The 72089-nt window shown below is 37.6% G+C and overlaps 1 protein-coding gene across 1 annotated transcript; it reads left to right on the forward strand.

Moving 5' to 3' along the window:
* Positions 1–53295: 53295 nt before the first annotated feature.
* Positions 53296–54051, forward strand: LOC145111821 (uncharacterized). The gene has a single exon (XM_079048069.1). The coding sequence runs from the start codon at positions 53296–53298 to the stop codon at positions 54049–54051; it is 756 nt and encodes a 251-aa protein (XP_078904195.1).
* Positions 54052–72089: the final 18038 nt, after the last annotated feature.

Here is a 72089-nt window from a genome sequence, read left to right on the forward strand (position 1 = left end):
AGTCTTACCGTTAGTAGGCCTCATTCACGAAGTTGGTCTATAAGGGGTGTATAAGGAAGCGGCCTGTAAAATGACTGCCATTGGGTATACACTCTTACCCACCGCACCCTTGACCAGTAGAGGGTCGTTAGCCAAACGGGTTTGATGGAACACTTAAATCCTCATTAAAAGTATAATTAAATACAAAGTAACTAAACACTTTATAAATTCCCAATCTTAGTTACTTTAGGAAAAATGTGAATTTGATGCTAACCCATGAAATTGCACATTGCACCTTATTGGTCAGTTAGTGGAGCGTGTGTGGTTAACCGGCACACTAATGTGGACTAATGAAGGATGGCAATGGGTTTATCGTAAATTATCATTGATCAATGGAGCGTGTGTGGTTAATCGACACATTGTTAGGTGGTTAATGACATCGAGAGTACCAAGCTAATTTGCATGGTTATTCACACCTTGTTTGTGATCCTCGGTATCCCAATCACAAAGTTGAAGGGCATTTTTGAGATTAAACATGCCACTGAAAAGGTCAATGAATCTCAATAGATCTAGGAGTTTCATTTAAAAAATCTAATTCGTTTAAACTTCCGTTTTCGTGGTGGAATTGGTAAATCGTCATTTACCTACCGGCATATAGTTTGCAATTGTATTACGACATCCCTATTCCGAATTGTAAATTATTGTGTTGGGTCCTAGCCTTAATATTTCATTTTGGGTGTTATATTAAGGACTTAAATCAACTAAACTTGAATTTCTCCCTTGTAGATATCTAGTTCTGACAACTGTAGTCATCTCGAATCTTTTGGAAAAAGCTTTCCACATAAAGATTATATTCCTCAATATCATAGTTCACTTCCTCAACCTCCTCCAATAGTACTCCCCGACACACTTCTTCATCGACTTGAAAAGTTCAAGGTCACTCAAGCCTTATTGGCAAGCAAACACCAAGATGGAAGGTCTGTGTGTGCACATGTCTTGGAGATGAAGTCACACATTGACAGGCTGGGAATGTGAGGAATCGTTGTCGCAAGGAAGTTGGTTGTTGACTCGGTTCTTAAATCACTTCCTAAGTCACATAGTGAGTTTGTTAAAGACTACTATATGAAAGATCACGACGTGACCCTTCTTGATCTTACATATTTGCTAATTGCTGCTGAATCAGCAATGATTTGGCGTACGGGTAAAGCAAATTTGATTGGAAGATCTACTTCCCACACCTCTATGGACATTAACAATGGAAACATTGGAAGTCCATAAAAGTCTTCTCTTCCCAATTGAAAGAGATCGGCCAAGGTCAAACCGTTTGACCAAAATGGTAAAGAGAAAGGCTAAGTCTGTGATTGTCTTGTGTGTCATTCCGAGAGAGTCTGTTTGTTTCTATTGCCAAGAGAAGGGGCATTGGTTGCGAAGCTGCCCTTACTACCTGAGAGATCTAAGAGATGCTACAATCAAATTGTATGGTTCTACTTCAGGTAAGTTCACTATCTAACTCTATTACGTTCCTACTTATAGATTCTTAATACATGATGTGATAAGATTGCATTTTGATGTTTTGTAGGATCAAGGAAGAGAAAGGAAGATTGAAAGAAGAGTAAGCTGCATCTGATAGCGAAGAGATGGATTTCGATCGCATGGTTCGATGATCAGATTTTTTGAGCTGCTGCTTAGGAGTTTTGATAGATTGCTTGGAAATATGTAGTAACATAGTTTTCATTTGTAATTGCATTGTAAGGAGAACTTTTTCTGCGATTTTTTATAAATAAATAAAACTTTTGATTTTATCTTATTTTATATTTCCTTACAATGGCATTTGTGAAAATTGATGTTTGTATGTTTCTGATTTTAGCAATATGGATTTGATTCTTTCGTTTGTGGTAGTATCTAAATTTACCAAATAAGGAAAGATTCTCATCACCGAGTTTCAATTGGACAGAAACTTGGAATCATGCAACTTGTATTGTATGATGAATGAGAACCTTCATCTTTGGGAAATTAAGACTAATTCATTGTTCACATGTATATATGAGTCAAGTGAAAGACTAGGGGATCGGGTACACTTGGTTGTGCACTGGTCAGGTCCATCACAAAGAACAATAAGACTATTCGTCATGATTTACTAAAAGTTTAGTGAATATGATTATGCTTACAAGATTAAGTATAATTATTAATCATTAAAAAGTTTAAATGTATAGCAGAACGAATAAGAAGAATCAATTAGGCAGAAAGATAAAAGTTTCTCCAATCTGAAAGGAAAGGAGAGTACTTGAGTATCGTGTTTTATGATCATCTTAATGATTATGAAAACGATATAACAATTGATCCTCTAAGGACATCTTAGTGCATTTGTATGGCTAAGAAGAGGAATCGTGAATTGTTGAAATGTTTAAACCAAGAAGATGAGTCATACTTTGTTCCAAATCAAGTCTTAGGGTGATACTCCAAGATTGTGACTTGAGTGAGATAATCTTAAGAAGGTTTATAACACATCATGAAATATGGAGTAGAAAAATGTTTTCTTACTCTTGCGCATTTCAAATTGGTAGTTGTGATGTTTTTAATAAAACAAATACCAACTAAGACCAATTGTATGAAGTGTTTTTTTCCTTGAGGAGAATCCGCGCTAACTCTTGAATATTTGTTTTGTCGAGGAATGTTTCTTGATAAGAGAATCTTATATGTCAAGAGGTCTGTGGGAGTCTTAAAAATCTTGAAAAGGTTTAGGAACTGATTAAGAATAAACCATTATTTATCACTAGCACACGGCTTGAGGTTTGTAACCTATCATATTGACATATTCTTGTTTCTGTGCCCATTCCAGTTGAAGTTGACTATGCATGTGAGTTCTATGAGTTCTCAGTTGTTTGCATAAGGCAATGCACCTTGATCAGTGAAAGTTCACTGATCAGTAAGGGTGAGCTGCTAAGCAACTTGGAAAACATGGTAAGACTTTGTGCTGCCAAGTGGCAAGAAATTAAGATTGAACAAGTTCAGTCCATATGAGTTTGAATTTATCATAGACCTTGTCTTATGGTAACGGTTGGAAATGACAGATCCACATGGATAGGAACACATACACCATAAAATCTAAGTGTCATGAGGTTTCTCTCCAATTCATGAACATGATTGTGAGGAAACGCTTTCACTAAGTAGATTTTAAGGAGATAGCATATGTGATATTTTCATTCTCAAATTCGATTATGATTACGACATCTCTCTTCATTGTTTGAATTATGAGAAATGGCAAATAGTTTGAACATTCGGGACTTACTGCCGTAAGTTCTAAAATAGTTCAGACACGCATATGAGCTTTCTTATAAAAGGTGTATGATCTTAGGTAAAGGTTTATCGAAGCATCTCGTATCAGAAATCTGACCTTTGGTAAGAAAGTCAATAAGTATTGATTTCTAGAAGTCCAGCTGATTTCTGGATATATGTCAAAGCTAGTGGGAGCATAAGGGTTATGCTAGTAAGAATGTAATTAGTATGCTAGTGGGAGCATACTTATTACGATAAGTGTTGTGAGTTAGCAATGCTAATTATAGAAAACAAAGTTTAAATTCGCAAAGTTGCAGAGTTTGAAAAGTTGTTTTGCTATAATTAAGGGAGAGGAACTTATACATTATTTCGAATCTAAAAGCTTAGATTGAAGTATTAATCAAACTTAGTCATGAGTATATATGAATATCTGAAAATTCTACATATGGAAATATTATAGCAAGAGACTGGTCAAGCATCATGTCTTTATGTAAGACATTATGAATCGTATCCCATATGCTTCGGGTATAGGATCGATTGCATATGTTATAATATTTATGTGTTCTGAATTTTCCAAATGCCTAGGGCATTAAGATGGAAATGGGAACAAAACCAGATATGACTAAAGTTGTTAAACAATTGCTAAGAACAATATGAGGTTTACCAAATATTGGTTGCTTATGGACAATTGGAAGTATAGTAATGGATGGACCATATTGACATAATTTTAAATAGATAGAACTCTATTAAGAATGGATTGTCATATGGCAAATATGGAAATGTTTCTATAATGGGTGTTGGATATTAAGAATCTATGTGTAAGTTAGAAACTTTTATGCAAGAAGGATGTTCAAAGGAATGTACTTTGAATGTGAGACTTCACTTCCTTGGAATTGTTTTGTTATCAATCTCCAGTGGAAAATTTTGTAAAATCATTGACAAAGTCTCTGTGACTTTGGTACCTCGACATTACAAAAGATACATTGCATGATAGTTTAGAATCTAACACATTCTTATAGTAGAAAGAATTAGGTATTCTTACACTAAGTAATAAGCATTTGGAATTGTGAAATGAGAATCATTGAAATGTTTTCAATTGATCTATTTCATAAAGTAAGGACCATATATAAACATAGTGTGCATGCTTGGAGCATGGGATAACTATTGTTTTAATTCAAGTATTAAGTTGATTAATCGAAACATTATACAATAAATAATGTGTAATCAATGTGGTGATTAAATAAAAGGTGTTTTATTTATATTCAAAAGTTTTGAGACCATATTGAATTCGATTATTCTTGTGTTTCACTTTCCATGTTTTGACTTCCCGAATAATAATATTATTCAAACTATCCACACTCGATCATGCTTTGGAAGTAGGTATTGAGGTAAAACTGTCATGAATACATTTGTAGATTGTCTAAAGTGGTTAGACATAACACAAGTTTGCTGCAGTGTTCATGAGTACTCCTATAATAAGATTTGAGTATTGGATTAAACCCACGCTCATTTGAATCACTTCATGGATTTTATCACGAGTGATCATGAGACGATAATATCTTATATTCTTGAAACCAAGACATGTGAGTTGTCATTTACCAGTCCATTGCATATTGATGATATGAAAACGCACCAGTAACTTGGTGTTATAAAACGTATTGTTGGATGTGATTTGATGAGTAAATAGAGAAAGCATATGATTCAAAGTTTATCCGTTTATTTTACCCTAAAAGGGATAAAAGTGATATTTGTGGGCCCCTCGATAATTTAGTGATGACACCCTAAGAGCTTGGCCAAGCCTGGACTGATTTCATTTGTTCAATTAGTCAGTCGTCATAAATCGGAAATCGGGAAACAACACATGAACAGAGAGAAAGATTATAATCCATGTCTCAGTTCATACGATATCTTGTAGAACGGAGGAATATATGATACCATATCTAATGGACGTGTCAGAGTTCGACAGCGGCTTTTGAGAGCTACGATTGTTGGTCGGTTTTTCAAGTCGTACTTGCAGTTATAGTTATTAGACTTATCCAAGTGGGAGACTGTTGGATTAGGTGTCTAAGCCCATAACTATAATTGGTATGTACTTGACCCGAGAGCAGCATGGTCCATTTCGGGTTGCCTTCATCCGAACAATTTGATAGCATGGATATTTGAGAAAGAAGTTATTTGTGATTTATTAATATATTACAACAATAATATATTAATTGAGAAATCATATTATTTAATTGGTATTGATCAAGAATTAATTTGGAATTAATTTAGTGATCAAAATAGACTAATTAAATTTGTAGGGACTGATTATGTAAATCAGTGATATTTATAGTTTGGGCTAATGATCCATGTTGATTAGGAATGGACTAAATCTTTGTGAGAGTCCATGAAGAGTTAGTCCATAAGGCTAATAAGTTATTGGATTAAAATCCCAAGTGAATTAGGGTTTACAAGTTGAAACCCTAGGAATTCCAAACAATAAATAAAGCCCCTAGCTTACTAAAATCGACCCTAAGACTCCTAAGGTTAAACCCTAGCTGATTTTGAGCTTTCTAACCTCTCTCTCATCATCTTCCACTTGTTCATGGTGTTTGTGAATTGTTTGAGGAATCACACTTGGGGTGCTAAGCTCTTAAAGGCCAAGTTCTACAAGCTACAACAAAGAGGTAATCTTTCAACTAGTTTTTATGTTGTGTATCTTCATTTGTATGCTAGTTATAGGCTTCATGCTTTGGATGATTTTATTACATGTATAATTAGAGAAAACTTAGATCCAAGGAATTAGGGTTGTATGTGCACCATAGGATGTTAGAGTACAAAACCCAACAGAAATATCATCAGTTTTCAAAGAACCTAACACACCACTGGAAACCAAAAACTGTAAACGAGAAGCTGACACATGTCCCAAACGAGAACGCCAAAGATAAAAAAACAGACGACGAAGGGTTTAAACGAAAAGACTACAAATCGATATTAGATGCAGCAACATCAGCAACACGTAGCTGCTCCAAAACATAGATCTCCCCAAGTCTACGGTGTAACGCCCGTAGATCCGGGCTAGTCAATTTAGAGACGATAGGCATCAAAAATGACTTTTTTATGGAATATTATTTAGAAGGATTAATCTTAACCAAGTTTTAGTATATGTCTCGAGGTTTCCGAAAATATAAAGAACGCTGAAATCCGAGTTATAACGAAGAAGTTATGACCTGTCGAAGTTTCGCGACAAAACCGGCACGGTGCCGAATGTCGTAAAAAGTGAGTTTTTGATAAACTACTTTTTAGCCTTAGTAATCTAAACGAAACTCGTAGTATTCGTTAAACCGATAAGTTCGATAAAAAGAACGCCCAAATCTGACTTCGTATGAGGAAGTTATGATTTTTCGAAGTTTCAGCTTAGCAGTAGACAGCTAAAAACTCGAATTTTAGATCGAGTAATTTTTACCCAACACAACCTAAACGAGAATCGAAGGTCTCGTCATTAGCAGTACAACGGTAAAAAGTCTGACGAAAACGGACGTCGGATGAAGAAGTTATGAATTTTTAACGGATTTCCTATCCCGGTCTATTAAAAATAATAATATAAAAATTAAAGTCAAAATTAGCTGACGAAGTCTAAACGAAAGTTGTAGAGCGTAATTTTACCTACACGAGCATATAAAGAACGTCAAAAACGGAGCTCGTATGTGAAAGTTATGGATTTTAGAAGTTTTGGCGCGAAAACCGAGAAATTTCGCATAGGTGGCTTCGGCCACGTCACCTTCGCTGAATGAGTGCCACGTGTCCGAAATCGGTGAGTTATGCGAGCCACGTGTTCGAATTGCTGAGTCACCCGAGGCCAGCTGGTGAGGCGTGTCGCTTCCGGATTCGGCCAAAGTCTCGGCCCTCGCACATCCGACGCGTGTCGCACAGGTGTTCGAGCCGGAGACCCAGCCGATGACACATCCGAAGCCGGTGACTCCTCGCGTCCGAAGCGTGCCAGGTGCCGCGTCCGAGCCTCCCTGCTGCTGCCACGTGCTCGCTTCCTAGCCTCCAGAGTCCGAACCTCGGCCCTATAAATAGAAGGGCTGCGAGATCTTCCAGGTGAAATTTCAAATTTGTCATTTTTCACCCATTTTTCAATATTTTAGCTATTTTCAACTTCCCCAAAGCGCCGGAATTAATTCCAACGCCCGGAACACGTCCCAGAGTGCCCGAGAAGCCCAGGTAATTTATTTTTTCAGTTTCGAAGCCCGACCCTTCGCAGAGCCCGGTTTCTCAATAAAACTCCCGGTTTTATTAGAAACGATCGTTTTAGGAAACGAATTGCTGCCCGATTTTCATTAAATCAGGTGAGTGTGTAGTAACTTTCATCTTACACATAGATATGAAGTATTTTATATAAAATACGTGCTATGTGTGTATATGTTGTTTGTTTATTTGAGATAGATGTTGAATGAATGTTTTATACATGTTTAAAATGATTTAAAATGTATAAATATTTTATCTTCAAATATGCTCGGTAAAACATGGGTAGATAAAAAATGAGGGATAAAAGTACAGTATAGATGTACGTTGGTAGCTATGAATTTAGTACAGTATAGATGTAAATTGGTAGCTATGTAATTAGTATGTTGGCAGCTATGGACTTAGTGCCTATTAGATAAGCCTTGGCGACGATGTCACTTTGTGCCTATGAATTTAGTACAGTACAAATGTACGTTGGTAGCTATGTATTTAGTACGTTGGCAGCTATGGACTTAGTGTCTATTGTATAAACCCTGGCGACGATGTGACTTCGTGTCTATTAGATAAACCTTGGCAACTATGAGACGTAGTGCCTATTAGATAAACCCTGGTGACGATGTGACTTCGTGCCTATTAGATAAACCCTGGCAACTATGAGACGTAGTGCCTATTGTATAAACCCTAGCGACTATGAGACGTAGTGCCTATTGTATAAACCCTGGCGACTATGTGACATAGTGCCTGTTGTATAAACATTGGCGACGATGTGACTTCGTGCCTATTTGACATAAATTGCTGAGGGAAAGCAATGTTGTCACCCCGGTGTTTGTTTTATTTGACATAAATTGTTGAGGGAAAGCAATGTTGTCACCCAGGTGTTTGTTTTATTTTACAAAAATTGCTGAGGGAAAGCAATGTTGTCACCCAGATGTTTGTTTTATTTGACATAAATTGCAGAGGAAAGCAATGTTGTCACCCTATTGGTTGTCTTATTTCACATAAATTGTTGAGGAAAGCAATGTTGTCACCTTATTGGTTGTTTTATGTTAGGTTGTCTTGATTGACATAATTTGCTGAGGAAAGCAAAGTTGTCACCCCGATGGTTGCCTTATTTGACATAAATTGCTGAGGAACCCCCGAAGCAATGTTGTCACCCCTAATGAAAATCCTTAGGCTAGGTCCCTTGTGATAGTTGTTTTAGGGACGTAAGGTGAGGATAACGGGAATGGGTAATTAGGGTTGTTTTTGGTTGATGAAATTAATAAATTATTTGTTGATTGATAAACTTAAAGAGTTTATTATTTATTGTGGGTTGAAAACCCTATATGCTCACCAGGCTTCCAAGCCTGACCCACTCAGCTTTTTATATTACAGGTAGTGGACCCCGAGCATAGTCGGATGATGACAATGAGTGATTTTTGGATTATAGGCCAGTAGTTATAAATAACTGTTGTAAGGCTTATAATGTCTTGTTTATGCTTTTGATCTGTATCGGAACATGACATCCCGAGGTTTTGATATAAAAGGAAATTATATATTTCTTAAAGAAAGGTTTTGACAAACTTTTATCATGTTTTCTTTTGGGGACCAATTCCGCAACATCTTTTAAAAAGATTTCTCTGATTTTATTTTAAAAAGCATAAACGAAATCGGTGTTTTCTGGCCGTGAAATTGGTGATGTCACAGTTGGTATCAGAGCATTAGTTTAAGCGAACTAGGAATTTGTAGGATTTCTAGACTTAAACTTAGAATGCTAAGCGATGATTGTGAGATGAGTGTCTGCTATATTTTAGACACGAGCACAAGTTTATTTTAGGAAATATGCCTAAAATGATTTATGTGTTAAATATTTTATGTTATAGCTATAAAGATGCCTTATATGCTATTATTTGTTCGGATCTATGGTCTGTTGCCGACCGGATCTGGAAACTTTATGTGTTTAGGATTCTAAGCGTATGACTACGATATTAGAACTAGCATGTAAACGTTTCGAAGTGATAAGGAGAATTATACGTCTATCGTAAATAAAGCTTTCCTATCTTAAATTCTCGCCCGGTACACCGAACGTTTGCTTGGGTGAAAAAAAAACGTTATGGTAAAGACTCGTAGAGAAGTGAGTAGATGGAGGAAATGAAAAGCTTATGATAGTGAATGATACCTATCGGAAGATATCGTAAGAGTGGTATCTTGCCTTTAGAATATGTCTAATAAAATAACGAAACATTTAGAGGGGTACGGTACGTCTGAAGTACACCTCCGATTGGCAGGATGATGAATGGTTGGTGTAATTCTTGAAGTTGTCCCATTGTCTGGAATTTCCATCACCAACCAAGTTGAAGTAGAATTGATGATTGAAGATACTCGTGGAAGAAGTCCTAGTAGAGTCTAGGAAAATTCTATGATTAATTGGACACATTCGTATGTGTTAAATTGTTTTGTGATTTTAGGACTTGGGGACTGCGAGACAGTACTTGGGACGAGTATGAGTAGGTGTGAATAGTAGTACAGATCTATACTACTAGAAGCACAGGACTCACGCTTGGATCATGGAAAGTCACAAGGTTACCAAGAAACTAGTGATTGATCCCGTTTTATTCGGATATGTCATTACCCTTGTTTCGGTAATGACTAGTAAGTTGGTTGTTATTCCGACCCTAGTGGTCATATCAAATTGAGTCCGACTACGATGAGTTTGTTACATGGTTCGGAGGACCAAGTTCGATGTAGCATCTGACTAAAGTCAGAAGGTTGAAATTAATGCGATCGATAGCATCGTGCTCGTTGTTAATGAAGCTTGTAGCTGGAAATGCTATATGCTAAAATGTGATTATATCACATTAAGATACGAACGAAGGTGTATTCCATTCTGGAATTTGACTCAAAGAGACTTGAGTGTAGACGTTGCATCATCCGATGAAGGTCATTAGAACATGACCCGTCGATCTGTTACAATAGATAAGGGGAAGTACTTATCCTAAGAAGAAGAAGGAGTCCTCAATAAGGATTTATTTTGTAACTTGTAGGTTACGATTGAAAGTCCAACCTAGTACGAAGAGCAGGTGTAAGATTGAGCATCATGGTTATTACTCAGGATGGAAAGATAACGTATGGAATCATTATACAAGTCCTATTTTCGTTGATGATTCCGGGACGTAATCATCCTAAGGGGGAGATAATTGTAACGCCCGTAGATCCGGGCTCGTCAATTTAGAGACGAAATGCATCAAAAATGAATTTTTGATGGAAGATTATTTAGAAGGATTAATCTTAACCAGGTTGTAGTATATGTCTCGAGGTTTCCGAAAATATAAAGAACGCCAAAATCCGAGTTATAACGAAGAAGTTATGACCTGTCGAAGTTTCGCGACAAAACCGGCACGGTGCCGAATGTCGTAAAAAGTGAGTTTTTGATAAACTACTTTTTAACCTTAGTAATCTAAACGAAACTCGTAGTATTCGTTAAACCGAGAAGTTCGATAAAAAGAACGCCCAAATCTGACTTCGTATGAGGAAGTTATGATTTTTCGAAGTTTCAGCTTAGCAGTAGACAACTAAAACTCGAATTTAAGATCGAGTGATTTTTAGCCGACACAACCTAAACGAGAATCGAAGGTCTCGTCATTATCAGTACAACGGTATAAAGTCTGACGAAAACGGACGTCGGACGAAGAAGTTATGAATTTTTAACGGATTTCCTGTCCCGGTATGTTAAAAATAATAATATGAAAATTAAATTCAAAATTAGCCGACGAAGTCTAAACGAAAGTTGTAGAGCGTAGTTTTACCTACGCGTGCATCTAATAAACGTCAAAAACGGAGCTCGTATGCGAAAGTTATGGATTTTAGAAGTTTTGGCGCGAAAACCGAGAAATTTCGAATATGTGGCTTCGGCCACGTCACCTTCGCTGAATGAGTGCCACGTGTCCGAAATCGGTGAGTCATGCGAGCAACGTGTCCGAATTGCTGAGTCACCCGAGGCCAGCTGGCGAGGCGTGTCGCTTCCGGATTCGGCCGAAGTCTCGGCCCTCGCACATCCGACGCGTGTCGCACAGGTGTCCGAGCCGGAGACCCAGCCGATGACACATCCGAAGCCGGTGACTCCTCGCGTCCGAAGCGTGCCAGCTGCCGCGTCCGAGCCTCCCTGCTGCTGCCACGTGCTCGCTTCCTAGCCTCCAGAGTCCGAACCTCGGCCCTATAAATAGAAGGGCTGCGAGATCTTCCGGGTGAAATTCCAAATTTGTCATTTTTCACCCATTTTTCAATATTTTAGCTATTTTCAACTTCCCTAAAGCCCCAGAATTAATTTCAACGCCCGGAACACGTCCCGGAGTGCCCGAGAAGCCCGGGAAATTTATTTTTTCGGTTTCGAAGCCCGACCCTTCGCAGAGACCGGTTTTCAATAAAACTCCCGGTTTTATTAGAAACGATCATTTTAGGAAACGAATTGTTGCCCGATTTTCATTAAATCAGGTGAGTGTGTAGTCACTTTCATCTTACACATAGATATGAAGTATTTTATATAAAATACGTGCTATGTGTGTATATGTTGTTTGTTTATTTGAGATAGATGTTGAATGAGTGTTTTATACATGTTTAAAATGATTTAAAATGTATAAATATTTTATCTTCAAATATGCTCGGTAAAACATGGGTAGATAAAGAATGAGGGATAAAAGTACAGTATAGATGTAAGTTGGTAGCTATGAATTTAGTACAGTATAGATGTACATTGGTAGCTATGTATTTAGTACGTTGGCAGCTATGGACTTAGTGCCTATTAGATAAAGCTTGGCAACGATGTGACTTGGTGCCTATGAATTTAGTACAGTATAGATGTACGTTGGTAGCTATGTAATTAGTACGTTGGCAGCTATGGACTTAGTGTCTATTATATAAACCCTGGCGACGATGTGACTTCGTGCCTATTAGATAAACCTTGGCGACTATGAGACGTAGTGCCTATTAGATAAACCCTGGTGACGATGTGACTTCGTGCCTCTTAGATAAACCCTGGCGACTATGAGACGTAGTGTCTATTGTATAAACCCTGGCGACTATGAGACGTAGTGCCTATTGTATAAACCCTGGCGACTATGTGACGTAGTGTCTGTTGTATAAACCTTGGCGACGATGTGACTTCGTGCCTATTTGACATAAATTGCTGAGGAAAAGCAATGTTGTCACCCCGGTGTTTGTTTTATTTGACATAAATTGTTGAGAGAAAGCAATTTTGTCACCCAGGTGTTTGTTTTATTTGACATAAATTGCTGAGGGAAAGCAATGTTGTCACCCAGGTGTTTGTTTTATTTGACATAAATTGCAGAGGAAAGCAATGTTGTCACCCTATTGGTTGTCTTATTTGACATAAATTGTTGAGGAAAGCAATGTTGTCACCTTATTGGTGGTTTTATGTTAGGTTGTCTTGATTGACATAATTTGCTGAGGAAAGCAAAGTTGTCACCCCGATGGTTGCCTTATTTGACATAAATTGCTGACGACCCCCCGAAGCAATGTTGTCACCCCTAATGAAAATCCTTAGGCTAGGTCCCTTGTGATAGTTGTTTTAGGGACGTAAGGTGAGGATAACGGGAATGGGTAATTAGGGTTGTTTTTGGTTGATGAAATTAATAAATTATTTGTTGATTGATAAACTTAAAGAGTTTATTATTTATTGTGGGTTGAAAACCCTATATGCTCACCAGACTTCCAAGCCTGACCCACTCAGCTTTTTATATTACAGGTAGTGGACCCCGAGCATAGTCGGATGATGACAATGAGTGATTTTTGGATTATAGGCCAGTAGTTATAAATAACTGTTGTAAGGCTTATAATGTCTTGTTTATGCTTTTGATCTGTATCGGAACATGACATCCCGAGGTTTTGATATATAAGGAAATTATATATTTCTTAAAGAAAGGTTTTGACAAACTTTTATCATGTTTTCTTTTGGGGACCAATTCCGCAACATCTCTTAAAAAGATTTCTCTGATTTTATTTTAAAAAGCATAAACGAAATCGGTGTTTTCTGGCCGTGAAATTGGAGATGTCACAGTTGGTATCAGAGCATTAGTTTTAGCGAACTAGGAATTTGTAGGATTTCTAGACTTAAACTTAGAATGCTAAGCGATGATTGTGAGATGAGTGTCTGCTATATTTTAGACACGAGCACAAGTTTATTTTAGGAAAGATGCCTAAAATGATTTATGTGTTAAATATTTTATGTTATAGCTATAAAGATGCCTTATATGCTATTATTTGTTCGGATCTATGGTCTGTTGCCGACCGGATCTGGAAACTTTATGTGTTTAGGATTCTAAGCGTATGACTACGATATTAGAACTAGCATGTAAACGTTTCGAAGTGATAAGGAGAATTATACGTCTATCGTAAATAAAGCTTTCCTATCTTAAATTCTCGCCCGGTACACCGAACGTTTGCTTGGGTGAAAAAAAAACGTTATGGTAAAGACTCGTAGAGAATTGAGTAGATGGAGGAAATGAAAAGCTTATGATAGTGAATGATACCTATCGGAAGATATCGTAAGAGTGGTATCTTGCCTTTAGAATATGTCTAATAAAATAACGAAACATTTAGAGGGGTACGGTACGTCTGAAGTACACCTCCGATTGGCAGGATGATGAATGGTTGGTGTAATTCTTGAAGTTGTCCCATTGTCTGGAATTTCCATCACCAACCAAGTTGAAGTAGAATTGATGATTGAAGATACTCGTGGAAGAAGTCCTAGTAGAGCCTAGGAAAATTCTATGATTAATTGGACACATTCGTATGTGTTAAATTGTTTTGTGATTTTAGGACTTGGGGACTGCGAGACAGTACTTGGGACGAGTATGAGTAGGTGTGAATAGTAGTAGAGATCTATACTACTGGAAGCACAGGACTCACGCTTGGATCAGAGAAAGTCACAAGGTTACCAAGAAACTAGTGATTGATTCCGTTTTATTCGAATATGTCATTACCCTTGTTTCGGTAATGACTAGTAAGTTGGTTGTTATTCCGACCCTCGTGGTCATATCAAATTGAGTCCGACTACGATGAGTTTGTTACATGGTTCGGAGGACCAAGTTCGATGTAGCATCTGACTAAAGTCAGAAGGTTGAAATTAATGCGATCGATAGCATCGCGCTCGTTGTTAATGAAGCTTGTAGCTGGAAATGCTATATGCTAAAATGTGATTATATCACATTAAGATACGAACGAAAGTATATTCCATTATGGAATTTGACTCAAAGAGACTTGAGTGTAGACGTTGCATCATCCGATGAAGGTCATTAGAACATGACCCGTCGATCTGTTACAATAGATAAGGGGAAGTACTTATCCTAAGAAGAAGAAGGAGTCCTCAGTAAGGATTTATTTTGTAACTTGTAGGTTACGATTGAAAGTCCAACCTAGTACGAAGAGCAGGTGTAAGATTGAGCATCATGGTTATTACTCAGGATGGAAAGATAACGTATGGAATCATTATACAAGTCCTATTTTCGTTGATTATTCCGGGACGTAATCATCCTAAGGGGGAGATAATTGTAACGCCCGTAGATCCGGGCTAGTCAATTTAGAGAGGAAAGGCATCAAAAATGAATTTTTGATGGAAGATTATTTAGAAGGATTAATCTTAACCAAGTTGTAGTATATGTCTCGAGGTTTCCGAAAATATAAAGAACGCCGAAATCCGAGTTATAACGAAGAAGTTATGACCTGTCGAAGTTTCGCGACAAAACCGGCACGCTGCCGAATGTCGTAAAAAGTGAGTTTTTGATAAACTAATTTTTAGCCTTAGTAATCTAAACGAAACTCGTAGTATTCGTTAAACCGAGAAGTTCGATAAAAAGAACGCCCAAATCTAACTTCGTATGAGGAAGTTATGATTTTTCGAAGTTTCAGCTTAGCAGTAGACAGCTAAAACTCGAATTTAAGATCGAGTGGTTTTTAGCCGACACAACCTAAACGAGAATCGAAGGTCTCGTCATTAGCAGTACAACGGTAAAAAGTCTGACGAAAACGGACGTCGGACGAAGAAGTTATGAATTTTTAACGGATTTCCTGTCCCGGTCTGTTAAAAATAATAATATGAAAATTAAAGTCAAAATTAGCCTACGAAGTCCAAACGAAAGTTGTAGAGCGTAATTTTACCTACGTGTGCATATAAAGAACGTCAAAAATGGAGCTCGTATGCGAAAGTTGTGGATTTTAGAAGTTTTGGCGTGAAAACCGAGAAATTTCGCATAGGTGGCTTCGGCCACCTCACCTTCGCTGAATGAGTGCCACATGTTCGAAATCGGTGAGTCATGTGAGCCACGTGTCCGAATTGCTGAGTCACCCGAGGCCAGCTGGCGAGGCGTGTCGCTTCCGGATTCGGCCGAAGTCTCGGCCCTCGCACATCCGACGCGTGTCGCACAGGTGTCCGAGTCGGAGACCCAGCCGATGACACATCCGAAGCCGGTGACTCCCCGCGTCCGAAGCGTGCCAGCTGCCGCGTCCGAGCCTCCCTACTGCTGCCACGTGCTCGCTTCCTAGCCTCCAGATTCCGAACCTCGGCCCTATAAATAGAAGGGCTGCGAGATCTTCCGGGTGAAATTCCAAATTTGTCATTTTTCACCCATTTTTCAATATTTTAGCTATTTTCAACTTCCCCAAAGCCCCAGAATTAATTCCAACGCCCGGAACACGTCCCGGAGTGCCCGAGAAGCCCAGGAAATTTATTTTTTCGGTTTCGAAGCCCGACCCTTCGCAGAGACCGGTTTTCAATAAAACTCTCGGTTTTATTAGAAACGATCGTTTTAGGAAACGAATTGCTGCCCGATTTTCATTAAATCAGGTGAGTGTGTAGTCACTTTCATCTTACACATAGATATGAAGTATTTTATATAAAATACGTGCTATGTGTGTATATGTTGTTTGTTTATTTGAGATAGATGTTGAATGAATGTTTTATACATGTTTAAAATGATTTAAAATGTATAAATATTTTATCTTCAAATATGCTCGGTAAAACATGGGTAGATAAAGAATGAGGGATAAAAGTATAGTATAGATGTACGTTGGTAGCTATGAATTTAGTACAGTATAGATGTACATTGGTAGCTATGTATTTAGTACGTTGGCAGCTATGGACTTAGTGCCTATTAGATAAACCTTGGCAACGATGTGACTTGGTGCCTATGAATTTAGTACAGTATAGATGTACGTTGGTAGCTATGTAGTTAGTACGTTGGCAGCTATGGACTTAGTGTCTATTATATAAACCCTGGCGACGATGTGACTTCGTGCCTATTAGATAAACCTTGGCGACTATGAGACGTAGTGCCTATTAGATAAACCCTGGTGACGATGTGACTTCGTGCCTATTAGATAAATCCTGGCGACTATGAGACGTAGTGCCTATTGTATAAACCCTGGCGACTATGAGACGTAGAGCCTATTGTATAAACCCTGGCGACTATGTGACGTAGTGCCTGTTGTATAAACCTTGGCGACGATGTGACTTCGTGCCTATTTGACATAAATTGATGAGGGAAAGCAATGTTGTCACCCCGGTGTTTGTTTTATTTGACATAAATTGTTGAGAGAAAGCAATTTTGTCACCCAGGTGTTTGTTTTATTTGACATAAATTGCTGAGGGAAAGCAATGTTGTCACCCAGGTGTTTGTTTTATTTGACATAAATTGCAGAGGAAAGCAATGTTGTCACCCTATTGGTTGTCTTATTTCACATAAATTGTTAAGGAAAGCAATGTTGTCACCTTATTGGTTGTTTTATGTTAGGTTGTCTTGATTGACATAATTTGCTGAGGAAAGCAAAGTTGTCACCCCGATGGTTGCCTTATTTGACATAAATTGCTGAGGAACCCCCCCGAAGCAATGTTGTCACCCCTAATGAAAATCCTTAGGCTAGGTCCCTTGTGATAGTTGTTTTAGGGACGTAAGGTGAGGATAACGGGAATGGGTAATTAGGGTTGTTTTTGGTTGATGAAATTAATAAATTATTTGTTGATTGATAAACTTAAAGAGTTTATTATTTATTGTGGGTTGAAAACCCTATATGCTCACCAGGCTTCCAAGCCTGACCCACTCAGCTTTTTATATTACAGGTAGTGGACCCCGAGCATAGTCGGATGATGCTAATGAGTGATTTTTGGATTATAGGCCAGTAGTTATAAATAACTGTTGTAAGGCTTATAATGTCTTGTTTATGCTTTTGATCTGTATCGGAACATGACATCCCGAGGTTTTGATATAAAAGGAAATTATATATTTCTTAAAGAAAGGTTTTGACAAACTTTTATCATGTTTTCTTTTGGGGACCAATTCCGCAACATCTTTTAAAAAGATTTCTCTGATTTTATTTTAAAAAGCATAAACGAAATCGGTGTTTTCTGGCCGTGAAATTGGAGATGTCACAGTTGGTATCAGAGCATTTGTTTAAGCGAACTAGGAATTTGTAGGATTTCTAGACTTAAACTTAGAATGCTAAGCGATGATTGTGAGATGAGTGTCTGCTATATTTTAGACACGAGCACAAGTTTATTTTAGGAAATATGCCTAAAATGATTTATGTGTTAAATATTTTATGTTATAGCTATAAAGATGCCTTATATGCTATTATTTGTTCGGATCTATGGTCTGTTGCCGACCGGATCTGGAAACTTTATGTGTTTAGGATTCTAAGCGTATGATTACGATATTAGAACTAGCATGTAAACGTTTCGAAGTGATAAGGAGAATTATACGTCTATCGTAAATAAAGCTTTCCTTTCTTAAATTCTCGCTCGGTACACGGAACGTTTGCTTGGGTGAAAAAAAACGTTATGGTAAAGACTCGTAGAGAATTGAGTAGATGGAGGAAATGAAAATCTTATGATAGTGAATGATACCTATCGGAAGATATCGTAAGAGTGGTATCTTGCCTTTAGAATATGTCTAATAAAATAACGAAACATTTAGAGGGGTACGGTACGTCTGAAGTACACCTCCGATTGGCAGGATGATGAATGGTTGGTGTAATTCTTGAAGTTGTCCCATTGTCTGGAATTTCCATCACCAACCAAGTTGAAGTAGAATTGATGATTAAAGATACTCGTGGAAGAAGTCCTAGTAGAGTCTAGGAAAATTCTATGATTAATTGGACACATTCGTATGTGTTAAATTGTTTTGTGATTTTAGGACTTGGGGACTGCAAGACAGTACTTGGGACGAGTATGAGTAGGTGTGAATAGTAGTAGAGATCTATACTACTGGAAGCACAGGACTCGCGCTTCGATCAGAGAAAGTCACAAGGTTACCAAGAAACTAGTGATTGATTCTGTTTTATTCGGATATGTCATTACCCTTGTTTCGGTAATGACTAGTAAGTTGGTTGTTATTCCGACCCTCGTGGTCATATCAAATTGAGTCTGACTACGATGAGTTTGTTACATGGTTCGGAGGACCAAGTTCGATGTAGCATCTGACTAAAGTCAGAAGGTTGAAATTAATGCGATCGATAGCATCGCGCTCGTTGTTAATGAAGCTTGTAGCTGGAAATGCTATATGCTAAAATGTGATTATATCACATTAAGATATGAACGAAGGTATATTCCATTCTGGAATTTGACTCAAAGAGACTTGAGTCTAGACGTTGCATCATCCGATGAAGGTCATTAGAACATGACCCGTCGATCTGTTCCAATAGATAAGGGGAAGTACTTATCCTAAGAAGAAGAAGGAGTCCTCAGTAAGGATTTATTTTGTAACTTGTAGGTTACGATTGAAAGTCCAACCTAGTACGAAGAGCAGGTGTAAGATTGAGCATCATGGTTATTACTCAGGATGGAAAGATAACGTATGGAATCATTATACAAATCCTATTTTCGTTGATGATTCCGGGACGTAATCATCCTAAGGGGGAGATAATTGTAACGCCCGTAGATCCGGGCTAGTCAATTTAGAGAGGAAAGGCATCAAAAATGAATTTTTGATGGAAGATTATTTAGAAGGATTAATCTTAACCAAGTTGTAGTATATGTCTCGAGGTTTCCGAAAATATAAAGAACGCCGAAATCCGAGTTATAACGAAGAAGTTATGACATGTCGAAGTTTCGCGACAAAACCGGCACGGTGCCGAATGTCGTAAAAAGTGAGTTTTTGATAAACTACATTTTAGCCTTAGTAATCTAAACGAAACTCGTAGTATTCGTTAAACCGAGAAGTTCGATAAAAAGAACGCCCAAATCTGACTTCGTATGAGGAAGTTATGATTTTTCGAAGTTTCAGCTTAGCAGTAGACAACTAAAACTCGAATTTAAGATCGAGTGATTTTTAGCCGACACAACCTAAACGAGAATCGAAGGTCTCGTCATTAGCAGTACAACGGTAAAAAGTCTGACGAAAACGGACGTCGGACGAAGAAGTTATGAATTTTTAACGGATTTCCTGTCCCGGTCTGTTAAAAATAATAATATGAAAATTAAATTCAAAATTAGCCGATGAAGTCTAAACGAAAGTTGTAGAGCGTAATTTTACCTACGCGTGCATATAAAGAACGTAAAAAACGGAGCTCGTATGCGAAAGTTATGGATTTTAGAAGTTTTGGCGCGAAAACCGAGAAATTTCGCATAGGTGGCTTCGGCCACGTCACCTTCGCTGAATGAGTGCCACGTGTCCGAAATCGGTGAGTCATGCGAGCCACGTGTCCGAATTGCTGAGTCACCCGAGGCCAGCTGGCGAGGCGTGTCGCTTCCGGATTCGGCCGAAGTCTCGGCCCTCGCACAAATGACGCGTGTCGCACAGGTGTCCGAGCCGGAGACCCAGCCGATGACACATCCGAAGCTGGTGACTCCTCGCGTCCGAAGCGTGCCAGCTGCCGCGTCCGAGCCTCCCTGCTGCTGCCACGTGCTCGCTTCCTAGCCTCCAGAGTCCGAACCTCGACCCTATAAATAGAAGGGTTGCGAGATCTTCCGGGTGAAATTCCAAATTTGTCATTTTTCACCCATTTTTCAATATTTTAGCTATTTTCAACTTCCCCAAAGCCCCGGAATTAATTCCAACGCCCGGAACACGTCCCGGAGTGCCCGAGAAGCCCGGGAAATTTATTTTTTCGGTTTCGAAGCCCAACCCTTCGCAGAGCCCGGTTTTCAATAAAACTCCCGGTTTTATTAGAAACGATCGTTTTAGGAAACGAATTGCTGCCCGATTTTCATTAAATCAGGTGAGTGTGTAGTCACTTTCATCTTACACATAGATATGAAGTATTTTATATAAAATACGTGCTATGTGTGTATATGTTGTTTGTTTATTTGAGATAGATGTTGAATGAATGTTTTATACATGTTTAAAATGATTTAAAATGTATAAATATTTTATCTTCAAATATGCTCGGTAAAACATGGGTAGATAAAGAATGAGGGATAAAAGTACAATATAGATGTACGTTGGTAGCTATGAATTTAGTACAGTATAGATGTACATTGGTAGCTATGTATTTAGTACGTTGGCAGCTATGGACTTAGTGCCTATTAGATAAACCTTGGCAACGATGTGACTTGGTGCCTATGAATTTAGTACAGTATAGATGTACGTTGGTAGCTATGTAATTAGTACGTTGGCAGCTATGGACTTAGTGTCTATTGTATAAACCCTGGCCACGATGTGACTTCGTGCCTATTAGATAAACCTTGGCGACTATGAGACGTAGTGCCTATTAGATGAACCCTGGTGACGATGTGACTTCGTGCCTATTAGATAAACCCTGGCGACTATGAGACGTAGTGCCTATTGTATAAACCCTGGCAACTATGAGACGTAGTGCCTATTGTATAAACCCTGGCGACTATGTGATGTAGTGCCTGTTGTATAAACCTTGGCGACGATGTGACTTCGTGCCTATTTGACATAAATTGCTGAGGGAAAGCAATGTTGTCACCCCGGTGTTTGTTTTATTTGACATAAATTGTTGAGAGAAAGCAATTTTGTCACCCAGGTGTTTGTTTTATTTGACATAAATTGCTGAGGGAAAGCAATGTTGTCACCCAGGTGTTTGTTTTATTTGACATAAATTACAGAGGAAAGCAATGTTGTCACCCTATTGGTTGTCTTATTTCACATAAATTGTTGAGGAAAGCAATGTTGTCACCTTATTGGTTGTTTTATGTTAGGTTGTCTTGATTGACATAATTTGCTGAGGAAAGCAAAGTTGTCACCCCGATGGTTGCCTTATTTGACATAAATTGCTGAGGAACCCCCGAAGCAATGTTGTCACCCCTAATGAAAATCCTTAGGCTAGGTCCCTTGTGATAGTTGTTTTAGGGACGTAAGGTGAGGATAACGGGAATGGGTAATTAGGGTTGTTTTTGGTTGATGAAATTAATAAATTATTTGTTGATTGATAAACTTAAAGAGTTTATTATTTATTATGGGTTGAAAACCCTATATGCTCACCAGGCTTCCAAGCCTGACCCACTCAGCTTTTTATATTACAGGTAGTGGACCCCGAGCATAGTCGGATGATGATAATGAGTGATTTTTGGATTATAGGCCAGTAGTTATAAATAACTGTTGTAAGGCTTATAATGTCTTGTTTATGCTTTTGCTGTATCGGAACATGACATCCCGAGGTTTTGATATAAAAGGAAATTATATATTTCTTAAAGAAAGGTTTTGACAAACTTTTATCATGTTTTGTTTTGGGGACCAATTCCGCAACATCTTTTAAAAAGATTTCTCTGATTTTATTTTAAAAAGCATAAACGAAATCGGTGTTTTCTGGCCGCGAAATTGGAGATGTCACAGTTGGTATCAGAGCATTAGTTTAAGCGAACTAGGAATTTGTAGGATTTCTAGACTGAAACTTAGAATGCTAAGCGATGATTGTGAGATGAGTGTCTGCTATATTTTAGACACGAGCACAAGTTTATTTTAGGAAATATGCCTAAAATGATTTATGTGTTAAATAGTTTATGTTATAGCTATAAAGATGCCTTATATGCTATTATTTGTTCGGATCTATGGTCTGTTGCCGACCGGATCTGGAAACTTTATGTGTTTAGGATTCTAAGCATGTGACTATGATATTAGAACTAGCATGTAAACGTTTCGAAGTGATAAGGAGAATTATACGTCTATCGTAAATAAAGCTTTCCTATCTTAAATTCTCGCCCGGTACACCGAACGTTTGCTTGGGTGAAAAAAAAAACGTTATGGTAAAGACTCGTAGAGAATTGAGTAGATGGAGGAAATGAAAATCTTATGATAGTGAATGATACCTATCGGAAGATATCGTAAGAGTGGTATCTTGCCTTTAGAATATGTCTAATAAAATAACGAAACATTTAGAGGGGTACGGTACGTCTGAAGTACACCTCCGATTGGCAGGATGATGAATGGTTGGTTTAATTCTTGAAGTTGTCCCATTGTCTGGAATTTCCATCACCAACCAAGTTGAAGTAGAATTGATGATTGAAGATACTCGTGGAAGAAGTCCTAGTAGAGTCTAGGAAAATTCTATGATTAATTGGACACATTCGTATGTGTTAAATTGTTTTGTGATTTTAGGACTTGGGGACTGCGAGACAGTACTTGGGACGAGTATGAGTAGGTGTGAATAGTAGTAGAGATCTATACTACTGGAAGCACAGGACTCACGCTTCGATCAGAGAAAGTCACAAGGTTACCAAGAAACTAGTGATTGATTCCGTTTTATTCGGATATGTCATTACCCTTGTTTCGGTAATGACTAGTAAGTTGGTTGTTATTCCGACCCACGTGGTCATATCAAATTGAGTCCGACTACGATGAGTTTGTTACATGGTTCGGAGGACCAAGTTCGATGTAGCATCTGACTAAAGTCAGAAGGTTGAAATTAATGCGATCGATAGCATCGCGCTCGTTGTTAATGAAGCTTGTAGCTGGAAATGCTATATGCTAAAATGTGATTATATCACATTAAGATACGAACGAAAGTATATTCCATTCTGGAATTTGACTCAAAGAGACTTGAGTGTAGACGTTGCATCATCCGATGAAGGTCATTAGAACATGACCCGTCGATCTGTTACAATAGATAAGGGGAAGTACTTATCCTAAGAAGAAGAAGGAGTCCTCAGTAAGGATTTATTTTGTAACTTGTAGGTTACGATTGAAAGTCCAACCTAGTACGAAGAGCAGGTGTAAGATTGAGCATCATGGTTATTACTCAGGATGGAAAGATAACGTATGGAATCATTATACAAGTCCTATTTTCGTTGATGATTCCGGGACGTAATCATCCTAAGGGGGAGATAATTGTAACGCCCGTAGATCCGGGCTAGTCAATTTAGAGAGGAAAGGCATCAAAAATGAATTTTTGATGGAAGATTATATAGAAGGATTAATCTTAACCAAGTTGTAGTATATGTCTCGAGGTTTCCGAAAATATAAAGAACGCCGAAATCCGAGTTATAACGAAGAAGTTATGACCTGTCGAAGTTTCGCGACAAAACCGGCACGGTGCCGAATGTCGTAAAAAGTGAGTTTTTGATAAACTAATTTTTAGCCTTAGTAATCTAAACGAAACTCGTAGTATTCGTTAAACCGAGAAGTTCGATAAAAAGAACGCCCAAATCTAACTTCGTATGAGGAAGTTATGATTTTTCGAAGTTTCAGCTTAGCAGTAGACAGCTAAAACTCGAATTTAAGATCGAGTGATTTTTCGCCGACACAACCTAAACGAGAATCGAAGGTCTCGTCATTAGCAGTACAACGGTAAAAAGTCTGACGAAAACGGGCGTCGGACGAAGAAGTTATGAATTTTTAACGGATTTCCTGTCCCGGTCTGTTAAAAATAATAATATGAAAATTAATGTCAAAATTAGCCGACAAAGTCTAAACGAAAGTTGTAGAGTGTAATTTTACCTACGCGTGCATATAAAGAACGTCAAAAACGGAGCTCGTATGCGAAAGTTATGGATTTTAGAAGTTTTGGCGCGAAAATCGAGAAATTTCGCATAGGTGGCTTCGGCCACGTCACCTTCGCTGAATGAGTGCCACGTGTCCGAAATCGGTGAGTCATGCGAGCCACGTGTCCGAATTGCTGAGTCACCCGAGGCCAGCTGGCGAGGCGTGTCGCTTCCGGATTCGGCCGAAGTCTCGGCCCTCGCACATCCGACGCGTGTCGCACAGGTGTCCGAGCCGGAGACCCAGCCGATGACACATCCGAAGCCGGTGACTCCTCGCGTCCGAAGCGTGCCAGCTGCCGCGTCCGAGCCTCCCTGCTGCTGCCACGTGCTCGCTTCCTAGCCTCCAGAGTCCGAACCTCGGCCCTATAAATAGAAGGGCTGCGAGATCTTCCAGGTGAAATTCCAAATTTGTCATTTTTCACCCATTTTTCAATATTTTAGCTATTTTCAACTTCCCCAAAGCCCCTGAATTAATTCCAACGCTCGGAACACGTCCCAGAGTGCCCGAGAAGCCCAGGTAATTTATTTTTTCGGTTTCGAAGCCCGATCCTTCGCAGAGCCCGGTTTCTCAATAAAACTCCTGGTTTTATTAGAAACGATCGTTTTAGGAAACGAATTGCTGCCCGATTTTCATTAAATCAGGTGAGTGTGTAGTCACTTTCATCTTACACATAGATATGAAGTATTTTATATAAAATACGTGCTATGTGTGTATATGTTGTTTGTTTATTTGAGATAGATGTTGAATGAATGTTTTATACATGTTTAAAATGATTTAAAATGTATAAATATTTTATCTTCAAATATGCTCGGTAAAACATGGGTAGATAAAGAATGAGGGATAAAAGTACAGTATAGATGTACGTTGGTAGCTATGAATTTAGTACAGTATAGATGTACATTGGTAGCTATGTATTTAGTACGTTGGCAGCTATGGACTTAGTGCCTATTAGATAAACCTTGGCAACGATGTGACTTGGTGCCTATGAATTTAGTACAGTATAGATGTACGTTGGTAGCTATGTAATTAGTACGTTGGCTGCTATGGACTTAGTGTCTATTGTATAAACCCTGGCGACGATGTGACTTCGTGCCTATTAGATAAACCTTGGCGACTATGAGACGTAGTGCCTATTAGATAAACCCTGGTGACGATGTGACTTCGTGCCTATTAGATAAACCCTGGCGACTATGAGACGTAGTGCCTATTGTATAAACCCTGGCAACTATGAGACGTAGTGCCTATTGTATAAACCCTGGCGACTATGTGACGTAGTGCCTGTTGTATAAACCTTGGCGACGATGTGACTTCGTGCCTATTTAACATAAATTGCTGAGGGAAAGCAATGTTGTCACCCTGGTGTTTGTTTTATTTGACATAAATTGTTGAGAGAAAGCAATTTTGTCACCCAGGTGTTTGTTTTATTTGACATAAATTGCTGAGAGAAAGCAATGTTGTCACCCAGGTGTTTGTTTTATTTGACATAAATTGCAGAGGAAAGCAATGTTGTCACCCTATTGGTTGTCTTATTTGACAGAAATTGTTGAGGAAAGCAATGTTGTCACCTTATTTGTTGTTTTATGTTAGGTTGTCTTGATTGACATAATTTGCTGAGGAAAGCAAAGTTGTCACCCCGATGGTTGCCTTATTTGACATAAATTGCTGAGGAACCCCCGAAGCAATGTTGTCACCCCTAATGAAAATCCTTAGGCTAGGTCCCTTGTGATAGTTGTTTTAGGGACGTAAGGTGAGGATAACGGGAATGGGTAATTAGGGTTGTTTTTGGTTGATGAAATTAATAAATTATTTGTTGATTGATAAACTTAAAGAGTTTATTATTTATTGTGGGTTGAAAACCCTATATGCTCACCAGGCTTCCAAGCCTGACCCACTCAGCTTTTTATATTACAGGTAGTGGACCCCGAGCATAGTCGGATGATGACAATGAGTGATTTTTGGATTATAGGCCAGTAGTTATAAATAACTGTTGTAAGGCTTATAATGTCTTGTTTATGCTTTTGATCTGTATTGGAACATGACATCCCGAAGTTTTGATATAAAAGGAAATTATATATTTCTTAAAGAAAGGTGTTGACAAGCTTTTATCATGTTTTCTTTTGGGGACCAATTCCGCAACATCTTTTAAAAAGATTTCTCTGATTTTATTTTAAAAAGCATAAACGAAATCGGTGTTTTCTGGCCGTGAAATTGGAGATGTCACAGTTGGTATCAGAGCATTAGTTTAAGCGAACTAGGAATTTGTAGGATTTCTAGACTTAAACTTAGAATGCTAAGCGATGATTGTGAGATGAGTGTCTACTATATTTTAGACACGAGCACAAGTTTATTTTAGGAAATATGCCTAAAATGATTTATGTGTTAAATATTTTATGTTATAGCTATAAAGATGCCTTATATGCTATTATTTGTTCGGATCTATGGTCTGTTGCCGACCGGATCTGGAAACTTTATGTGTTTAGGATTCAAAGCGTATGACTACGATATTAGAACTAGCATGTAAACGTTTCGAAGTGATAAGGAGAATTATACGTCTATCGTAAATAAAGCTTTCCTATCTTAAATTCTCGCCCGGTACACCGAACGTTTGCTTCGGTGAAAAAAAAACGTTATGGTAAAGACTCGTAGAGAATTGAGTAGATGGAGGAAATGAAAAGCTTATGATAGTGAATGATACCTATCGAAAGATATCGTAAGAGTGGTATCTTGCCTTTAGAATATGTCTAATAAAATAACGAAACATTTAGAGGGGTACGGTACGTCTGAAGTACACCTCCGATTGGCAGGATGATGAATGGTTGGTGTAATTCTTGAAGTTGTCCCATTGTCTGGAATTTCCATCACCAACCAAGTTGAAGTAGAATTGATGATTGAAGATACTCGTGGAAGAAGTCCTAGTAGAGTCTAGGAAAATTCTATGATTAATTGGACACATTCGTATGTGTTAAATTGTTTTGTGATTTTAGGACTTGGGGACTGCAAGACAGTACTTGGGACGAGTATGAGTAGGTGTGAATAGTAGTAGAGATCTATACTACTGGAAGCATATGACTCACGCTTGGATCAGGGAAAGTCACAAGGTTACCAAGAAACTAGTGATTGATTCCGTTTTATTCGGATATGTCATTACCCTTGTTTCGGTAATGACTAGTAAGTTGGTTGTAATTCCGACCCTAGTGGTCATATCAAATTGAGTCCGACTACGATGAGTTTGTTACATGGTTCGGAGGACCAAGTTCGATGTAGCATCTGACTAAAGTCAGAAGGTTGAAATTAATGCGATCGATAGCATCGCGCTCGTTGTTAATGAAGCTTGTAGCTGGAAATGCTATATGCTAAAATGTGATTATATCACATTAAGATACGAACGAAGGTATATTCCATTCTGGAATTTGACTCAAAGAGACTTGAGTCTAGTCGTTGCATCATCTGATGAAGGTCATTAGAACATGACCCGTCGATCTGTTACAATAGATAAGGGGAAGTACTTATCCTAAGAAGAAGAAGGAGTCCTCAGTAAGGATTTATTTTGTAACTTGTAGGTTACGATTGAAAGTCCAACCTGGTACGAAGAGCAGGTGTAAGATTGAGCATCATGGTTATTACTCAGGATGGAAAGATAACGTATGGAATCATTATGCAAGTCCTATTTTCGTTGATGATTCTGGGACATAATCATCCTCAGGGGGAGATAATTGTAACGCCCGTAGATCCGGGCTAGTCAATTTAGAGACGATAGGCATCAAAAATGAATTTTTGATGGAATATTATTTAGAAGGATTAATCTTAACCAAGTTGTAGTATATGTCTCGAGGTTTCCGAAAATATAAAGAACGCCGAAATCCGAGTTATAACGAAGAAGTTATGACCTGTCGAAGTTTCGCGACAAAACCGGCACGGTGCCGAATGTCGTAAAAAGTGAGTTTTTGATAAACTACTTTTTAGCCTTAGTAATCTAAACGAAACTCGTATTATTCGTTAAACCGAGAAGTTCGATAAAAAGAACGCCCAAATCTGACTTCGTATGAGGAAGTTATGATTTTTCGAAGTTTCAGCTTAGCAGTAGACAACTAAAACTCGAATTTAAGATCGAGTGATTTTTAGCCGACACAACCTAAACGAGAATCGAAGGTCTCGTCATTAGCAGTACAACGGTAAAAAGTCTGACGAAAACGGACGTCGGACGAAGAAGTTATGAATTTTTAACGGATTTCCTGTCCCGGTCTGTTAAAAATAATAATATAAAAATTAAATTCAAAATTAGCCGACGAACTCTAAACGAAAGTTGTAGAGCGTAATTTTACCTACGCATGCATATAAAGAACGTCCAAAACGGAGCTCGTATGCGAAAGTTATGGATTTTAGAAGTTTTGGCGCGAAAACCGAGAAATTTCGCATAGGTGGCTTCGGCCACGTCACCTTCGCTGAATGAGTGCCACGTGTCCGAAATCGGTGAGTCATGCGAGCCACGTGTCCGAATTGCTGAGTCACCCGAGGCCAGCTGGCGAGGCGTGTCGCTTCCGGATTCGGCCGAAGTCTCGGCCCTCACACATCCGACGCGTGTCGCACAGGTGTCCGAGCCGGAGACCCAGCCGATGACACATCCGAAGCCGGTGACTCCTCGCGTCCGAAGCGTGCCAGCTGCCGCGTCCGAGCCTCCCTGCTGCTGCCACGTGCTCGCTTCCTAGCCTCCAGAGTCCGAACCTCGGCCCTATAAATAGAAGGGCTGCGAGATCTTCCGGGTGAAATTCCAAATTTGTCATTTTTCACCCATTTTTCAATATTTTAGCTATTTTCAACTTCCCCAAAGCCCCATAATTAATTCCAACGCCCGGAACACGTCCCGGAGTGCCCGAGAAGCCCGGGAAATTTATTTTTTTGGTTTCGAAGCCCGACCCTTCGCAGAGCCCGGTTTTCAATAAAACTCCCGGTTTTATTAGAAACGATCGTTTTAGGAAAAGAATTGCTGCCCGATTTTCATTAAATCAGGTGAGTGTGTAGTCACTTTCATCTTAAACATAGATATGAAGTATTTTATATAAAATACGTGCTATGTGTGTATATGTTGTTTGTTTATTTGAGATAGATGTTGAATGAATGTTTTATACATGTTTAAAATGATTTAAAATGTATAAATATTTTATCTTCAAATATGTTCGGTAAAACATGGGTAGATAAAGAATGAGGGATAAAAATACAGTATAGATGTACGTTGGTAGCTATGAATTTAGTACAGTATAGATGTACATTGGTAGCTATGTATTTAGTACGTTGGCAGCTATGGACTTAGTGCCTATTAGATAAACCTTGGCAACGATGTGACTTGGTGCCTATGAATTTAGTACAGTATAGATGTACGTTGGTAGCTATGTAATTAGTACGTTGGCAGCTATGGACTTATTGTCTAGTGTATAAACCCTGGCCACGATGTGACTTCGTGCCTATTAGATAAACCTTGGCGACTATGAGACGTAGTGCCTATTAGATAAACCCTGGTGATGATGTGACTTCGTGCCTATTAGATAAACCCTGGCGACTATGAGACGTAGTGCCTATTGTATAAACCCTGGCGACTATGAGACGTAGTGCCTATTGTATAAACCCTGGCGACTATGTGACGTAGTGTCTGTTGTATAAACCTTGGCGACGATGTGACTTCGTGCCTATTTGACATAAATTGCTGAGGGAAAGCAATATTGTCACCCCGGTGTTTGTTTTATTTGACATAAATTGTTGAGAGAAAGCAATTTTGTCACCCAGGTGTTTGTTTTATTTGACATAAATTGCTGAGGGAAAGCAATGTTGTCACCCAGGTGTTTGTTTTATTTGACATAAATTGCAGAGGAAAGCAATGTTGTCACCCTATTGGTTGTCTTATTTGACATAAATTGTTGAGGAAAGCAATGTTGTCACCTAATTGGTTGTTTTATGTTAGGTTGTCTTGATTGACATAATTTGCTGAGGAAAGCAAAGTTGTCACCCCGATGGTTGCCTTATTTGACATAAATTGTTGAGGAACCCCCGAAGCAATGTTGTCACCCCTAATGAAAATCCTTAGGCTAGGTCCCTTGTGATAGTTGTTTTAGGGACGTAAGGTGAGGATAATGGGAATGGGTAATTAGGGTTGTTTTTGGTTGATGAAATTAATAAATTATTTGTTGATTGATAAACTTAAAGAGTTTATTATTTATTGTGGGTTGAAAACCCTATATGCTCACCAGGCTTCCAAGCCTGACCCACTCAGCTTTTTATATTACAGGTAGTGGACCCCGAGCATAGTCGGATGATGACAATGAGTGATTTTTGGATTATAGGCCAGTAGTTATAAATAACTGTTGTAAGGCTTATAATGTCTTGTTTATGCTTTTGATCTGTATCGGAACATGACATCCCGAGGTTTTGATATAAAAGGAAATTATATATTTCTTAAAGAAAGGTTTTGAAAAACTTTTATCATGTTTTGTTTTGGGGACCAATTCCGCAACATCTTTTAAAAAGATTTCTCTTATTTTATTTTAAAAAGCATAAACGAAATCGGTGTTTTCTGGCCGTGAAATTGGAGATGTCACAGTTGGTATCAGAGCATTAGTTTAAGCGAACTAGGAATTTGTAGGATTTCTAGACTTAAACTTAGAATGCTAAGCGATGATTGTGAGATGAGTGTCTGCTATATTTTAGACACGAGCACAAGTTTATTTTAGGAAAGATGCCTAAAATGATTTATGTGTTAAATATTTTATGTTATAGCTATAAAGATGCCTTATATGCTATTATTTGTTCGGATCTATGGTCTGTTGCCGACCGGATCTGGAAACTTTATGTGTTTAGGATTCTAAGCGTATGACTACGATATTAGAACTAGCATGTAAACGTTTCGAAGTGATAAGGAGAATTATACGTCTAGCGTAAATAAAGCTTTCCTATCTTAAATTCTCGCCCGGTACACCGAACGTTTGCTTGGGTGAAAAACAAACGTTATGGTAAAGACTCGTAGAGAATTGAGTAGATGGAGGAAATGAAAAGCTTATGATAGTGAATGATACCTATCGGAAGATATCATAAGAGTGGTATCTTGCCTTTAGAATATGTCTAATAAAATAACGAAACATTTAGAGGGGTACGGTACGTCTGAAGTACACCTCCAATTGGCAGGATGATGAATGGTTGGTGTAATTCTTGAAGTTGTCCCATTGTCTGGAATTTCCATCACCAACCAAGTTGAAGTAGAATTGATGATTGAAGATACTCGTGGAAGAAGTCCTAGTAGAGTCTAGGAAAATTCTATGATTAATTGGACACATTCGTATGTGTTAAATTGGTTTGTGATTTTAGGACTTGGGGACTGCGAGACAGTACTTGGGACGAGTATGAGTAGGTGTGAATAGTAGTAGAGATCTATACTACTGGGAGCACAGGACTCACGCTTGGATCAGGGAAAGTCACAAGGTTACCAAGAAACTAGTGATTGATTCCGTTTTATTCGGATATGTCATTACCCTTGTTTCGGTAATGACTAGTAAGTTGGTTGTTATTCCGACCCTAGTGGTCATATCAAATTGAGTCCGACTACGATGAGTTTGTTACATGGTTCGGAGGACCAAGTTCGATGTAGCATCTGACTAAAGTCAGAAGGTTGAAATTAATGCGATCGATAGCATCGCGCTCGTTGTTAATGAAGCTTGTAGCTGGAAATGCTATATGCTAAAATGTGATTATATCACATTAAGATACGAACGAAGGTATATTCCATTCTGGAATTTGACTCAAAGAGACTTGAGTCTAGACGTTGCATCAACCGATGAAGGTCATTAGAACATGACCCGTCGATCTGTTACAATAGATAAGGGGAAGTACTTATCCTAAGAAGAAGAAGGAGTCCTCAGTAAGGATTTATTTTGTAACTTGTAGGTTACGATTGAAAGTCCAACCTAGTACGAAGAGCAGGTGTAAGATTGAGCGTCATGGTTATTACTCAGGATGGAAAGATAACGTATGGAATCATTATACAAGTCCTATTTTCGTTGATGATTCCGGGACGTAATCATCCTAAGGGGGAGATAATTGTAACGCTCGTAGATCCGGGCTAATCAATTTAGAGACGATAGGCATCAAAAATGAATTTTTGATGGAAGATTATTTAGAAGGATTAATCTTAACCAAGTTGTAGTATATGTCTCGAGGTTTCCGAAAATATAAAGAACGCCGAAATCCGAGTTATAACGAAGAAGTTATGACCTGTCGAAGTTTCGCGACAAAACCAGTACGGTGCCGAATGTCGTAAAAAGTGAGTTTTTGATAAACTACTTTTTAGCCTTAGTAATCTAAACGAAACTCGTAGTATTCGTTAAACCGAGAAGTTCGATAAAAAGAACGCCCAAATCTGACTTCGTATGAGGAAGTTATGATTTTTCGAAGTTTCAGCTTAGCAGTAGACAGCTAAAACTCGAATTTAAGATCGAGTGATTTTTAGCCGACACAACCTAAACGAGAATCGAAGGTCTCGTCATTAGCAGTACAACGGTAAAAAGTCTGACGAAAACGGACGTCGGACGAAGAAGTTATGAATTTTTAACGGATTTCTTGTCCCGGTCTGTTAAAAATAATAATATAAAAATTAAATTCAAAATTAGCCGACGAACTCTAAACGAAAGTTGTAGAGCGTAATTTTACCTACGCATGCATATAAAGAACGTCCAAAACGGAGCTCGTATGCGAAAGTTATGGATTTTAGAAGTTTTGGCGCGAAAACCGAGAAATTTCGCATAGGTGGCTTCGGCCACGTCACCTTCGCTGAATGAGTGCCACGTGTCCGAAATCGGTGAGTCATGCGAGCCACGTGTCCGAATTGCTGAGTCACCCGAGGCCAGCTGGCGAGGCGTGTCGCTTCCGGATTCAGCCGAAGTCTCGGCCCTCGCACATCCGACGCGTGTCGCACAGGTGTCCGAGCCGGAGACCCAGCCGATGACACATCCGAAGCCGGTGACTCCTCGCGTCCGAAGCGTGCCAGCTGCCGCGTCCGAGCCTCCCTGCTGCTGCCACGTGCTCGCTTCCTAGCCTCCAGAGTCCGAACCTCGGCCCTATAAATAGAAGGGCTGCGAGATCTTCCGGGTGAAATTCCAAATTTGTCATTTTTCACCCATTTTTCAATATTTTAGCTATTTTCAACTTCCCCAAAGCCCCATAATTAATTCCAACGCCCGGAACACGTCCCGGAGTGCCCGAGAAGCCCGGGAAATTTATTTTTTTGGTTTCGAAGCCCGACCCTTCGCAGAGCCCGGTTTTCAATAAAACTCCCGGTTTTATTAGAAACGATCGTTTTAGGAAAAGAATTGCTGCCCGATTTTCATTAAATCAGGTGAGTGTGTAGTCACTTTCATCTTACACATAGATATGAAGTATTTTATATAAAATACGTGCTATGTGTGTATATGTTGTTTGTTTATTTGAGATAGATGTTGAATGAATGTTTTATACATGTTTAAAATGATTTAAAATGTATAAATATTTTATCTTCAAATATGCTCGGTAAAACATGGGTAGATAAAGAATGAGGGATAAAAGTACAGTATAGATGTACGTTGGTAGCTATGAATTTAGTACAGTATAGATGTACATTGGTAGCTATGTATTTAGTACGTTGGCAGCTATGGACTTAGTGCCTATTAGATAAACCTTGGCAACGATGTGACTTGGTGCCTATGAATTTAGTACAGTATAGATGTACGTTGGTAGCTATGTAATTAGTACGTTGGCAGCTATGGACTTATTGTCTATTGTATAAACCCTGGCCACGATGTGACTTCGTGCCTATTAGATAAACCTTGGCGACTATGAGACGTAGTGCCTATTAGATAAACCCTGGTGACGATGTGACTTCGTGCCTATTAGATAAACCCTGGCGACTATGAGACGTAGTGCCTATTGTATAAACCCTGGCGACTATGAGACGTAGTGCCTATTGTATAAACCCTGGCGACTATGTGACGTAGTGTCTGTTGTATAAACCTTGGCGACGATGTGACTTCGTGCCTATTTGACATAAATTGTTGAGGGAAAGCAATGTTGTCACCCCGGTGTTTGTTTTATTTGACATAAATTGTTGAGAGAAAGCAATTTTGTCACCCAGGTGTTTGTTTTATTTGACATAAATTGTTGAGGGAAAGCAATGTTGTCACCCAGGTGTTTGTTTTATTTGACATAAATTGCAGAGGAAAGCAATGTTGTCACCCTATTGGTTGTCTTATTTGACATAAATTGTTGAGGAAAGCAATGTTGTCACCTTATTGGTTGTTTTATGTTAGGTTGTCTTGATTGACATAATTTGCTGAGGAAAGCAAAGTTGTCACCCCGATGGTTGCCTTATTTGACATAAATTGTTGAGGAACCCCCGAAGCAATGTTGTCACCCCTAATGAAAATCCTTAGGCTAGGTCCCTTGTGATAGTTGTTTTAGGGACGTAAGGTGAGGATAATGGGAATGGGTAATTAGGGTTGTTTTTGGTTGATGAAATTAATAAATTATTTGTTGATTGATAAACTTAAAGAGTTTATTATTTATTGTGGGTTGAAAACCCTATATGCTCACCAGGCTTCCAAGCCTGACCCACTCAGCTTTTTATATTACAGGTAGTGGACCCCAAGCATAGTCGGATGATGACAATGAGTGATTTTTGGATTATAGGCCAGTAGTTATAAATAACTGTTGTAAGGCTTATAATGTCTTGTTTATGCTTTTGATCTGTATCGGAACATGACATCCCGAGGTTTTGATATAAAAGGAAATTATATATTTCTTAAAGAAAGGTTTTGAAAAACTTTTATCATGTTTTGTTTTGGGGACCAATTCCGCAACATCTTTTAAAAAGATTTCTCTGATTTTATTTTAAAAAGCATAAACGAAATCGGTGTTTTCTGGCCGTGAAATTGGAGATGTCACAGTTGGTATCAGAGCATTAGTTTAAGCGAACTAGGAATTTGTAGGATTTCTAGACTTAAACTTAGAATGCTAAGCGATGATTGTGAGATGAGTGTCTGCTATATTTTAGACACGAGCACAAGTTTATTTTAGGAAAGATGCCTAAAATGATTTATGTGTTAAATATTTTATGTTATAGCTATAAAGATGCCTTATATGCTATTATTTGTTCGGATCTATGGTCTGTTGCCGACCGGATCTGGAAACTTTATGTGTTTAGGATTCTAAGCGTATGACTACGATATTAGAACTAGCATGTAAACGTTTCGAAGTGATAAGGAGAATTATACGTCTAGCGTAAATAAAGCTTTCCTATCTTAAATTCTCGCCCGGTACACCGAACGTTTGCTTGGGTGAAAAAAAAACGTTATGGTAAAGACTCGTAGAGAATTGAGTAGATGGAGGAAATGAAAAGCTTATGATAGTGAATGATACCTATCGGAAGATATCATAAGAGTGGTATCTTGCCTTTAGAATATGTCTAATAAAATAACGAAACATTTAGAGGGGTACGGTACGTCTGAAGTACACCTCCAATTGGCAGGATGATGAATGGTTGGTGTAATTCTTGAAGCTGTCCCATTGTCTGGAATTTCCATCACCAACCAAGTTGAAGTAGAATTGATGATTGAAGATACTCGTGGAAGAAGTCCTAGTAGAGTCTAGGAAAATTCTATGATTAATTGGACACATTCGTATGTGTTAAATTGGTTTGTGATTTTAGGACTTGGGGACTGCGAGACAGTACTTGGGACGAGTATGAGTAGGTGTGAATAGTAGTAGAGATCTATACTACTGGGAGCACAGGACTCACGCTTGGATCAGGGAAAGTCACAAGGTTACCAAGAAACTAGTGATTGATTCCGTTTTATTCGGATATGTCATTACCCTTGTTTCGGTAATGACTAGTAAGTTGGTTGTTATTCCGACCCTAGTGGTCATATCAAATTGAGTCCGACTACGATGAGTTTGTTACATGGTTCGGAGGACCAAGTTCGATGTAGCATCTGACTAAAGTCAGAAGGTTGAAATTAATGCGATCGATAGCATCGCGCTCGTTGTTAATGAAGCTTGTAGCTGGAAATGCTATATGCTAAAATGTGATTATATCACATTAAGATACGAACGAAGGTATATTCCATTCTGGAATTTGACTCAAAGAGACTTGAGTCTAGACGTTGCATCATCCGATGAAGGTCATTAGAACATGACCCGTCGATCTGTTACAATAGATAAGGGGAAGTACTTATCCTAAGAAGAAGAATGAGTCCTCAGTAAGGATTTATTTTGTAACTTGTAGGTTACGATTGAAAGTCCAACCTAGTACGAAGAGCAGGTGTAAGATTGAGCGTCATGGTTATTACTCAGGATGGAAAGATAACGTATGGAATCATTATACAAGTCCTATTTTCGTTGATGATTCCGGGACGTAATCATCCTAAGGGGGAGATAATTGTAACGCTCGTAGATCCGGGCTAATCAATTTAGAGACGATAGGCATCAAAAATGAATTTTTGATGGAAGATTATTTAGAAGGATTAATCTTAACCAAGTTGTAGTATATGTCTCGAGGTTTCCGAAAATATAAAGAACGCCGAAATCCGAGTTATAACGAAGAAGTTATGACCTGTCGAAGTTTCGCGACAAAACCGGCACGGTGCCGAATGTCGTAAAAAGTGAGTTTTTGATAAACTACTTTTTAGCCTTAGTAATCTAAACGAAACTCGTAGTATTCGTTAAACCGAGAAGTTCGATAAAAAGAACGCCCAAATCTGACTTCGTATGAGGAAGTTATGATTTTTCGAAGTTTCAGCTTAGCAGTAGACAGCTAAAACTCGAATTTAAGATCGAGTGATTTTTAGCCGACACAACCTAAACGAGAATCGAAGGTCTCGTCATTAGCAGTACAACGGTAAAAAGTCTGACGAAAACGGACGTCGGACGAAGAAGTTATGAATTTTTAACGGATTTCCTGTCCCGGTCTGTTAAAAATAATAATATAAAAATTAAATTCAAAATTAGCCGACGAAGTCTAAACGAAAGTTTTAGAGCGTAATTTTACCTACGCATGCATATAAAGAACGTCCAAAACGGAGCTCGTATGCGAAAGTTATGGATTTTAGAAGTTTTGGCGCGAAAACCGAGAAATTTCGCATAGGTGGCTTCGGCCACGTCACCTTCGCTGAATGAGTGCCACGTGTCCGAAATCGGTGAGTCATGCGAGCCACGTGTCCGAATTGCTGAGTCACCCGAGGCCAGCTGGCGAGGCGTGTCGCTTCCGGATTCGGCCGAAGTCTCGGCCCTCGCACATCCGACGCGTGTCGCACAGGTGTCCGAGCCGGAGACCCAGCCGATGACACATCCGAAGCCGGTGACTCCTCCCGTCCGAAGCGTGCCAGCTGCCGCGTCCGAGCCTCCCTGCTGCTGCCACGTGCTCGCTTCCTAGCCTCCAGAGTCCGAACCTCGGCCCTATAAATAGAAGGGCTGCGAGATCTTCCGGGTGAAATTCCAAATTTGTCATTTTTCACCCATTTTTCAATATTTTAGCTATTTTCAACTTCCCCAAAGCCCCAGAATTAATTCCAACGCCCGGAACACGTCCCGGAGTGCCCGAGAAGCCCGGGAAATTTATTTTTTTGGTTTCGAAGCCCGACCCTTCGCCGAGCCTGGTTTTCAATAAAACTCCCGGTTTTATTAGAAACGATCGTTTTAGGAAAAGAATTGCTGCCCGATTTTCATTAAATCAGGTGAGTGTGTAGTCACTTTCATCTTACACATAGATATGAAGTATTTTATATAAAATACGTGCTATGTGTGTATATGTTGTTTGTTTATTTGAGATAGATGTTGAATGAATGTTTTATACATGTTTAAAATGATTTAAAATGTATAAATATTTTATCTTCAAATATGCTCGGTAAAACATGGGTAGATAAAGAATGAGGGATAAAAGTACAGTATAGATGTACGTTGGTAGCTATGAATTTAGTACAGTATAGATGTACATTGGTAGCTATGTATTTAGTACGTTGGCAGCTATGGACTTAGTGCCTATTAGATAAACCTTGGCAACGATGTGACTTGGTGCCTATGAATTTAGTACAGTATAGATGTACGTTGGTAGCTATGTAATTAGTACGTTGGCAGCTATGGACTTATTGTCTATTGTATAAACCCTGGCCACGATGTGACTTCGTGCCTATTAGATAAACCTTGGCGACTATGAGACGTAGTGCCTATTAGATAAACCCTGGTGACGATGTGACTTCGTGCCTATTAGATAAACCCTGGCGACTATGAGACGTAGTGCCTATTGTATAAACCCTGGCGACTATGAGACGTAGTGCCTATTGTATAAACCCTGGCGACTATGTGACGTAGTGTCTGTTGTATAAACCTTGGCGACGATGTGACTTCGTGCCTATTTGACATAAATTGTTGAGGGAAAGCAATGTTGTCACCCCGGTGTTTGTTTTATTTGACATAAATTGTTGAGAGAAAGCAATTTTGTCACCCAGGTGTTTGTTTTATTTGACATAAATTGCTGAGGGAAAGCAATGTTGTCACCCAGGTGTTTGTTTTATTTGACATAAATTGCAGAGGAAAGCAATGTTGTCACCCTATTGGTTGTCTTATTTGACATAAATTGTTGAGGAAAGCAATGTTGTCACCTTATTGGTTGTTTTATGTTAGGTTGGCTTGATTGACATAATTTGCTGAGGAAAGCAAAGTTGTCACCCCGATGGTTGCCTTATTTGACATAAATTGTTGAGGAACCCCCGAAGCAATGTTGTCACCCCTAATGAAAATCCTTAGGCTAGGTCCCTTGTGATAGTTGTTTTAGGGACGTAAGGTGAGGATAATGGGAATGGGTAATTAGGGTTGTTTTTGGTTGATGAAATTAATAAATTATTTGTTGATTGATAAACTTAAAGAGTTTATTATTTATTGTGGGTTGAAAACCCTATATGCTCACCAGGCTTCCAAGCCTGACCCACTCAGCTTTTTATATTACAGGTAGTGGACCCCGAGCATAGTCGGATGATGACAATGAGTGATTTTTGGATTATAGGCCAGTAGTTATAAATAACTGTTGTAAGGCTTATAATGTCTTGTTTATGCTTTTGATCTGTATCGGAACATGACATCCCGAGGTTTTGATATAAAAGGAAATTATATATTTCTTAAAGAAAGGTTTTGAAAAACTTTTATCATGTTTTGTTTTGGGGACCAATTCCGCAACATCTTTTAAAAAGATTTCTCTTATTTTATTTTAAAAAGCATAAACGAAATCGGTGTTTTCTGGCCGTGAAATTGGAGATGTCACAGTTGGTATCAGAGCATTAGTTTAAGCGAACTAGGAATTTGTAGGATTTCTAGACTTAAACTTAGAATGCTAAGCGATGATTGTGAGATGAGTGTCTGCTATATTTTAGACACGAGCACAAGTTTATTTTAGGAAAGATGCCTAAAATGATTTATGTGTTAAATATTTTATGTTATAGCTATAAAGATGCCTTATATGCTATTATTTGTTCGGATCTATGGTCTGTTGCCGACCGGATCTAGAAACTTTATGTGTTTAGGATTCTAAGCGTATGACTACGATATTAGAACTAGCATGTAAACGTTTCGAAGTGATAAGGAGAATTATACGTCTAGCGTAAATAAAGCTTTCCTATCTTAAATTCTCCCCCGGTACACCGAACGTTTGCTTGGGTGAAAAAAAAACGTTATGGTAAAGACTCGTAGAGAATTGAGTAGATGGAGGAAATGAAAAGCTTATGATAGTGAATGATACCTATCGGAAGATATCATAAGAGTGGTATCTTGCCTTTAGAATATGTCTAATAAAATAACGAAACATTTAGAGGGGTACGGTACGTCTGAAGTACACCTCCAATTGGCAGGATGATAAATGGTTGGTGTAATTCTTGAAGTTGTCCCATTGTCTGGAATTTCCATCACCAACCAAGTTGAAGTAGAATTGATGATTGAAGATACTCGTGGAAGAAGTCCTAGTAGAGTCTAGGAAAATTCTATGATTAATTGGACACATTCGTATGTGTTAAATTGGTTTGTGATTTTAGGACTTGGGGACTGCGAGACAGTACTTGGGACGAGTATGAGTAGGTGTGAATAGTAGTAGAGATCTATACTACTGGGAGCACAGGACTCACGCTTGGATCAGGGAAAGTCACAAGGTTACCAAGAAACTAGTGATTGATTCCGTTTTATTCGGATATGTCATTACCCTTGTTTCGGTAATGACTAGTAAGTTGGTTGTTATTCCGACCCTAGTGGTCATATCAAATTGAGTCCGACTACGATGAGTTTGTTACATGGTTCGGAGGACCAAGTTCGATGTAGCATCTGACTAAAGTCAGAAGGTTGAAATTAATGCGATCGATAGCATCGCGCTCGTTGTTAATGAAGCTTGTAGCTGGAAATGCTATATGCTAAAATGTAATTATATCACATTAAGATACGAACGAAGGTATATTCCATTCTGGAATTTGACTCAAAGAGACTTGAGTCTAGACGTTGCATCATCCGATGAAGGTCATTAGAACATGACCCGTCGATCTGTTACAATAGATAAGGGGAAGTACTTATCCTAAGAAGAAGAAGGAGTCCTCAGTAAGGATTTATTTTGTAACTTGTAGGTTACGATTGAAAGTCCAACCTAGTACGAAGAGCAGGTGTAAGATTGAGCGTCATGGTTATTACTCAGGATGGAAAGATAACGTATGGAATCATTATACAAGTCCTATTTTTGTTGATGATTCCGGGACGTAATCATCCTAAGGGGGAGATAATTGTAACGCTCGTAGATCCGGGCTAATCAATTTAGAGACGATAGGCATCAAAAATGAATTTTTGATGGAAGATTATTTAGAAGGATTAATCTTAACCAAGTTGTAGTATATGTCTCGAGGTTTCCGAAAATATAAAGAACGCCGAAATCCGAGTTATAACGAAGAAGTTATGACCTGTCGAAGTTTCGCGACAAAACCGGCACGGTGCCGAATGTCGTAAAAAGTGAGTTTTTGATAAACTACTTTTTAGCCTTAGTAATCTAAACGAAACTCGTAGTATTCGTTAAACCGAGAAGTTCGATAAAAAGAACGCCCAAATCTGACTTCGTATGAGAAAGTTATGATTTTTCGAAGTTTCAGCTTAGCAGTAGACAGCTAAAACTCGAATTTAAGATCGAGTGATTTTTAGCCGACACAACCTAAACGAGAATCGAAGGTCTCGTCATTAGCAGTACAACGGTAAAAAGTCTGACGAAAACGGACGTCGGACGAAGAAGTTATGAATTTTTAACGGATTTCCTGTCCCGGTCTGTTAAAAATAATAATATAAAAATTAAGTTCAAAATTAGCCGACGAAGTCTAAACGAAAGTTTTAGAGCGTAATTTTACCTACGCATGCATATAAAGAACGTCCAAAACGGAGCTCGTATGCGAAAGTTATGGATTTTAGAAGTTTTGGCGCGAAAACCGAGAAATTTCGCATAGGTGGCTTCGGCCACGTCACCTTCGCTGAATGAGTGCCACGTGTCCGAAATCGGTGAGTCATGCGAGCCACGTGTCCGAATTGCTGAGTCATCCGAGGCCAGCTGGCGAGGCGTGTCGCTTCCGGATTCGGCCGAAGTCTCGGCCCTCGCACATCCGACGCGTGTCGCACAGGTGTCCGAGCCGGAGACCCAGCCGATGACACATCCGAAGCCGGTGACTCCTCGCGTCCGAAGCGTGCCAGCTGCCGCGTCCGAGCCTCCCTGCTGCTGCCACGTGCTCGCTTCCTAGCCTCCAGAGTCCGAACCTCGGCCCTATAAATAGAAGGGTTGCGAGATCTTCCGGGTGAAATTCCAAATTTGTCATTTTTCACCCATTTTTCAATATTTTAGCTATTTTCAACTTCCCCAAAGCCCCGGAATTAATTCCAACGCCCGGAACACGTCCCGGAGTGCCCGAGAAGCCCGGGAAATTTATTTTTTTGGTTTCGAAGCCCGACCCTTCGCAGAGCCCGGTTTTCAATAAAACTCCCGGTTTTATTAGAAACGATCGTTTTAGGAAACGAATTGCTGCCCGATTTTCATTAAATCAGGTGAGTGTGTAGTCACTTTCATCTTACACATAGATATGAAGTATTTTATATAAAATACGTGCTATGTGTGTATATGTTGTTTGTTGATTTGAGATAGATGTTGAATGAATGTTTTATACATGTTTTAAATGATTTAAAATGTATAAATATTTTATCTTCAAATATGCTCGGTAAAACATGGGTAGATAAAGAATGAGGGATAAAAGTACAGTATAGATGTACGTTGGTAGCTATGAATTTAGTACAGTATAGATGTACATTGGTAGCTATGTATTTAGTACGTTGGCAGCTATGGACTTAGTGCCTATTAGATAAACCTTGGCAACGATGTGACTTGGTGCCTATGAATTTAGTACAGTATAGATGTACGTTGGTAGCTATGTAATTAGTACGTTGGCAGCTATGGACTTATTGTCTATTGTATAAACCCTGGCGACGATGTGACTTCGTGCCTATTAGATAAACCTTGGCGACTATGAGACGTAGTGCCTATTAGATAAACCCTGGTGACGATGTGACTTCGTGCCTATTAGATAAACCTTGGCGACTATGAGACGTAGTGCCTATTGTATAAACCCTGGCGACTATGAGACGTAGTGCCTATTGTATAAACCCTGGCGACTATGTGACGTAGCGCCTGTTGTATAAACCTTGGCGACGATGTGACTTCGTGCCTATTTGACATAAATTGCTGAGGGAAAGCAATGTTGTCACCCCGGTGTTTGTTTTATTTGACATAAATTGTTGAGAGAAAGCAATTTTGTCACCCAGGTGTTTGTTTTATTTGACATAAATTGCTGAGGGAAAGCAATGTTGTCACCCAGGTGTTTGTTTTATTTGACATAAATTGCAGAGGAAAGCAATGTTGTCACCCTATTGGTTGTCTTATTTGACATAAATTGTTGAGGAAAACAATGTTGTCACCTTATTGGTTGTTTTATGTTAGGTTGTCTTGATTGACATAATTTGCTGAGGAAAGCAAAGTTGTCACCCCGATGGTTGCCTTATTTGACATAAATTGCTGAGGAACCCCCGAAGCAATGTTGTCACCCCTAATGAAAATCCTTAGGCTAGGTCCCTTGTGATAGTTGTTTTAGGGACGTAAGGTGAGGATAACGGGAATGGGTAATTAGGGTTGTTTTTGGTTGATGAAATTAATAAATTATTTGTTGATTGGTAAACTTAAAGAGTTTATTATTTATTGTGGGTTGAAAACCCTATATGCTCACCAGGCTTCCAAGCTTGACCCACTCAGCTTTTTATATTACAGGTAGTGGACCCCGAGCATAGTCCGATGATGACAATGAGTGATTTTTGGATTATAGGCCAGTAGTTATAAATAACTGTTGTAAGGCTTATAATGTCTTGTTTATGCTTTTGATCTGTATCGGAACATGACATCCCGAGGTTTTGATATAAAAGGAAATTATATATTTCTTAAAGAAAGGTTTTGACAAACTTTTATCATGTTTTGTTTTGGGGACCAATTCCGCAACATCTTTTAAAAAGATTTCTCTAATTTATTTTAAAAAGCATAAACGTAATCGGTCTTTTCTGGTCGTGAAATTGAGGATGTCACATATGGCCTATCCCACTCACCCTCAGAGACCGAATGTCATGTACACAACAGAATGAATCAGAAAAGAAGACCCAACAACCAGATTTACACAACTGACTGACCGATGCAAAATTCAAAGCAAGTGTAGTAATTTAATACACATCTGTTAAAGATATATAAGGAGTGACAATAGAACCAACACCCTCTACTAACATGGGTGTAGCACTAGCAGACATAACAGAGACAGGTGTACGAGAAGATAATGAAGCAAAAGATGACAAATATGGTGACATGTGATGAGATGCACCAGAATCCAAGATCAACAAGGATGAAGGAAAGCCTGACGTATTGGATGAAGATAAACTTTAATGAGACATGGAAGCTGACATGGCAGTTGGATTGGCAGCAATGAACGATCTGAACTGCTCAACAATCTGCGGATCCAAGGCTGATGGTGGTGTAAAATTTGTTTCATTCTCAACTGACGGTGTAGCAGCAGCATATTGTCGTGGCCTAAAATATGGAAACGAGGGACGTGACTGTCCAGAAGACCTATTCTACTATGAAGGCTGAGACTGTGCATGTGATATCGTTTGTTGTTGCTGCTGATTTCCCTTTCTTGTTAGCAAAGGACAATTTGCCTTCCAATGGTTCTTCTTCTTATAGAAAGCACACTCATCAAATGCAACTTTGGGACGATTTTGGTTTGAAGACTGAAGTCTTTGTGGAACAGCAAAGACAGCAAAAGTGCATGTCTTAGGACTTTGTCAGAATGGGACTTGATACGAGTTTCTTCAGCAATCAATTCGTGAACAACCGAATCAACAGTGGGAAGAGGTGTGCGATGCAAGATTGATCCATGTAGGCTTTCAAAATTTGAATGTAATGCCATTAAGAACTGAACCAAACTTTGCTCTTCCCTTCTATCAATATAAGGCTTAAAATCCTTCAACACATTTTGTTCTATAAGAGCCAACTGATCCCACAAATCCGACATAGCTGCATAAAATTTCTGAACACTGAGATTGTTCTATTGGAGGGCTCGAATATCAAACTCTAACTGATACTGCTTTGTAAAGTTAGACTGAGTATACAACCTATCCAAGTGATCCTAAACCTCCTTTATTGGAGTTATCAGTCTCCCATGAATCCAGTAAGGTTGCATAATTATCAGCCTTCTCATCTGTTGGTTTCTTCCTGTCATCTATAACAATCCTCCACATAGCTTTTCCTCGCAAGAAATTCTTCATAACATAACTCCAATTTGCATAGTTCTTGACATCGAGTTGGATACTAACGGACTAAATATAATCATCTCTCGGGGCCATATTTCCAATATCAGTCAAACGAGAATAACTAGAACAACAGCAAATACGAATAGCAGCAGCAACAATCAAGATCTCAAAATCAACAAAACTAACAGAGGAAACGAAACCCTCGAAGTCGTTAAAACGAACAAATCAAATCAAACTGAATACGACAAACGAGCAAGAAAACCATACCCAAAATTACAAAAAAAAATGCATGAATAGTGCTGATGAATAGTAACTTCGTGAATAGTAACTTCGATGAACAGTACCTTTCAATGAATAGTGTCGTGTCTGCTACAATTCACCCCTACAACAAAAGTACAAATGATTAATCAAGCTCTAATACTATGAAAACTAACAAGTGAAAGACATATAACGGTTAGGGTTTTGTATTATTATCAAAGAGAAGTACAAATACAATTAAAGGGAATGACATAATATATAGACTAGCTAATTAGGGTTTCCTAACTAAAAGACCCATTCATAAAACCCAATATAAGATAAAGCCCAAAATCTTATTAGGCTAACACCTGTTATTACACATGATATTGTTTGTTACATTTTGGTATAATTGGGTAACAAAAATCGTTCCGGTCTAGGGTATATTAATTTGGATAATTGAGAAATAGAATCCACCTTAAAGTTAATATAGCATCCTCATGTTTTATAACCCAAGTAACATCTTTTTTTTTTATATCTCATGGTTATTTTTTAAAATGTCAATATTTTATTTATTAGTATATATACTAAAAAACTTAATTTATTTATTATATCTTTGTATTTACGTAAAAGTGTTACTTAAAAAATATGTAATTCTTATAACATTATATTAATTTTTTTTAATAAACTTGTGTAGTATACGGATCTGACACGTAATACAAAAATAAAATAAACGGTTTTTTAGAATTGAATGCCAAGATTTCACGGCCAACTATTTTACAGCGGCCCGTTTTATTGTATTCTTCTTACTCTTCGAAACAATTTCTCCAAATGAGACGACTTATTATTTTGCAATCTAATTGATATAAAATTATTAGGCTAAAGGGAGTGGTAACACTCTTAGTATGTTGTCACATAGGATTTTTAAGTTTTTTTGATGACACATAGGCTTAGCATGTCTAGAACAAAAAAAGGTAGGGAGTGAAAGTGTGACAATTTAATAGGTTTAATTGTGGAGAAAAAAAAATTAAAATATATAAAGAAATACAAATCAATCAATCACAACACACCTTCATGCTTTCTCTCTCCTCTCTCCTCTCGCTACACCCATGACATCTCTTTCTTAGCACCCTCCTTGGCATAAGGTAGGGAGTGGTGTAACACCTTTAGCACTTTCCTTAACACCTTTCTTGACACCTTCACTCCATTTAGCCTTAATAGGATACATATCCCCAACAGTAGTGTAAATTGACTCCACTCATTTAACAGCCTACCACAAAGAAAAGGGGACTTTTTAAGCTATGATTCTATTTTGAAAAGCAAAAGTTAAGAACTATAATGCCCAAAAGCGAAAATTGGTGGGATTAATTTTTCCACCATACTATAATATTAGTTGATTGTTGTTGGTAAGGAGTTGATATCATAGTGATTCAAATATCAATATCATATTACGTTTAAAAGTTTTTAATACAATATCCTCAGCGATTTGTTAATGTAATATTGGACCAACGTGACTAAATAGTAACCAAATTTTATAGTTGGTTTCTGTAAGTTTACAAGGAAAGAGATTCGTATGAACATGGATTAAAAAATAATGATTTCAGGAGAATATTGTTTAATTATATTGCTAATTTATAGGTTACTTATTACGTTTTGGACATGCGATTCTACCATATATTAGAACCGACAAATATATATCATGGAAAAATAACCAATATATTATCATCCGAACCAATAATGTTGTAATCAATATGTATGACAGATAGGGGCTGATATGTAGTAGTGCCAGTGTTGCACCGGCAACACCTATTTTTCTTGTATGCAGTGCAAAAAAAAAAAATTCTTTTTTGATTTTTTAACATATTTGTCCTGCACCGACAACACATACTTCAACTCGACAACAACTAGTATGAATTCTTGCGTCCGCCCCTGATGGCAGACAATATGTTTGCTTAGTAGTCGCGTACCAATTAATTGCATATGGTACGGTAACGTTAAAAAAGTTTTAAATACCACGGTAATATCATACCAACCAATTCAAATTTAATATATATATATATATATATATATATATATATATATATATATATATATATATATATATATATATATATATATATATATATATATAATCGTAGGATTACTTTTTCAAATCGAAAAAATTTATATATATAAATTCATTATTTTTTAATCTCTTTCTACATTGACATTCGAAAAAAAAACATGTAACATGTGCATCACATGCTGATTATTTGTAAAAACGTATTTTTAGACTTTATTTTATATTGAAAAAAAATAACTAAAAGCATGTAAGGTCATTACTTTTTAACCTCTGCCCAAACGTATATTCGAGTTTTATTTTTGCATATACCATAAAATGTGCACCATATGCACATAAATAGAAAAACTTTTGTTTTAAATTTCTTTTTTTTTCTTTCATAAAATCATTTTTTATAGCAGTATCCTAACTTATTAAGATATTTTTAATCTGTATATTAATGTGCATATATGCAGATGTGCATATATACATATTTTCATTTTGTGTATATATGCATATGGTGCACATTTTACGTAAATGTTTTTCTCGAATATCATGTTGAAAGAGATTAATAAATGATAAATTTACATATTTTTAGTTATTTCTTTCGATAAGATAAACTCTAAAACCAATGTTGGAAAATCGTGCACATTTGAGTTTTAGCATATATGCACATTTTATTTTATATTTTTCTAATTTTTTTTTTCAAAATGTCTTAATTGTCTAAGATGTTAATATTAAAGGTTATTTGTTGAAAAAAAAAATCAAATCAATGAGTTTTTTTTACGAAAAATGTGCATATGAGCATATTTTCGTAGAATTTTTTTTCGATTGCCAATATGGAAAGAGGTTGAACAATAATTAATTTATACATTTTTAGATATTTTTTTCGATATAAAATAAGCTCTAAAATGAATGTTGAAAAAATGATCCTAAATATCCTAAAATACTTTTGAGTCTATTTCAACTTTACTCTCTCTCTCTCACTCACTCTCTCTCTCTCTCTCTATATATATATATATATATATATATATATATATATATATATATATATATATATATGAAAGCATATATGAATATCTAAATTTTTACTATGTTTTAAAATTTAAGATTTAAGAGCTTTGATGTTACCAAGTACCATAATAGGAAAGTTTAAAGTTTAAAATCATATTGATGTGTCGTGTATTCCTCCATTACTTTTTACAGCCACTTTAGAAATTAATAATATATTTCTGGATCAAGTTTCCAATCTTAACCATTCACAAAAGCCTGGTTCACATTTCAGAATGTTCAAGAACACAGAATTCTTCATTCACAAAACCCTTATGGATGTTGATATGTATCATTACTAACATGTACCAACCGAACTTATTGGTAACCAATAAGTTGGTATCAACTATACTTGGTACTGTAATTGCAGTAAAATTTTGTAACAATAATAATTGGTACGGTACATAGTTTAGGAAAAAAAATAGTCGATACCATACCAATTCCACCCTTACTATATATATACTCTAGTATATTATATTATTTTTACTATTGATATCTAAAGCAACCAATATTCAATGTTGAGAACATACATATATCAAAAGTAATTTAAATTCCTTATCGTAGTCACCTTCAACTTGACTTAATCACTGAATATTTTCAGTGTTAAAGAGGAAGTCTTCGTTTTTCAAAAAATGTATGTTTTGTGCACAAGTCGCAACGTAGTCGATAATATGTTTGGTGTGACCTTATTCAAATTAGGTTTTTTCCACATGGCGTATGATGATACGTCTCTTTTTCTAATCGTTGTTATGGCTTTATAAGGTATCACTAGTATGCAATCTGCGAACACAAACAAGACACCTCAGAATCTATATGAGGGATGTCCCCCGATATTGTTCTTTGATGCATATGTTAGATAAGGGGTGAAAGGTCTTAAGTATATATAAGAGTTAATAATCATCCCAAAAGAGTGGGTCTACCTCTTTTCTTGAAGATGACTTGCTTTTATATGCCCTTGAAGGAAGATCATGATTATCCATTTATCCGGTCTTTTTTGCAAGGGCCGAATAAAGTGAGTTCTTCATTTGTACTTCAAATGATTTATTTATTACTTGTATGTGTACCTTGTATTTTTTTTGGGATATGTTTTACTCGGGGTTATTGCCTACTGTGTATTGCAGTGTAACCAATATTACGTTTATAAACATGAAAGTATAGCTTGAATATGTTTAGGTGATGTCCCGGGTCGGCATTCTATGATGTTGTTGGATCATGTACACCATTAGTATAGCATATGTTTGGTGCACGTAAGATATAGGTTTTGTGTTTAAATAAGAATTTTAATGATGTGCTAATGTTTTTTTCTTAGCTATCAATTAGATAATCCTTGAAAGACATGTAATATTACTAAACACGCTTGTCATATTACCAAAAACCATAACAAATTAAAGGAAAGAAAATAACATTACACTATATTATATGAACAAACATAAAACTCCACACGCTTCTTCTTTTCTTTATAACCATTTCATGAAAAGTTTCTTTTAGATATATTTCAATTATAGATAACACAAAAATGCATAAGAAAATATCATTAACATAACAATAATTTTTTATTTTATACACTCGTGCAAAACGACAACGAGAAATAGTTTACTTTTGGTATTTAGTTCAACTGGTGTTTACTTCTTTTCATGAGTCACATTTTCTTCATGCATTTGTGTAAATTAATAAGAGTTAATTACACAAATGTTTTCAGATTTATCCAAATTTGTTTCTAAAACACAAAATTAGCAAGGGAGCCATTTAAAATTTGAACAACATAAACTAGTTTTATTCCCACCAATGGATCTTCTTGTAGATTTTGGAAAGAAATCAACAAACATAAGGGGGGGGGGGGAGATTAAAAACCTTTCTAGTCCTTTGAGTTCTCAAGGGGAATTTTGAAATTTGATGAAGATGATAAAGATCCAAAGTAGAATCTCTCTATGTGTATCTACCAATAAGTCACGAAGCCAATAATAGATGCTAGTCTATCACTTGTATATAGTTGTTCTTAATCCGCAAAGACTTATACTAAATAAGACTTCAAAGGAGAATAAACTTGAACACCAAAAACTACAAAACAATATTGCTAGAGAGAGAATAGGGAGGTAATTCTTGCTCCTGGCTTTTGCATGAAAATAAGAAAAAAGAAGAAGAAGAAGAAAATAGCAATGGTTCGCTCACTCCCTTTAATACTTAAACACTTAAATGAAAGCCCATGCTTTCATTAATTAAGTTCAAGTCTTGCAAGCAACATGAACATGTAAGAAGAAGTCAAAGTAAGCAACCGACCATACCCCATGTGGGTATGGATGATTATGAAGAGAGAGAGAGAGAGAGAGAGAGAGAGAGAGAATGAGAAGAAGTGTAAAACACTTCTTATTATTTAATTTTTCAACATATATTCTAGTGTACTTCCATAAGAACAAAATGTTATACATGACTTCTTTAACCATGCCATATGATAAGCTACTACTTATGATTTATTTTATAATTAGTTTCATAAAATATTAATTCCTCAATTAAAAAAAGTGTTGATTATATTTATTTATAATCATATTACTTAATAAATAATCAATTTGTTCTTACTTGTTAAAATGTGTGGCCGTATAGGATCATATGCTATTAGCAAATATCATTTCATAATGATTTTTGAACACAAATATCTTTCAATCTCCCGCTTGCACAAGTTTCTTTATAAATTAATATAGATAGTTGTGGAGGTCTAGCAACATCTCACTGCCCGTAATAACACATGACGAAGTGTCATGCATCAACATCCAATTCCTATAAGATCAAACCTACAATTGATATATAAAGTAAGTAATCAATTATCCATTTTTCGCAAACATTATGTTGATCATGAGATATTGATCACAATCAATTTGATTCAGTGTTCAACTTTTGGTGAGGCGCCTTAGATATCTAACTCTCAACAAACAAGAGGAACCAATCTTATCTCGACTACATAAGCCTCTTTCATGGTTCATATTATACCTAGTAACAACCTTTATAATTGTTTTTTTAAAGAACAACATTTGACTAAATTAAATCACAACACTCCCCATACTTAAATGCTAAATATGTATCCCAAGTACTATGGATACAAAGATATTGTTGGAAATAGGTTTCAAATGTCATAACTAATCGGTATAACTTTGTGAATAATAACAAAGTCATTTTTGGGTTGCCCTCAAGTGCTAAAATAGTTAAAACTAATTAAAGAGATTGAGATAAATTGTTTATTAATTTATTACATGTTAATAAATTAATTAGAAACTAGTTGAAATTAATTACAATTAATTTGGAATCAATTGGAATTAATTTAGATTTTATTTACATTTTTAGGGTCTGAATAGTTATTGTTCAATACTTGAGCAACGTGAATACTCTAGAACTCAATGGAGATTGATGGTTCTGGAGAGCTTCTAAAAGGCTTACAGAGTCTTTCAAATAGATGATATGGATAAAGATTTGAGTCAAGATTAAATCTGATTATTTAATTGAATCAAATCAGGTTGATCTGGAAAGAATCAGAACTATATAAAGACCCCTCTAGGCCATAGAAATTCCAATCATACACTTCACAAGGTTGAGAATACGGTTTTGTAACCTCACTCCTCTCTATCTCTTAAAGTTCTAGATTTTTTTCCTTTTGGGTGTGAGCCATTACAGGCATTCTACTTTAGGTGTTAGAATTTCCAACAGGAACTAAGGAGATCGAAATTATCAAGTGTTCAAGTAACAAATTCAATTTTGTCAAAAGGCTAGTAAACCAAACCCCTTCTTTAGTTTATATTACTTTTGATAGCACGTTTTAATAATAGCAAAACCTATATCTAGGGACTTAGAGTTTATTTTGAATGTTTATGTTACCTAAATTTCGTAAATAGATGCCTACTAAATCCATAAGTGGTATCAAAGTGATTATGTTTTAATTTTAGAAACTACTGTTAAAAACTGAGAAAACCAGGGTGTGACGTGTAACAACCCGTACTTTTCATAAACATATAATATTTAAAATACTAGGAACAATATCAGAGTTTGCATAAATGCTACCAAAAACTAGAGTTTCAAAAACTTTAAAAAGTATTCCCAACAAAACATTCATGGGTGTTACCAATTACATATCATGACCATAACTAAGCAAACAAGGATAAATGAGGGAAACAAAAGTATAGTCCATAGTACGTGTTGCTTCTAAGTCCTCATTCTATAATGCTTGCTACTAGAACTTCTTAAACGCATGGGCACAATATCTCTCAAACTATACGTCCGGTGAGGTATAACATAATCATAAAACAACATAATCATACATAACATATCTAGCTTGTCACATAAGAGACCAAGCATTTACACATATACCGAGTGCGGAACCACCAATCATCATCATCTCTTTTTCCATGCATAATATAACATACTCTTCCTCGGCATCCCTTAATCTACTATGTTAGTGTATATACTCTTCCTCGGCATCCCTTAATTTACACATATAGTGTTAGGCCTTCTAGCCCAAACGACTATTGTATTGTCTATATATATTTCCTTTTGTATTTCTTCACAAGTGAATGAGAATGAGACGTATCTTCATGGTATCAGAGCCAATTTCTCAACCTTCCTAAAACCCTCTCCCTTTTCTTCTCTCTCTCATCTACCTTCGTCTCTCTCCCTAAACCCTAAATGGGTGACCAGCCTCTGGCCCATCCTGCTAAAGCTTATGCCATCACCAACATAAAAACCTATGTTCCGCTCATACTCGATCTCACCACCTTCAATTATGATCCCTGGTCTGACCTCTTTACTACTCATTGCATCGCATTTGGTGTTCTACACCATATCGATAACACCTTTGATCCACCTTCAACCATACCTACTGACCTAGAATGGCAGCAGTTTGATAACCTCGTCAAACTGTGGCTATTTGGCTCTATGTCCCAATCGCTTATCACTTCTGTCCACTCCAACAATACAACAGCTAGAAGGATTTGGCTTAACATCGAAGCTCTGTTCCGAGAAAACAAGGATGCCACGGCTCTACAACTCGAAAGTGATCTCCGTTCTATTACCATGGGTGATCTTTCGGTTCACGATTACTTCACCAAAATCAAAAAAATTGCAGGTTTACTAGAGGGAATGGGCGAGAAGGTTAAAGAAAAACACGTTGTCATCCATGCTATTAACGGTCTATCCAATAAATTTGATAACATAGAAGGTATCATCCGCCATAGCAAGCCATTACCTACCTTTGATGAAGCACGATCCATGCTCCAGATCGAAGAACAAAGAATTACCACAAACAGGGTGCTCACTCCTTCTCACGACAACCACTCCTCCTCTCCAACCCTTCTCAATGTTAATCAAAATCCATCAAATCGAGGAGGGGGAGAACAACTCACGACGGAACAATCAGCGCGGAAGAAATCAATTTTCTCATAATAGTCGCCGCCTATCATCGTCCTCTGCCACAGGACCGCCTAATTTCACCACCGGATCTCCTGCTAGAGACCAGCGCTACGGCTGGGTGTACATCCCTCCACCGTCGCATTTTCAATTGCACCAGTGGTCGCCCTCCGCTCCCCAACAACCTGCTTCGTGGCCTTCTAATCAGCGGCAACATCCATCTTGGGGCACGCCCACCCCCAATAGCTCTCCTGGACTACTTGGACACAGGCCACAACAAGCCCAATATTTATCCCAGCACAACCCACATACTTATTATTATTCCAGCAGTGTTTCTCAGCCTCCGTGGGCCTGGCTAGGCAGCCCAGATCAACCAACTTCGCTCCCGAGCCTGTTTAGCACCATGTCATTAAACGACCCTTCACACGGTGGATGGGTTATGCATACCGGGGATACAGATCACGTTCGTGCTGATGCAGGTATCCTTCAAACCCATTGTAATAATCTTTATACTCCTCGTTCAATTTTTGTTGGTAATGGTTCCGCAATACCTGTCACGACCTTGGGACTTACCAATTTTCCTCTATCAAACCCTTTTCGCCCATTACATTTAAAAAATATTCTTATAACACCCAATATCATAAAAAATCTTATTTCTGTTCGTCAGTTCACTACTCAAAATAATTGCTCTATTGACTTTGATCCGTTTGGTTTTACTGTTCTTGATTACCAGACGCGTCAACCTCTTATCCGATGTGACAGCTCCGACCCTCTTTACCCTGTCACCGGCTCTACAAGTCACACATTTGTCTCCACCAACCCCACCACCTGGCACCAACGCCTTGGTCACCCTGGCGATCAAGTTTTGAAGCATTTATTTTCTAGTGGTTCTATTTCTTGTAATAAGGTCAAGTCTAATGTTATTTGTCAAGCATGTCAACTTGGCAAACACACTAGACTTCCATTTAATCTTTCTGATTCTATTGTTTATGCACCTTTTGAAATAGTTCATTCGGACTTATGGACTTCCCCTGTTACTAGTATTGGAGGCTCAAAATATTATATATTGTTTCTTGATCATTATTCTCACTATCTCTGGATATATCCGCTCAAAAATAAATCTGAAGCCTTCCAAAAATTTCTCCATTTTTCAAATATTTTCAAAACTCAATTTGGGGCTACAATTAAACAATTTCAATGTGATAATGGACGGGAATATAATAATCAATTATTTCATGACCACTTTGCCTCTCACAGCACTACATTTCGATTCTCATGCCCTCACACTTCCCAACAAAACGTGAAGTCTGAACGTATGATTCGCACCATAAATAATATGGTTCGTACCCTCCTCTTTCATTCTCACCTCCCCCAACCTTTTGGGTGGAGGCCCTTTTCATGGCCACTCATCTCCTTAATATTATTCCATCTGTATCCATAGCTAATACCACCCCTCATTACCGCCTATTTGGTCAACATCCTACATATGAACATCTTCGTGTATTCGGTTGTTTATGCTTCCCTCATCTCCACACTACAAATAAACTTCAACCAAGATCCACCCCCTATATCTTTCTCGGTTACCCCGTCTATCATCATGGTTTCCGTTGTTATGATCTCTCCTCACGAAATATCATTATCTCGCGCGACGTCACGTTCAACGAGACTGTTTTCCCCTATGGATCTGTGACACCTACTGAATCACCTTCATATGACTTCTTAGATGACACCACCGATGTCTCACCTCTTTTTCGTGACCGCTTTCAATCTTCATCAACACCTCCTCTTTCCCAGACCACCACACCCACTCCTCAAGTCGATCCTACTCCTCCTGTCGACCACTCTGGTAACATTCTGCCTCCTTCATCCTCACCTCCCTCGGCTCCTTCCTCCACATCTCACCCAGCTCCAACAACCCACCATCCCATGACCACACGTGCTACAAGCGGCATATCTAAACCTATCAACCGTCTCAACCTTCATTCATCCTCCATATCCTCTGTCCCGAGGTCCTATTTACAGGCTTTCAAAGATCCAAATTGACAAAAAGCCATGAACGAGGAATATAATGCACTTATTTCAAATGGTACATGGGTTCTTGTACCGCGACCACCAGGGGCGAATGTCATGCGATCTATGTGGTTATTTAAGCAAAAGTTTAATGTTGATGGTTCTCTATCGCGCTACAAAGCGCGTCTTGTGGCGAATGGTCGCAGTCAACAACCTGGTATTGACTGTGATGAGACTTTTAGTCTGGTTGTTAAACCAGCCATTATCCGCACCGTTCTCAGTCTAGCTGTCTCAAGACACTGGCCTATTCATCTGCTGGACGTGAAGAATGCATTCCTCCATGGGCATCTTCAGGACACAGTTTACATGCATCAGCCTCCTGGGTTTCGAGACCCACAACATCCGGAGTATGTTTGTCATCTGCAGGGGTCTCTATATGGTCTTAAACAGGCCCCTCGGGCCTGGTACCAGAGATTTGCTCAATACGCACTTCATATGGGGTTTCAGCACAGCATGACTGACTCATCTCTCTTCACCTATCATCATGGCTCCGACACAGCATACTTACTTTTATATGTCGATGATATTGTGCTCACAGCATCCTCCACGACTCTTCTTTAGTTGATTATATCCCAACTTAGTCGGGAGTTCGCCATGACTGATCTAGGGGCTCTGAACTATTTTTTGGGTATCTCTGCTACCCGTTCATCTCAGGGTCTTTTTCTCTCTCAAAAGAAATATGCTTCAGAGATCCTTGAACGGTCACATATGCTTCAGTGTAATCCAGACTGTACTCCAGCCGAGGCCACTCACAAGTTAGACGCCAAGGGCCCGCCAGTAACAGATCCGACTTTGTATCCCAGCCTTGCCGGAGCACTTCAGTACCTCACATTCACCCGTCCGGATATTGCATTTGCTGTTCAGCAAATTTGCCTATTTATGCATGATCCCCGAGAGCCTCATCTCCATGCTCTCAAGCGTATTCTTTGTTATGTCCGAGGAACATTGGATCACGGCCTTCAACTTCATGTGTCTGCCTCTTCAGACCTGGTTGCATATTCTGACTCAGATTGGGGTGGTTGTCCGGTCTCTTGCCGTTCCATCTCTGGTTACTGTGTCTTTCTTGGGGACAACCTTATCTCATGGTCCTCCAAACGTCAAGGAGTTATCTCTCGGTCTAGTGCAGAAGTTGAATATCGTGGTGTGGCCAATGCTGTGGCCGAAACATGTTGGGTTCGAAATCTTCTTCGCGAGCTTCGGTGTCCTCCGCAGAAAGTCACCATTGTCTATTGCGACAACATCAGCTCCGTTTATATGTCATCAAACCCGGTTCAACACCAACGCATTAAACACATCGAGATTAACATACATTTTGTGCGTGATCAGGTTGCCCGTGGATTAGTTCGTGTTTTCCATGTTCTGTCCTCCGCTCAGTATGCCGATATATTCACCAAAGGCCTTCCATCTCAACTCTTCAACGATTTGAAGTTCAGTTTGAACGTTCGGAATTGTCCTCCCGATAAAACTGTCGGGGGATGTTAGTGTATATACGTTTGTGTTTTGTGTATTAGCCCATGTATAGTGTTAGGCCTTCTAGCCCAAACGGCTATTGTATTGTCTATATATATTTCCTTTTGTATTCCTTCACAAGTGAATGATAATGAGACGTATCTTCATACTATTTGCATGCATAACATACAAATCATAAAACATAACACATGTTATGTATCCTAAAAAAATCTAACAATGATGTAATTAAAATTTACATCCTCGCATTCACATACTGGTACATGCTCTATAACACATAATCATACTCTAAAGGGAAAGTATAACTCATATTATGTTTGAACAATAGCAACCTACTTCTAACTCTTCCAAAGCTTCTCTTGAGATGCTCTAGATCTTTCCTTGCTACTATGTAGAACATTTACATATATTAAGCCCCTCATACATGTCTTAATCCATTAAGACACCACTTATATTAAGCCCTTCATATATGCTATTCGAGTATAGTTTCATGTCGAGCTTAACTACACTTTTGAATATTAATCACTAAGCTTTAGAGCTTAGCATCGTCGATGTTTCTATGATTGCAGGTACAAGTTTTACGGATAAGGTAAAGAACGTGGTGACGTAGTCATAATGTGTTTTGATAATCAAACTTTAATATGATGTATTTTTATAAATTATAAACCTGGCTCAATCCTATACAATTTCTTTTGATATGTATGATAAGGACTTGTATGATATGTTAATGTGATGTTCATTCCTTTTGTTAAAAAAAATATTAGGTGTACTTTATTTTAGTCGTGTGTTACAAGTTAGTATCAAATTTGAACAAGACTACCACGCATATGTGTATCGATTATCGAGAGTTGACCAAGACCACTATAAGGAATTGTTATCTGTTACCACGTATAGATGATTTGTTTGATCAACTTCAAGGTGCTTCATTCTTTTCTAAAATTAATTTGAGATCGGGATATCACCAATTGAAAGTGAAAGAGTCAGATATTCCAAAAATAACTTTTCGGACCACGTACGGTCATTACGAATTTTTAGTAATGCCATTTGGATTAACGAATGCACCTGCATCATTTATGGACTTGATGAACATGGTTTGTCGCCCGTTTTCAGACAAATTCGTAATTGTGTTTATAGATGATATTCTGATATACTCAAGAAGTCAAGAAGAAAATCGAGAGCATTTGTTACGAATTTTGGAAACGGTGCGTAAAGAGAGATTGTTTGTTAAATTCTCTAAATGCGAATTTTAACTCTGGGAAGTCCAATTTTTGGGTCATGTTGTTAGTGAAAATGGCGTACAAGAAATCCTACGAAGATCGAGAATATAATGAAATGGGATCCTTTAAAAACCACATCAGAAATCTATAGTTTTCTTGGATTGGCGGGTTATGACGGACGGTTTGTAAATTACAGCCCCATTGTCGAAGCTGACAAGGAAAAATGAGAAGTTTTTCTGGACAGATGCTCAGCAACAGGCATTCCAGTGATTAAAAGACACTTTGATCAAGCTCCAATATTATATCTACCGCAAGGTGAAGATGATTTTTTTGTTTATACTGATGCTTCCCGATTTGGTCTTGGATGTGTCTTAATGTAGAGAGGTCGAGTAATTGCCTACGTGTTAAGACAAATAAAACTAGTCAACCAGTCGCATCCCATACATGATTTAGAGCTTGTTGTTGTATTTTTCACCCTAGATATTTAGGGACACTATTTATACGGAGTGAAGTTTCAGATTTTTACTAACCAGAAGAGTTTGAAACACATGTTTGATAAAAAGGAATATGCGACAATGGAGATGGATGGAATTACTTAAAGATTATAATTGCAAGATTCATTATCATCCACGAAGAGAGAATGTGGTTTTTGAATCCTTGATTCGAAAGGAGAAACCAATCCAACTTACTTCCGCACAAATGGGGATCGTTAGTCAACTACCAGATTTAATCAGAGAAGATCAAAAAGAGGCTGAAAAACCTGATGTCACACCCCCAAACCAGAACGGCGGAAACGTTCGGGGGCGGAGAACGTCATGTACAGTATCATATCAAATGAATAGTAAAGAAAGTACACACAACCATCATATACATAATTGAAAAGTTTACATGATTGTAGTATTACATGTTTGCAAAAGTCAATTACAATATGATGTCCAGAAGATTAAACTAACGCCTGAGCGTAAGTCTTCAAAAGCAGTTGCTAACCTGGTTTAGCGATTTCCTGAGAATACAAGTTATTTCAAAGAAAAAGTGTCAACATTTAAGTTGGTGACTTCATAAGTAGTGTTTTGAGAAAATGGATGCAATTCGAAAGTTCACGTTCGTTTTCCAGAAAATCCGATATTTTCTTATGAGTGTATGAAATGAGTATGAATGATTGTTGTATAAATTGTATGTATTTGAACCAGGAAAATCCTATATTTTCCTAAAAGTGAAATGCAGTCTCAAATGACCAAGACCGTAACCTGTAAGCAACTATGACATGCTCAAAAGAATGATGTTGTAAATCGTTATTGTACAAAATGAATGTGTTTGAACCAGGAAAATCCTATATTTTCCTAAAAGTGAGGTGTAGTCTTGTATGAACCAAGACCATGAATGTAAGTAAATATGGCATACTTAAACTGGGAATGTATAGTTTTATTATTAAAATAAAACTAGTTGTGTTAGTGTTTATCCTGAATTCTGAACATGCTGATAATAACCTATAATATAGTTATTACCCCCCGAGCATGATTGAGTTATGTATTACTACGTGCATGAGTCATCGTTTCCGCGTGTTCTGAGTTCCTCATAACTATACTAGACGCAATACCTAATGTTGACATTTGTCACCCCGGGGACTATAGCTAACAGTCAGGGTGCGGAGTCGTCAGCCCCGTATAGATCTATACACACTTGTCACGCTCTCCCTCCAAGAGACTCTGGTTATAGGTGGGGACTTTCGTTTAGTACAAACAAAGCCATATGACATCACATGATTGCTAACAACAAGTTCACGAGTAATATGATGAAAAATCGTTTGTATGAAATGATTTCCTTTTCTACCGTGTTACAAAGGCGTAATGATGAGTTGAGTTTTCTTGTAAAAGCATGATGTTATAGTTGAAATGGTTACCCTTGATATGATGTAGTATGCAAACGTATAAATAAAACATATTTCTATTTATAAAACATATTGTATCCCAAGAGGGTAAAGTTGTGTTGTGAGGTGTTTTGCATGATAACAACTTCATATGATAATTAAAATAGCAATACGAAAAGTATAGCAAAAGATTGGTGTTTCATACGATTTTAACCGTGTGTTTACTTGTATTCCCCCCCCCCCCCTTAAAAGTGTTTCAAAAGCATTTAAAAAGCATTTAAAGTATGGTTGTAGGGGTACGAACTCACTTGATAGATTGAAGAAGGTGAGACAAAAACGGAGTCGAACTTCGACTTGAGAAAGCTGATTTCTCGGGATTCTCGGGAATCTCAGGAGTGTAAAACCTTCCTTCGGAACTTGGATGTGAAGACCGGGGCTTCGGGATGGCTTCGAGGGTTTAAACGCAGAGCTTCGGAACGAGAAAGAGAAGAAATGAGCACCTAAACCTGAAACCATGGGCTTCTATTTATAGCCCTATTTTTGGGCGCCACGACGTGGTCTTCTTCACGACGTCATGGTGTTGATCTTATCCTCTTCCATGGACGAGACGTTTGCTGACAACCCTGGCACCCATCAGTCACAGTACCACGTCGTGGGCTTCTGCACCACGTCGTGGTCTGCCTGACAGCCTCAGATTTTGTGTCGCAAATTTGTAAAATCCGTAACTTCCGCGTACGAGCTCTGTTTTCGACGTTCTATATATGCACGCGTAGGTGAGAATATACTCTACAACTTTCGTTTAGACTTCGTTGGCTAAATTTGACTTTATTTTTAATATTACATTTTTAACAGGCCGGGACAGGAAAAGTCCGTTAAAAATCCATAACTTCTTCATCCGATGTCCGTTTTCGTCAGACTTTTTACCGTTCTAATACCGTCGATGAGATCTTCGATTCTCCTTTAGGTCATGTTGGCAAAAAGTCGCTCGATCTCTATGTGAGTTTTTAGCTGTCTACTGCTATGTCCGAAACTTCGAAAAATCATAACTTCCTCATATGAAGTCAGATTTGGGCGTTCTTTTTATTTATGTTCACGGTTTTGGGATATCTATGACTTTCATTTAGACACCTAAGGTTGAAAAGTATTTTGTTGAAATTTCTTGTTTTAGGCTTAACAGTGTTTTACCGGTATTGTCGCGGATCTTCGATTGTTCATGACTTCTTCGTTATAACTCGGATTTTTGTGTTTCTTATATTTTTGGAAACCTTGTTACGATATATACCACTTAGTATACTCAATTATGGTTACTGAACAAATTTATTTTTGGCCTAATTTTGCTGGTGTTACAATATCCCCCCGTTAGAGAGAATTTCGTCCCGAAATTCGCATTTTGACTGGGACTTCAATCGTTGAGGAAAGATGTGTGTACTTCTGTTCCATTTGATCTTCTTGTTCTCTAGTGAATCCAGATCCTAGCGTGGGTGTTCCAGCGTATCTTCATTATCCTGTCTATTGTTTTGATCGGTAGAGGTCGTGTGGATTTGGGTTTATTTGTCTATGTTCATCTAAATGTTAGTATTGATTACTCGTAATACAGGTCGGCTTTGTCTTGAACTTCATGGTTGAATTCATACCTGGTCTGTCTATCATCGCCTTGTGTATACCATTCGCATACACACTTTGTAGTGATAGGTTAACCGTAATCATTCCTAGCCTCCGTGTTTGAACTTGACTCGTCGTACGTGTGCTATTCCTAAATAGTATGTCGGTAATACTTCGGGAAGGTTGCAAATGATATAGTACTCCTCACATGAGTGCTACGGGATTTTGAAACTAGGGACGGTTTGGGAGTTGTGTCGGGTTTGTCGTTACAAATCGATAGAGTTTCGTTAGCCAACGGTGAAAGTGAAGGGTCTCTTCATAGCACATGCAATTGGCATGGTGAAGACCAAGCCAATCCATTTGTAGTAGCTAATTGGGAACTTCTTATCGTAATAATTGTGAAGTCGATCAGGACACGTGTTTATTAGTGGGATAGTGCATTCTACATATGTGTTTTCAGTGCTTTTAGTCTATCTTTGTTATTATTACTATGAGGGTTTTGCTTAATGATTGGGGTGTTTGTTTGAGTAGATTTTTTTTTTAAATTTGTGACACACTGAACTCCTCTCCGCTCCTATTATCAAATGGAATGCACGTAAATGAGTTATCAAGGAGAAACGTACCCGAAATAACCGTGGGGTCTGCAATAGCCTCCTCTTGGCCCATTGCGAATACTCGGCCTCCTCCACCAGCATTCATGTTGTTTACCTTCGGGAAGTCCCTTCGGAAGTGCTCCGTTGCTCCGCACTCATAACAAGTACAGTCTACTCCCATATTTGCGGCTGGAGCGGCTGGTTGGGTTGGTTCCCTGCAGTAGCGGACGGTGTGTCCCTTACTGTTGCACCTAGTGCAATGCATTTCACGGCAGGGTCCGTGATGATGAAAGTTGCATTGGTTGCACTTAGGCTGGTTGCCGTTGTACGGACTTGTGGGTGTGGGGGTGGTAGGGTCATTAACAGCGTGAGCTGTCAATAACTGTTGCCCATAGAGGTGTCGAGCCATGAAATTGCGGTCGAGGATTAGGATTTTGGATCGGAGTCACTAAGGGTAGGTTATTGTCCTCGGGATCTGGGTCTGAGTCTTCTTGCATTTCTTCATCTGGAATCCGGCCATTGCGGCTATATTCATCCCAGTCCCAATTACATATTCCAAGGCATACCTGTATTGCACAACTCATCTTTAATACTTCTATATTGTTTTCATTACGATACTGACCCTGTTATATAATGTATGCATGTATACTTTATAAAAATTTCATTTTAAAAGTATAACTCTCACTCAGAGTGTTTTTTCCCAGTTGTGTTTATAGTTGTATATCAAAAATGGTTTTGATATACTTAGTTCACTATAAACAATGCTCTGATACCAATCTGTCACACCCCCAAACCTGAACGACGGAAACGTTCGGGGGCAGAGGACGTCATGTACAGTATCATAACAAATGAATAGTAAAGAAAGTACACACAACCATCATATACATAATTGAAAAGTTTACATGATTGTAGTATTACATGTTTGCAAAAGTCAATTACAATATGATGTCCAAAAGATTAAACTAACGCCTAAGCGTAAGTCTTCAAAAGCAGTTGCTAACCTGGTTTAGCGATTTCCTAAGAATACAAGTTATTTCAAAGAAAAAGTGTCAACATTTAAGTTGGTGAGTTCATAAGTAGTGTTTTGAGAAAATGTATGCCATTCGAAAGTTCACGTTCGTTTTCCAGAAAATCCGATATTTTCTTATGACTGTATGAAAAGAGTATGAATGATTGTTGTATGAATTGTATGTATTTGAACCAGGAAAATCCTATATTTTCCTAAAAGTGAAATGCAGTCTCAAATGACCAACACCGTAACCTGTAAGCAACTATGACATGCTCAAAAGAATGATGTTGTAAATCGTTATTGTACAAAATGAATGTATTTTAACTAGGAAAATCCTATATTTTCCTAAAAGTGAGGTGTAGTCTTATATGAACCAAGACCATGAATGTAAGTAAATATGCCATACTTAAACTGGGAATGTATAGTTTTATTATTAAAATAAAACTAGTTATGGTAGTGTTTATCCTGAATTCTGTATATGCTGATAATACCCTATAATATAGTTATTACCCCCCGAGCATGATTGAGTTATGTATTACTACGTGCATGAGTCATTGTTTCCGCGTGTTGTGAGTTCCTCATAACCATACTAGACACAGTACCTAATGTTGACATTTGTCACCCCGGGGACTGTAGCTAACAATCAGGGTGCGGAGTCGTCAGCCCCGTATAGATCTATACACACTTGTCACGCTCTCCCTCCAAGAGACTCTGGTTATAGGTGGGGACTTTCGTTTGGTACAAACAAAGCCATATGACATCACATGATTGCTAACAACAAGTTCACGAGTAATATGATGAAAAATCATTTGTATGAAATGATTTCCTTTTCTACCGTGTTACAAAGCTGTAATGATGAGTTGAGTTTTCTTATAAAAGAATCATGTTATAGTTGAAATGGTTACCCTTGATATGATGTAGTATGCAAACATATAAATAAAACATATTTCTATTTATAAAACATATTGTATCCCAAGAGGGTAAAGTTGTGTTTGTTGGGTTATGAGCATTCTAACACTCCTAAGTGTACATGCAACCCTAAATACCTTGGATCTATGTTTTCTCTATTATACATACAATTATGAACATCCAAGGTATTATCCTAATCTAGCATACGAAATAATAAATATAACAAGATAGAATACATACCTCTTTGATGTAGAATGTCTTCATGAAGCTTGAGTGCCTAGTGCCCCAAGTGTGACACCTCAAATGGTTCACACAACACCAAATACACTTGGAATAACTTGAGAGAAACTTGAACACTCCTTAAAATCGTCTAGCCCTCACACTCACACATTAGTGCACGATTTCTTGAGCCATGGGATTCTTTTATATGGTGGCTATTAGGGTTACACCATGTAACTCATAACTTTACCCATTCCTTATGCTCCATGGATTTTAACCTCCATGGAGTATCCATGGGTCACCCCATGGACTTAGTCCAACATAAGGAATCTTGGATCACAAGCCCACATATATAAGAATGAATGATTTACACAATCAACCCATATATTTAATTAGTCTCCTTTTGATCACTTAATTAATTCCAAATTAATTCTTGATCAATACTAATTAAATAACCTTATTAATATATTAGAACTTATAATATATTAACCAACCTTAAGTGTTATTTCTCTCATTATAGTCTATCCAAATGCATGATGCCATGCAACCCAAATGGACCATGTCTGGTCGGGTCAAGTCTTACCAATTATAGTTATGGACTTAGACATTAATCCAACAGTCTCCCACTTGGATAAGTCTAAAACTATTATTGCGTATGACTTCAGGAACCGATCAGCAATCGTAGCTCTCAAAAGCTTCTGTCGAACTCTGACCTTGTCGATGAACTCTGACCTTTGTCAATGACTTGTCCATTAGATAAGGGATCATATATTCCTCCATTCTAGATATCATATGGACTGAGACATGGATTATCAATCATTCTCTCTGTCCATTTGTTGTTTCCCGATTTCCGATTCATGATGACTGACTGATTGAACAAATCAAATCAGTCCTGGCTTGGCCAAGCACTCACATGTATCATCTTTAAATCATCGAGGGGCCCACAGATATCGCTTTTATCCCGAAGGTAAAAGGAATGGATAAACTTCGACTCATATGGCTTGTTCTACTACTTGTTGAATCATACACAAAGGCATGTTTTATAACATCGAGTTACCAATGCGTTTTCGTGCAATCAATGTATAACCAACTCATAGTAACAACTCATATCTCTAGGTTTGAAGAATATAAGATATTATCGTCTCATGATCACTCGTGATAAAATCCATGAAGTGATTCAAATGAGCGCGGGTTGAATCCAATACTCATAACTTATGAGCACTCATGAGTGTTGTAGCACCACTTTGTCCACCAACTTGGACCTCTACAAACCAACCCATGACAGTCTTGATTCATATCTACTTCCAACATATGACCGACTGTGGATGGTTTGAATAACTTAATCATTCAGGAAGAGCGACTTAGTTATTCTGGAAGTCAAAACATGCAAAGTGAAACACAAGAATAAATGAATCAAATATGGTATCAAACCCTATGAATATAAATAAACACTTTTATTTATCACCATACTGATTACTCATTATTCATTGTTTCAGTTTTATCAACTTTATACTTGAATTTAAAACAATAGTTGTCCCATGCTCCAAGCATGTACACTATGTTTTCTAAACAGTAGTCATGCCATACACCAAGTATGCATACTATGTTTGTCTATGATCTTTACTTTGTAAAATAGATCAATTGAACATCACTCCAATGATCCTCTTTTCACAGTCCCAAATCCTTACTGCAAATGCAAGAATTCCAAATTCATGCCATTTACTGAAATCTGTTAGATTCTAAACTTATATGCATTGATCCTCTTAATGATTATGCACGAAGTCAGAAAGACTTGACAACAATCATTACAGAGCATTCCAAAGGAGATCAGCTCCTTGGAAACATCCTTCTTTCATTAAGTTTCCTAATCTTACACAGATTGACTAATTTCTAACTTTGAAACATTTCCATATTCCATTTTGACTATCACTTCTGAACAAGAGTTGCCTCCTTATAGATTATGTCAATATGGTCCTTCCAGAATTAACATTATACTTCCAACTGTCCTTGAGCAACCAATCTTTGGTAAACCTTAGATTGTCCTCGACAATTGCTTAATCATTTTAGTCATATCCAATTCTAGACCTTTTCCCTTCATAATGCCCCAGGCATTTGGAAAATTTTAGAAAGGATGAATATAGCACATGTAATCGATCCTATATCCGAAGCATATGGGACACGATTCATGATGTCTCACATAAAGACTAAACCAGTCTTTTGCTATAATACTTCCATTTCAATTTGCCAAGTTCTCAAAATTCAGATTATGAAAAGGGATGTCGTAATCATAATCGAATTTTAGAACGCAAATAATGGACCCATATATAGAATTTCCTTATGTTGAGCCATTCCAACATGAAATTCATATATATATCCTTGATTAAATACGATTAAAATCTCAATCTAAGCTTTTAGAATTGAAATGAAGTATAATTTCCTCTCCCTTAATTATAGCAAAACAACTTTTTCAACCCCTGCAACCTCACGAATTGAAACTTTTGTTTTCTATAATTAACATTGCTAACTTGCAACCTTTGTCCTAATTATCATGCTCCCACTAACATGATGATTATTAGCATAACACTTATGCTCCCACTAGCTTTGACATGTACTCAGAAATCAGCTGACTTTCTTACCAAAGTTCAGATTTCTGATACTAGATTGTTTTGATAAAACTTTATCAAAATCATACACCTCTCTTAGATAGCTCACATGTATGTCTAAACAATTTTAGAACTATGAAAAGGGATGCCATAATCATAGTCTCAATTGTTTAGACCTTTGCCACTTCTCACAAGTCCATGTTAGTGTGCCGGTAAACCACACACGCTCCAGTAACGACTTTGAGAATGCAAATATCACAATTGCTATCTAGCTAAAATCTACTTAGTGAAAGTGTTTCCTCACCATCATTTTCATGAATCAGAGAGAAACCTTATGACACTTAGATTTAATAGTGTATGTGTTCTTATCCATGTGAATTTGTCAAAACCATAATCACAAGACAAGGTTAGTGACAAATCCAAACTCATATTGATTAAACTTGTGCAATCTTAAATTCTTGCCATTTGGCAGCTCAGGTGCCTGCCATTGCTTCCAAGTAGTTGTGCAACCAATTGAGAACTCTCAGAACTCCTATGCAAAGCCAACTTGAATAGGCACAAAAATTTCAACACGATAGGTTATAAACCTCAAGTCGTGTGCTAGTGAAGGACTTTAGGTTTTATTCTTGATTAAGTCTTGAAACTTTCAAGAGATTTAATACTCCCACTGTCCTCTTAACATATAAGACTCCCTTGTCAAATATTCAAGAGATAGTGCGGATTCTTTATCAAGACTAACACTTTACACAATTGGCCTAAGTTGGTCTCTGTTTTATCCAAAACATCACAACTTACCAATTTCAAATGTACAAGAGTAGATAACCTTTTACTCTTACATTTGACTAGTGTTAACAAACCCTCTTTAAGATATGTCACTCAAGTTACAATCTTGGAGTATGACTCTAAGAATTGTTTTGGAACGAAGTATGACTCATCTTTTTGATTTAACCATTTCAACAATTCATGACTCCTCTTCTTAGTCATAATAATGCACTAAGATGACTTTAGAGGACCAATTGTGATATGGTATCTTAATCATTAAGATGATCATAAACATGATACTAAATTACTCTCCCATCTTCTCAGATTTGAGAAACTTTTATCTTTCTGCCATACTTTGATTCTTCTTATTCGTTCTGTCTCACATTGAAACTTCTCCAATGCTACAGACTTATACTTAAACTTATAAGTATAACCATATTTACTGAACTTAAGTAAATCATGACGAATAGTCTTCTTGATCTTTTGTGGTGGACTTGACCAGTGCACAAGAATGTGTACTAGATCCCTTAGTCCTTTCCTTATTCACATAAGGAATTAGTCTTAATTTTCCAAGCTGAAAGTTCTCATTCATCATACTATACAACTTGCATGATTCTAAGTTTCGGTCCAATTGAACCTTGGGTGATGAGAATCTTTCCTTATTTGGTAATATTAGACACTACCACAACCGAAAGAATCAAATCCATTTTTCCAATATTGCTATCAATGGAATCTTATAAGCAACAACTTTTCACAAATGCCATTGTAAGGATACTTAAAATAAATAAAATCAAAACCTTTTACTTTTATTTTAAACTTTGCGGAAAAACTTATCCTTACAATCCATATGAAAACCTTGTTGTTATCTATTCCTAAGCAATATAAATATCATAACTCTTAAGTAATAGCCCAAAATTCTGATCACCGAACCATGCGATTGAAATCCATCTTCGCGATCAGAATCAACATGTACTTAATAGAGTTAGACAATGGACTTTACCTGAAGTAGAGCCAAACTTATTGACTTTAACATCCTTAGGTAAATTTGGCAGCTTCGTAACCAATGCCCCTTCCTTTGGCAATAGTTACCTATGGACCCTTGATAATGAGACTATCTCAGACTTCGCCTCTCTCTTTACCATTGCGTCAACCGAGTTGACTATGGCCGATCCCTTTCCATTGGGAAGAGAGAGCTTTACTGGATATCCAATGTCATCATTGTCAATGTCCATAGCGTTTTAGGAAGTTGATCTTAGCAAATAGATAAGATCATTAAGGGTCTTGTCTTAGTCTGTTTCATAGGATTCCCAAAAGAACTCACTATGTGACTTAGAAAGTAGTTGAGCCACCAACTTTCTCAAGACTTTGACACCCAACTCTCCCGGCTTGTCAATATGTGACTACATCTCCAAGATGTGATCACACCTAGACCTTGCCTTGCCAATAGGGCTTGAGTGACCTTAAACTTTTTAGGAACTTGTGGGTTAGGGAGAATAATTGGAGGAGGTGAAAGAAGTATGATATCCATGGGACATCATCTTCATTTAGGAAAGCTTGTTTCAAGAGATTTGGGAAGATCATAAATGTCTAGACCAGACATCTTTTTGGGAGATATTCAAGATAGTTGATTTAAAGTCCTTAATATGACACCCAATATGAAATATTAAGGCTAGGACCCAACAAACTATTTTATAACTTAGAAGAGGGATGCCGTAATCCAAGCTATAAAATATTTGAAGGTAGGTGAATGACGATTCACCAATTTCCACCATGAAAAACGAAATAATTTATTAGGTTTTAATTGGATTTGAAAGTCCTAGATCTTTGAGATTCATTGAACTGTTCAAAGGCATGTTTCAATCTCGAGTGTGCCCTTCAGGTTTTGTGACTGGGATGCCGAGGATCACAAAACAAGGTGTGAATAACCATGCAAATATACTTGGTACCCTTAATATTTACCCCTTAATCAGTGTGCCGGTTAACCACACACGCTCCACCGATACTATGATAAATATTAAGTTACCCTTTGCCTACCTTGTTAAGTCCAGGTTAGTGTGTCGGTTAACCACACACGCTCCACTAACGACTTAAGCAAAGTGCAAAGTGTAATTTCATGGGTTAGCACCAAATTCACATTTTCCTAAGTAACTAAGATTGGGTATTAATAAGAGTTTAGTTACTTAGTATTTATCATTAATACTTTTAATGAAAGGAGAATTATAGTCATTGTCCTACCCGTTCGGCTAACGACCCTCCACCAGTCAAGGAAGCGGTGGGTGAGAGTGGACACCCATTAAACTGCCATTTTATAGGCAGTAACCTTATACCCCCCTTATAGATCGGCTTCGTGAATGAGACCTACTAACGGTAAGACTGACTTTACTCTTATACATATATATAAATATTATTAACTTATAATATTATAAAGTATAAGGGTTGAATTTTAACTTTTAAAATTCTAAGGGCTAACTTGGAATTAAAGTATTCATAAGTGAAAACTTTTCAAATTCCAAAACTTGAGGGCAAGTTTTGAAACTATTCAAAACTAATTAATTCCATAACTTATGAGTTTAAAGTAGTTTTAATTAAAAAAAAAAAAAAAAAAAAAAAAAAAAAAAAAAAAACTCTTCAAGTTCCATATCTTGAGGACAAGTTATGGAAGACTTTAAACTAATTAAAAAAAATAACTTTTTTTTTATTGTAACTTATGGAACTAATTAAGGTTACACTTTTTTTTTTAATTTAATGAAGAGACTCTCGAACCTCCATAACTTGAGGACAAGTTATGGAGTCATAAAACCATTTAATTAGAACTAGACTCTTCATTTTGTAACCTTTGCCAACTTTTATGAGTTTTATGATTCTTAAATGTGACTTTTCATATAACTTGAGGACAAGTTACAAAAACACACTTTGGAATCAACTCTTAGATTAAAATGGATTGAAAACAACTATTTCACACAACTTTTCTATTAATCTAAGAACCTCATAAGAACAAGATAATTCAAATCATCAATCTTCAAGAAATTAGCATGAACATACAAACTAATACAAATCTTGAAATTATGACAATTATCTTAGAAATTGGATTAGCATGAACATTACCACATCAAAAACAAGTTTATAAGTCCAAAAACATCTTAGGGTAATGTTCCTAGTCCAATTCCAGCCAAAACAATCGAATATATGCATCCAACTCGATTTTTCAGCTACTTTTGCAAGTATAACAAGAAAACAAGCCTAGGCTCTGATACCACTGTTGGGTTATGAGCATTCTAACACTCCTAAGTGTACATGCAACCCTAAATACCTTGGATCTATGTTTTCTCTATTATACATACAATTATGAACATCCAAGGTATTATCCTAATCTAGCATACAAAATAATAAATATAACAAGATAAAATACATACCTCTTTGATGTAGAATGTCTTCATGAAGCTTGAGTGCCTAGTGCCCCAAGTGTGACACCTCAAATGGTTCACACAACACCAAATACACTTGGAATAACTTGAGAGAAACTTGAACACTCCTTAAAATCGTCTAGCCCTCACACTCACACATTAGTGCACGATTTCTTGAGCCATGGGATTCTTTTATATGGTGTCTATTAGGGTTACACCATGTAACTCATAACTTTACCCATTCCTTATGCTCCATGGATTTTAACCTCCATGGAGTATCCATGGTCACCCCATGGACTTAGTCCAACATAAGGAATCTTGGATCACAAGCCCACATATATAAGAATGAATG

This window comes from Lactuca virosa, chromosome 5 (genome assembly GCF_052849685.1).
Source record: "Lactuca virosa cultivar CGN04683 chromosome 5, Lactuca_virosa_CGN04683_v6, whole genome shotgun sequence".
NCBI classification, from domain to species: domain Eukaryota; kingdom Viridiplantae; phylum Streptophyta; class Magnoliopsida; order Asterales; family Asteraceae; genus Lactuca; species Lactuca virosa.

Excerpts from the sequence above, each read along its gene's own strand:
- LOC145111821 (XM_079048069.1), top strand. The coding sequence starts at position 53,296 with ATGGGTGACCAGCCTCTGGCCCATCCTGCTAAAGCTTATGCCATCACC.